Source organism: Diadema antillarum, unplaced genomic scaffold, assembly GCF_040938485.1.
Source record: "Diadema antillarum isolate AM-2024a unplaced genomic scaffold, OU_Dant_1.0 seq00001771_RagTag, whole genome shotgun sequence".
Taxonomy (NCBI): Eukaryota; Metazoa; Echinodermata; class Echinoidea; order Diadematoida; family Diadematidae; genus Diadema; species Diadema antillarum.
The window spans coordinates 1-71,099 of NW_027272452.1; the positions used below are offsets into that span (position 1 = coordinate 1).

Consider the following 71,099-nt stretch of genomic DNA (forward strand, 5'->3'; position numbering starts at 1 on the left):
ACAACACTGGGCTTTCCAATACGGGTCTATCACAGAACTTTGACTTTAACGATGATTTGATATGCATTCCAATTGTGTGAGAGAGACAGTCTAGGTACCCCATGCTAGTGGGATGATATTTAGCTCGTCAAATGCCAAAGAATCACCATGCTAACTTTCTAACCGACTACTGGTCATCATGTATCAGTTGGATTCTCGGCGCATCAATGCATTTACTTCTGGAATGATGTCATTGTAAACAAATGTACCAAGGAGCAACAGTGACAAAAACATGAAAAGAGAGCAACTGGACAAAAAAAAAAGGGGGGGGGGGGGACAAAGGGGGAGAGGGGAGGGAAGATGAAGGTGGAGGGGGAGAGAGGCAGAAAATATCTATAACCATAATGGGAAGTGAGTGACAGGAGGGAAATGGAAATGCAATATACATAGTTTGTACAAAACCTTGAGAAAGCAAGAGAGAGCAAGTATGGGGGGGGGGGGGGGGAGAAGAGGGGTGAAAGAGAAAAGGGGGAGGATGAGAGAGAGGCAGCTGACAGAGCGTGAAACGAGGCGAAATGAAGGAGAGGTGTGTGCAACTCAGACTAACGAGATGTTGTTAATCACATGTCACAATGAACTGTGATTTCATGCAATAATTTTGAATGGAATTTTATTGTTTGTCATCACTGTTGCAGCAAGCAAGAAATTGCAGATGGTGATAGAATGAGACAGGTGCAGGTGACCTGCAACAAGTATAGGTGAAGGGGGAAGGCAAAGTTAGCATCAAAGAAGCGGGACAGTTATCAACACCAGTCAGTCATGCAACTTGGGGTCTTTTGGCACACCTGAAGTTTACTGGAGAGAAGTAGGCCTTTATGCACAAGTACTACATGTTTCTGGAGCACAACTAACATGGAGCGTTATAACATTAACCCAATCTAATAAAAACACAAATACACACACACACAAACTCACAAACAAATTCTGGTACACACAGATTTGGGAGAAAATGAATCCAGCACATTAAAATCACCCCATGATAATGTTACCATGTACATGTAATATCTAATCTCACCCAGTTGTAAAATTATGAATTTCTGTATGGCAAAGCTGTTCACTCAAACTTAGTGTGGCTACTCAAGGCAATCTACCTGGCACAGTGTATCAAACTCGGTAAGCAATAGATTCCCGGTACCAGAAACACATTATTTTTCCCTCCTAATAACAGCCTTGTCCAAATCATATCACAGTGCAGTGCAACACACAGCAGTAAATCAAATCTCTGCTCCGTTATTCATTTCATGCTCAAAGCAATGCATGTCAATTCAAAGCCCATTCTGTGTTGTCTGTGGAAGTGTGCTCATGTGATTCAGGTAAGTGAATGATGCTTAAATCTCTCTGCAGGAGGCAGCAGAGATTTTGAACACTCATACCCTGGTTGCTAAATTAAACCTAGAGATGTCACCATATTGCATGCATTTTCACTTGACCTTTAACACCATGGCCTCAAACTTTCTCTAGAGAATCTTTACTTGGTAATACATGGTACACTATGTTTCATGAAAACATCCTAAGGCATTGCAGAGATTGTGGGGGGGGGGGGGGGGGGGGAATACCAAAATGTTAGAATTTGACCTTGACCTATGACCTTGACCATGTACACCCACAAGAGGAGAGGCACAGCTTACATACACATGCCAAGTGCTCTTCTTTGAGATCTCATTTAACTGTATGCCACTACGACAGAAAATGAACAAAAGTAAACACAACTGCACCAACGGTAGGTGATGATGCCCCTCAGAACTAGGAGTTCACTTTTAAAGAGCTCCATAGATGTGTGGCTATCGAGTAACCAATGGAATCAAACGTACCTTGAGCTTCGCAGTCTTGGCCTTGGCCTCGGCGTCGGCAATCTGGCGGGCGTAGTTACTCCTTTCCGCCGTGAAGTGCATCTTGGAGAGACCCTGCTCGACCAGGGATATGGAGAGGTTGACCCCGTCCACAAAGAGCCAGCCAATGAAGTTGCCTCCTTTGTCCATGCTCTCTACCTCAACCTCAACCTGGTATGACAGACACGACATCATTGTGACCGGTGATATATCACATACTCCAATCACACTGTGAGTTGGACTTGCTCATTAAATTGAAAAACTTGAAGTCTCATCACACTAACATATCTATGTATAAATAGGCATAAATGAACACATCAATGAATGCATGTCACATCCCCTCTGCTGCTTTCTGACTAACATCTGATTGCAAATTTGTCCTACAGACGACAGGATAGATTTCTGCACATCCATATTGCAGCAATTTTGGCTACGCAAGCAATGAATGGCTCCCAAAAATTTGGCTGCATATGAGTTTGACTTGCAGTCTCCAAGATCTCAAGCCAGCATGCAACGATGCATCTCAGAAAACATCCTGGAATAGTAAAACTTTTTCTTGGGCATTTATGAAAAAACAAAAAACAAAAAACAAAATTGCTCTTTGTCTTACTAAGCATCTCTTCAGAGCATATTAGCTTTACTCTTATAAAGTAATGGTGAAATATATTGTAATTTCAAACATCTATTGTGATGTGTCCTCTTCTTCTTCTTCCTCTAGTCAAGTACAGATCACCAACAAAGGTTATCATCATACTTTTGTGCTATACGTGGAAAGTAAGAATAGTCTTGCGTTTCCAATAAGAGTCGTCTTTCATGCTCATCAAAATGTTGCGTTAAGGTGCATAGGCTTGCACTGGGTAGGGAGTGCCAGAGTCTAATACAAGTCTGAACCATCCCTAGCCATCAATGTAAAAAACAAGAAGAAGAAGTAACAAAAGTGTCTCCCTCACCTCCCGCTGTAGACAAGTCTCTTTAGTGTATTGCAGGGCCTCATCACCAAACGGCTCTCCCTGAGTTGGGCCACCTGGGCCGGTGCGCGCCATGCGGGGGCAGCTGATTCCTACAGCGGGGTGAACATCAACAATTTGTACACACAGATGGTTAGTCTGGTACATCTCGATGCACACATTTTCAAGGGCACTAATAACCATCATTTTTCGTTGGTACTGTCATTAGAATTTCACAAAAAGACTGTTTGCTAGCACTCTCATTACAATACCCAGTCAGTGGTTTCTGGAGGACAGTGCAATCTTGGCTCTCAACACATGAATTCAAGAAAATCCGAATACCATAGGACCAATGATTAAGGTAGGATACAGCAAAGCACTGCGTCTATTCCGGACAGACATTACTTCATTTTAGAAAAGGCAAAGGTACCTTAGCAGTGACATTGGTGTACTTCTATTGCAAACAGGGTGATAGAATTGGGTAGACATCTTTCAAAATCATCATGCGACGGTTTTGCAAAGGATGTAGAGGGTGCGGGACCTACACAGGGAGAATGGACCACAAAGGACGAGTGGGACAGGCTTGGAGGCATGGATAGAGGATTGGGGTCCTGGGATTCATTGCACTCACCCGCCAAGAGGAATGTGATAAGACAGGTGTCCTTGGGGAGGAAGAGGCGCAGACGGGACCCGCTGGCCACAAACTCCACCACGGCCTCGGTGCGGCCGGCTCGCTGCAGGAACGGCAAGAACTGTTTGGCCTTCGCAGAATCCTACGTTGATTGAATGATGTGAAATGATGGAAAAAAAACAACACTTAATTGATGACACAAAGACACAGGAGTAATAAGGAGGGGATAGACAAGTGGCCATATGAATTTCTTTATTCAAAGCATTACATTTCTCTACTCCGCTTCACTGAATGCTGAAATCCATGTCAAATTTTACAGTTCTCTTTGACAGTGATTCTCAAATACAAGCAATAAACTTAATCCTTGTATCCAATGCATTAATTTCTGAGCAGAAAACAGAAAAAAGCAAAGCACAATAAAAAGTGATAAATCCTTAATTTTTATTAAATATTTTGTCTTTATCTTTCCTTTAAATTAAAACACTCTGTATGCAGCCATTCATTCTTCTGACTGTGGCAAACAACACTGTAACTTCCATATTCAAGCTGAAAAGGCAAAAAGTATGAAGATTTTCCCCCTAATTCTGTGGCAGTTGCTTTAGGCATGACATTATACAGCCCTGTCTCAAAACTTCCATCATGACAAGTGTGTAAACTGGAGATCTCTACAAATTAATATTCCTTTCTCAATGCTGTCATTGCTATGATCAAGAGACTGAGATACAGATAATGATATGAAATCAAGAAAGGGGGATAAAAATCAGGCACCAGCTCTTCAGAGACAGAGTAAAGATGACGACCTACCCCAGAGAGTTCAGCAACCCTATGAAGCGGCTGCTCCTTCCTGCTGTGCAGTCCTTTGACGTTCTTCTGCGCCCGACTCTCTGCAGCCAGCAGCTCGTCGTAGTGGGCTGACCGCTGGTCGTCGTCCTGTCGGTATCGCAGCACAGTGGCCAGGCCTTTGCTGACCAGAGCCTCAGCCACATTACTGACCGAACACAGAGACAAATAATGACCATGACAAATGACACTCTCTGGCACGCTCTTTCATTTTGGAGAACAGTTTCGACAACCCTTTCATTCCCAGCTCTTTTGTCGTCCTTTTCATATTGCACTTCCCTGTTGATATCCCTTTCGTTCTCAGTACCTCTGTACAACCTTAAATATTGCAGAAAAGTGTCTATAATCCTTATTATCAGGTCTTTTGAGGACCCTTACAAATTGCAGTACTGTATACGCCATATATTTCACGAGTCTAAATTTTCGCAAATCACGAATTCCCGATGATTTTGCGAGTGGTTAAATTCGCGATTGTGGAGTCCTGTACTGAACGGAGAGTATGTAAACGCGTACGTCACATCCACATTGGGATCAGAGTCAATATTTTCGCAAGTCTTTAATTTATAAGCTTTTCATTCCCAACTATTTTTTAGACACTTTTAAATTGCCATACTCTGTTCTCATTTTGGAAAACAGTTTCTATTATCATTTCATTTCCAACTCCTAATGGTGACTTGTATTTGGCAGAACCCTTTAGGTAATCCCTTCATTCTCAGTACCTCTGTAGACTCTTTCATTTTGCAAAACGGTTTCTATACCCCTTTTATTCCCAGCGCTTTTGTACACTCTTTTCAGAATCTTTGGGACTCTTTCAGATGGGGTTCCTATAACCCTATTATTCTCAGCTAATGTGCAGACGTACAAATATACATTCTATCATCCTAGTGAAAATACCTGCCAAGTTTGGTGAAAATTTGGCAATTCACTTGGTCCCCCCTCTCCCATCACTGAAAAATAGGTTTACTCCGCCCCTCTTGCCCTCTCTGGATCGGCTCAAAGGCGCCATCAATAAACTCACACTTGTCCGATGGTGATGGTAGCACAGGTCTTCTCCGGGTAGCCGTCGCTGGCAGGTTTGATGTAGTCCACTGAGATGTTCACCTTCTTGCCGATCAGCTTTTTCCTCAGGTACTCGCGGGCCTCAAACATGTAGGGGATGTCATAGAGTGGCCTGATGCGGCGATCCTACAACAATGTCCATAGGGCAAACCTTTTTCAGACAGTGCATTCTGAGGAATCATTACATTACTAGTACATGACATCAATTTCAAGATTAACTTTCAAGAGAACAAAATTCATGACTATGTAAAAGATAAAAGTGAGCCTTATCTGATGATGTCCTCACATCTTGATAGGCAACTTCAAAGGGTTACTCTAATGGGCCATCAGGGCAAAGAGTACCATGTGTTTGTGATTCTAGTCCCACTTTAAAAATAATAAACATTTCTCGCTTTCTAACATTTCAAGTAGTACACAAATGTAGCTAACTGCAGTTGGCGCAGTGAAAACCTGTGAATGTGAAGTAAAGTTCAATTTGAGAGAATGTCTCTGAAATAATGTCCCATTGACAAAACTTCTGTTCACGATCACAGCATAGAAACCACGTCACGTTCCAATATTCAAGCAGTTGCAGACAGTCAGACAATTTCATGTTACTGCTTGGTACGCTCCAGCAACAGGAGCAAGGATTACACATTTTAATGAAGAAGTTTCATGTATCAGAAGCAAAAGAAGTCATCTTTCAGAACCGCCAAAACTGCATTACCACACTGGACATCCGAGCCCCATGTCGTGAAGTGCTACAAATGAGCAGACGGCTCGTTATCGATGGTTACACCACGGCTACAAACTTATCTGCAAACTTGCGGGCAAAAAAAAAAATAAAAAAAATCAACAGCAACTCTCGTCAAAGAACAAGGGATATCTGTCTGGGAGGAATGAACACCAACCTTAGGTGCATCTTCTTGGTTGGCAGGCAGTCGCGGGGGTCGTATACTTGACAGCGTGAACTTGCGGAAGGACCCGTTTTCCAGTTTGATGACCAAGGCATCTGCATTCACAATCTCAACCACCTGTCAGGAGAAAGAAGACGCATAGTATCTTCAAAGGCGCAGTGGTACATATGTTGGATACTTCTCTCTAATTCAGATCTGACTAACATTTGCCTTCTCTCTCTTGAATATTTGAATCAACTTCAAAAATTTTCTATCGAGCCAGCTCATGACCAGGTACTTGGACTAATGTGAATAAATGTCCATGACTATATTTCTTTCAACATGAGTAGAGGTGAAGGTGAACACAAAATGATTGAAAGAAAACTAAAGAAGTAAACATTGTTGTGTTATCAAAATTCATACGGTAAAAGATACCGTGGGCACATGAACATTTCTTGGGGAAATAAAAATTACACTTTTGACATTTTTGGCTGCAAGTTAGCACAAGAGAATAAGCAGCGTAGAACTGATTCAAACCTGCATATGTTAGAAATGACTTGGTCGATCTAAGCAAGAAGGCTGGTAATGTGGCAAGTCAACAGCTGCTTTATTTCAAGAAGCATAAAATACACTTTTTTATGGGGGGGGGGGGGGGGGGGTACTAAGACATACCTTGCCAGTAAAGTTCTTTTCTCCAATGTCAACAGCCGCTGCCGGTGGGGTATAGTTCTTCCACAAGCGTAATCTCTTCTCCTTTGCTGCTCTGGTAGGGAAAATGCAAAATAAAAATGAGTCCACTATTGGTCTGGGAAATCATACATTTAAGAAAGAAAGTAGAAGAAGACATGGCATGTCATTAAGAACAATATTCATGTCTTTACTTTAAAAAACAATCACTTAGATCAAGCGGAAATTTAAAGCAGGCCATCTTGACAATAGTACACCTAATCCGTTTCTCAGTGTGGGTGCAAAGGGGAGTGCTTCTAAAGGGACAAAATAGCCAAGAATAAACAAATCCCCTTTTCAACTACGAAATGACACTTGAGCACTTCTTACTTTTCTGCGGCCCTGAGCTTGTCTGCTCCTGATGTCACCACTCCCATGCTCCAGTCGACGCAGCGGGCAAATCCCTCTTTGAGCAACAGCTCCGCAATGTTGCTGTTCTGTGAGTTGCAGGGACAGAGAGAGGCATGGGCAGAAAAAGGTCCCCAGGTAAGTATCTATCAGTCACTCAAAACATTGACTACGTGTATTTGAATTGTTCATTAAAAAAAAAAAATAGATGAAAATATACCTTTGGTGGGTTTCCTACAACATTCACACGTTTTACACAGATTTATCATTAGAGTAACACCAGGGGGGCATTTCATGAATTTGCTCTCAGCCAATCAGATGCAAGGATTTCAGTGGCTTGTAACAGTTTGTCAGAAAAATATCCGACCAAGATGCTTCATGAAATGCCCCCCTGATCATTCCAGGAAAATGAAGTGCAGCAAGTTGACAAATATGATTTTACTACCTTATATCCAACAAAATTTCAAAAAGAAAAAAAAAAAGAAGAGAGCAGTTTGTCAAATGTTACTTAAATAGGGGTCATTTTACCGGAATATTAAAATGAGATGCAGCTGAATGAAAGATGGGACTTACATTGACCGGATGCAGGACGGTTCCAAGGAAGTTCTGGTTGGACACACCTTCCAGGACGATCTTGATCTCTCGCTGCAGTAGCCTCGACTCCGTGAAGAACTTGGCCTGGTCAGCGAAGGGATCCGCCACCTCCACGTCCCCCTCCCTCTTGAACATGGGGCACTGCGCGGCATGAAGTATAGGAGAGGTTGCCGTGAATCAGGTTGAGGGAAGAGTTGTGAAGGGGGAGAGGGGCGAGGTATTAGGAGTGACGGAGTGGGGGGAGGGGGGGGGGATACATACAAGCCAGTACAATTCACAGAATGTAATGGGATGGTAGAGGTTATCAAATGGGTTTAAATAGGTGTAAGTGTGACAGACACACATGATGAAGACAGACGAAGGTGGGGGAGGAGAAAACACAAGGAAAAAAATATAAAGCAAAGAAAGGTTAAAGTTTTATATAAATGAGACTAACTCGCTGAACTAACAGCAAAGTATAACAATAGAAGGAGCATGTCCGGAAAATCTTCTAAACTCTTCGTACGCACTCTGTTCTGATTTTCAGATGGCCCCTGTGCACTTGTTTATTCTATCATGTGGCAGGTCACCTGACCGTGTCACGTGACCTGTGCATGTCTGAGAGACAGGGTGCTGCTCCAAACCAATGGAGCCTGCAATCCCTATCCCTAGGGTGCAACTCATCATCAGCAGAACAGTGTATTCTAGTCTGACTGACTGAAGTGAAACAACTCAAAAAATAAAGTAAAATCTGTTTTAAAAGAATATTCTAATAAAGTCAAAATCAAGCAAAATACAAACATTAAAATTTGAATCCCAGCAGCTGCATCTACACTACAAAGTCAGTCGATTACAGTTCTTGAAATATCCTTTGACCACAGGATTTAAGAAGTCACATAGCGCTAGCCAATATGACCCTTGCCTGTTTTAAATTTGAATTTCACTCATTTGCAACAGTTCGGTTCATAGACCAGCCAGGGCATCCAATGATAATACTTTGCAATGTTGGCCTTCCCATGAAATCAATGCCTTCTCACTATTACATTATTTTCCAAGGCATTAAACTTTTGAATACAGAGCAAAATGATGGAGCAAGTTATGAATAAACTTACCTGCCTTAGGACACTTTAATAGGTCAATACTGAATAATTCAACCCTGGTCTGCACTAGGCTAAAAAACACCCAATATTTTATGAATTTAGACTGTGAGCTGTGTCTTAAAAGTAAACTAGTGTCGTCTTATGACTCATGCATGCCTTCTGAGATAATACTGTACATACCATATATTATGCGAAAATGGTATCTCACTAATTTGGAATCGTATGCCAATTTGGAGACACTTAAATTTGTTATCGAAAACCACATTGACGAAATAAGAAGTATTATCAATTTTCATGACAAAAATTAGCTCTTTTCTACCTGTGCTTTGACAACTATGCATTTGTGTCACGGAGGCAAACTTTTGTGAGTTGTTAATTTTGCAAATAACGATTGAATCAAGGAAAAAAAAGCAAAAAAAAACCCCAGAAAATAAAGTTTGCAAAGTGATAGCTTGAGGGGTAGGCAAAATCCAGTCAAACACCTCAACACATTTCATAAACTCAAGACCAGAATTTTCTAACTTGCACTGATGAAATTCTTATGTTGAGCATTTTTTTTTTTTAATACTTAATGTCGATGTAGGGCAATTTGCCATTAAGCTCAATGAGAATTTGTTGAGGTGGTTTAAATTCAGTCCATAAGTTATGCAAATTTGAAGTGTGTGAATGCTTCCTTCTCGACTATACCATGTGGGATTGATTTGAAGCATGTTCGTGAATTCGTATTAGGGGTGTCCATCACACTGACCTTTATCCCTGACAGCATGACCGTGATGTACTGGAACGAGGGCAGCAGGAAGGCACGAATGGTACAACCGTCTCGGACATGCTCCACGATGGCTGTTGAGGAAAATAAGAAGTGCCGCATGTTTATCCTTATGGGTGGGAGAGGAATGTTTTTGTTTTTGCCCGTTTTGTGCCTGGGTGTTTTGGGTTTTGTTTGTTTGAATGTTTGTTTGCCTTCTTTTTTTTTGCATGTTTGTTTGTTTGTTTGTTTTTGAGGGGTGGGGGAGGGGGTACATAGCATTTCTCTTCTTCCTTATTGTGCTTAAAACATTCTCAACACATGTACCCAGTCCCTGGAATAAAATCTGGGCCCTGTTGCATAAAAGTTGCAATCAAACCTAAGTCAGAAAATCAAACATACGTCTGTGAATACTCAATTCTGATTGGCTGATACCCGACTTATGCTTGATTTTCTGACTTATGTTTGATCGCATCTTTTTATGCAACAGGTGCCTGCACGCATACTGTTTTGAATCCAATCAATCAACTCTGTGGTCACTATTCCGGTCCAGGCACCTCTGTCCAGGATGGACACACGGTACACTCCTAACTACAATGAAATTTTTGTTTGTTTGTTTTTTTCTCACTTCTATCTATCATAAACAGAGATCCAATTGGTGACTGCAGCTACGTTCAGACAGTGATCCTTAACTTTGAGGATAAGCTTGTAGTTTTGTATACAGCGCCAAGTGTAGCATGGTCTCTTGCGTCACAAAATGACAATTTCACTATGAATTTGTTTTTTCATTCACAAGTGATGTCAATTTTGTTAACAAAATGACAGATTTTGTGATGAAATAGACCAAGCAACACTCGGCACCCCATATTACTCAATAACTTATTCTCGCAGTTAGCTTATCCTCAAAATTAAGGATCACTGTCCAAACCTAACTTGTGTGTTTAATACCTTAAAAGGATTGACATTAGGAAATTGTGTGACTTACCATCGAGAGGCTTCTGGTGCTGGGAATCCACCAGATGGCGGGGATTCTCCACAGCCCAGCTGATCTCTCGTATAGCATCTGGTGCTTGCTCCTTGGCCCACTTGCCTTTCCCAGCAGCCTTCGCGAGATCTTCAAGGTCACACAGGCGCGACTGATCACTGGAAAGTTCAGGGTGTTTTTTAGTCAGAAGACAAAGGTCCAAAATAAATGACTGGTCATGGAGAAAGACAATGTACACACTGTACATATGAAATTACAGCACTTTTATTTAAATTGGACTGTAAGTTGTTTGAAGGGATGGTATAGTGTTGATTGAGATGGGGCTTCAGGTTTCAAACTTCTTTCGTGAGATAGTGAGAAACTTTTAATGAAATATTAAAGAGAATACAATTCTATGAGTTCAAAGTTTATTTGATGAAAATTGATCTTGAAATGGTCTAGATATCCACAAACAAAAGAGGTCCCAATACAAGGCGGGACTCACCTTTCATCAGGACCACTTTGTTTTACTTTGTTCATCTCAGCCATCTCATAACGGATTTTCATAAAATGAAATCCTAGAAATGTATGCTAATATTTCGTAAGAGGTTTCTAATTATCTCGCAAAAAGTTAAATCTGACTCCCCCCCCCCCCCCCCATTTAAACAAAAACTTTACCATTCCTTTAAACAATCTACGTGCAGAAACTTACCCACAATTGAAATAATGAAACAATATATGAAAATGTAACTTGTTGTGTCTTACATGTAGATATGAAAACTGTACTTACTCGCTGGGTTTTATGCCTCCTCTCCTTACTTCAACAAGTCCTTCTGACACTATTCCCTCAGTAACGTTCTCTGCAGTGGTATCTGTGAATGATGAGGTTGGTGCATTAGCATTGTATATACCACTTTGCTGGTTACAGTCTAGCCAGTCTCTACAAATCAGTGATCCACACATGGCTTTAATAACATGTGCACTGCAGGAAAAATATATTGGTATTATCTTTTCTCTCTTTTTTTCACCCTGAACAAATGATACCTGAATCACTGAATCAACAATGCATCTACCGTTGGTCCTGCATTTAGCCATGACATGAAACATACAGTCGAACTATCTTAATTACTTTGTGAATAACATAAGACATTTCTTGTACTTTTATTTGTCCTCAGCAATCAATGTATTATGTCAACAACAAAAAAGTAAACAAAAATGTTTGTCAACACTCCAAAGGTAAATAAATATTCTGACAGATGCTCAGACTCTAGAGAGTGGTAATAGGGAGCTTCACATTTTTACGCAGTGGACGTTAGAGGAAAAAAAACACATGCTCAAGACTGCTTATCAAAATCAATCGCACATCGTCTGAATTTTCACAAAGGTTCTGGGCCATTTAAGCTGCTCAAATTCATGACGCAGAGAGCTACACTGTACTTGATGCAAAGATCGTATGGGGGGTGCCTCTGTACTTTTTATAGGCTGTGTGTTCATGAAATATAAAGTTACTGTACTTTGCGACACGACACGACGCAGAGAGAAAGGAGAAAGGCCAACACAATTATTGTCTCAATGTCCGTGTCGTGAATCTAAAGCTCCCTAATGTCAAACAGCACAACCATAGATTAGCCATAGATATCTTTTATCATTCTATACGTACCTTTCCCTAAGTAGATGCATCCATATGCTCTTCCAGATCCTGGAGCAGTGTACTCAATAGTGTACCCAACGTGTTTGCCCAGGAGCTTTTTCCGCAAGTATTCCCTGGCCTGCCACGCATATGGCTTTTCACAGAAAAATGACATAATATCACACAAATAACTTTCACATAATGGTATGAATACCCTTGAAAAGCTTTGAGCTGACAAAATCATTCTTGCATACATGAATTGTATAGCATTTAAGAAACACATCAGATGTCTGTTCCACTAATTTTTATGAACATTTTAGCAAGCATGAAACAATATGTGACCGTGCACCTCAAAACGAACATAAAGTCGCACACACTGATTTTGCGTGAGGACTGAAAATAAGTGAAATGGGTCAACCTAGCCGAACTTGCCTTTTTCATATTTTCTGAAAGAGCGGGTCTTCTTTTACATTATGCTAAAATTTGGTATCACAAAATGGGCAGGAAAGTGTGTGTTTTTAGCAGTTTATCTCGAACATTTTTGGTAGAATAGTGTGATCACAAAATTTTGTAGGTGTGTCATTAGAATCCCTTTTTCATTTCTGAAAAACCTTGTCCACACTTTTCACTTTCAATTCTAATAACTTTTGAAAGGATAGTGCTACTGCTTTGAAAGTTGGCATTAATTATGGACAGAATGTGTTAATGAGGCATGCTTAATTTCAGTTTAAGCTGACAATCCCTTCATTGTTGTTACTCTGGTGGTTTACTTCCTGTTTTTTGTCCCATTCATCGCACAGCCAGCACGGTTTGGTAAAGATTAAGCGCTTGAATAGACACTGTACTTCAGAGCCTCTTTTCTCAGTTCATACTTTTCCTGAGTTTGTGCTTTCTTTCCAATATTTAGATAGGTTAGGAGAGTCCATTTGATTTGAGTTATACATCATTTTAAAGCTTAAAGTCTGCTCTTTCAGAATATGGTCTTAACTAAAAATTCATGTCTGGCGACTTTTTGTTTGTTTTGAGGTGCAGGGTCACATATAGTAAAGTCAATGGTTACCTCACAAAATAATGTACTAGTAAGTCACATGTAATGATGAAATGTGGCAGACTGGAATCCCCAATATTTGAGCTCCAACATGAAAATGAGTTTTCAAACACTTTAATTTTTTTTTCTGACAGAATCCTACTTCAATTCTACATGACATCTAATTAATGTAATGAATCAATCAAAGTTATGGACAACGTGAAAAATGCTTCATGCAATGTAGATGACATTGGGTGACTTTCTTCAGAGCAAAATTTGCACTTATTTTCTCACACTGGGGGTTTCCCAAAGAGAACTCTTGCATTAATGGGATAGAATAATACTCAGTGTTCAGATTCAATGTCAACAGATTAGAATGAGTGAAGATTCTTCACCTATGGCATGATCCTGCTTCCACTGTGTTTAACGACAGCTAATACAATAAAAAAAAATCAAAGACAATGTGAGAGACAAACCTCATCCTTGGTTGGAATTGAGTTGTCTGCACCGGGAACTGCTCTGCGGGCAAGCTTTGGGGCAGTGACATTGGACAGGCAAATTTGCCTCTCTGGGGGAGGTCCACCTCGTGGTTGATCCCTGATGATCACAGAATCACCAGACAACACCTGTGAAAACAAACCAAGGACGAGAGCGCCAAAGTCATCAATGATGGGACTTAAAAGCAGAAGACACAAATGTATTTTTGACTGTTTGTGGTAGGCCCTACAGCTTCTGTTTTAAACAATTTCAGCTCTGGGTATATGGCTACTTGTATGTATGAATTAGCAGTTTGACAAATCATGCATTTTGTACTCATGCATACCAAGAATCTATGTAAGTTGATAAATCTTGCTTTGCAAATTTTCTGCAGTAGAATCCATCTATGTCCATTGCTATTTAGTCCATAGCTTTCATCTCAATATTAGGCTAAAAGTACTTTATGAGAAAGTTGACTTCAAGGTACATAAGTGGAGGAATCAAAGTAACAGGTCATCTTTTCACATGAAATTAAGCTGTAAGGCAAAAAAAAAAAAGAAAAAGAAAAAAGTGCAGTTCCGATCGCGTGAACTTCTGATTATTCAAAACGGCCGTCAGTGAAAGAGGATGTACCGTTCGCACACGATGCATATAATTAGGCACGTCACTCGCGCGCACCCAAAAATCAGCCATTTCAAAATGATCGTGCGTGTTCGGCCATTTTCATGTGAAGTGAGTGATGATACTGGGGTCAGAAATCACGATTATTTTGTCAAATTTTTGAATGATGAGAAATAAAAACATACATATTTAAGAAAAAAATATCTGTTTCTTGCGTGTCTGTGTTGATGTGTGTCTGTTTTTGATGACAAATACGAAAAAAAGAGGCTTGAAGCGCGGCTTACCGACACGGTCAGGGAAGCTCGAACGGCGATATCTCGGTGGCAACCTCCGCGCCACGCAATTTCGTAACCTGTTTGTGTGTGCTTTCTGCATCGTTTCCGGGTGCCACACGTAATATATCTGGAAATGAGGTTGCCAATCACCAAGCTGTATACCTTGGCATCGGGTACCGAGTCCCGAAATTTTCCAAGATAGCGACTCGCGCCGGCAAGCAACGGGAAGGCAAGAAGATGTACTTTTTTACCCGAATTTGCTCGAATATCTAAATTTCGATATCAGATTATTAATTTTGAAGTATTTTCCTTTCATTTGATATATGATTCATTTTTCAATTATTTTCATGGCATTTGGGACAGCTTATTGTTTTCCGCCTTCCACTCTTTTTTGCACAACTTCCTACGCTACGCTACGGCCGCGAACCACGAGTCAGGGTTTGACCTTGTGCAGCGCTATGCCTATCTTTTACACATGTTAGCTGGACTTAGTTTATTTTTCAACAAATTTGACTGGCCCGTCAGTGATTTCATGACCAAATTGAGGTATTTCCACGCTTTATTACAAGAAAATTACAAAATTCTGAATGCTCATTTTTTCTTTTCTTTGTGGTATGTCCAGCTTTCTAGCAACTTGACGGTGTTTGGGCAATTATGAATTTATGATTTTTTTTTTAAATACTGGGTCAAAATGTGCCAAAAATGCAATTTTCCCAAAATGGCTGAATTTAGGGTCTTTTTGCGAGTCTTATTTTTCGCATAACTCGAGAACGAAAAAACGAATTTCAATTTTTTTTTCTGTTTTGTGTTTCTTTTATGCCCCTCCTTCCTCTGCAAACGGTTTTAAGTTAAAATAAAAAAGTTTTAAAAATGGTGTGATATGCCTAATATAATCTTCGTTTTCGGTATGTTCGCGTTGTGTTCGCTTTGTTGTTGCTTACCATCCTGGTACAGCCCTGTAACATGTAGCATTTTTACAGCGACTCGGCTGTGTATACACAGTGTAGTTATGTGTGTGAGTCAGCAACACTCAACCACAGGCAAATCGAAAATGACTGATATCATTCTCAAACCAGGCCAGGCAGTGCAGGTGCACACACACACAAGTACAAAACAGAACACAGTGACAGACAAGTGTGTGACAAGTTTCCAATTTTCACTTATCACTTAACGAAGATTTCCGGGTTTGGCCCAAATCGGGCCTCGGGACGGGATTATCTCAACACTACAATGTACAGTTGACACTACAGAGGCTTTAAATCTAGATTCCAACTACTAAATAGTTAAATGTTGCCTAAGTTTTTATATTCTACGAGTAAATTCATTTGTTAAAATTTGTAAATCACTCGGCTCAAGCCTCGAGCACCAGTCCATATGCTGGTCACTGCTGCTGGTCTGCTGGTTGGAGCTGGAGAAAGGGCTTTTTTTTTTTTTTTTTTTTTTTTAACAGTCGATTCTAACTTGTCTTCTTGTGAGGCCTATCCAATAATTATCGAATATGAATGAAAGGCAAAGTAAAGACAATCAGCGCCCAATCTACAATAACTGAAGACTGTATAGTATCACTGTACGTGTCAGACATTTGCAAATGCTTTCTTTTGCGTTTGAGTCTGCTGTTTCGAACTGCATCGCATTCATTCACACACGCCGGAAAAACATATAGATTCTAGCACACGTAAACCACACATGGTGCACGCAATTTACTGTGGATGTGGCGTGGCGTGGCAGGCTCGACAGGCGTACCACGCACACTCAACAGGTTCATCATGATCACCTTCGTCAAAGTTTTGAGGCAGCATAAGGCACAATAAAACTCACTCTTACAAAGCTTATTAGGATATACACAGAATATTCCAAATTTCATTAATCTTAGCAATATCAAAATATTTTTTCAACGAATTACTCACTTGTTTCACAAAACCATCTTGGAAAGCTGGTCGGGGGGCTGGGTTCGCCATGTCGAACGACTCGTTGACTCGATCTTCTTTGCTGCTTGCACACGTTGTACCCCGGTGGCCTGAATTAACGATCAAATATCATCACTTACTCATGAGTCGTTGCCAATTTAACAATCTGTAATGATTTTGCTGCAGAAAGTAAAGTAGACGCGTTTGCAGGCCCAGTAAACAATGTATTGCAAATAATACATCCCTGTTTTGATTTGCTTTTAGTTGTATTCATTCATAAGTCTGTGAAACATTGTAGTAGGGGTTTTAAGCCCCCTAGCTTCCTTGGGCTGCTTTTTTCTTATTTGTTTTTGTTTTTACTTGTTAGCGGATTTGGGGAGAGAAATGGCAACAAAAATTGTAAAGACTTTTTACTTTTGCTTGTCATAACCCGTTGTTATTGGATCATCCCCCCCCCCCTTTGCAAAAAGCATCATCCGACCCTGCTATTAGATATAATTAAAGAAATAATGATCAAGTGAAAGTAATTGGATGTAGAAAGAAGAATGAATATTGATTTATTTACTTTGTTCCGGTTGATTTACATACTACGAGATTTACAATTTACATACAAAAAAAATATACTACAAGATAGGCCTATACTGTAAACTCATGCTAGTCCTCCCCTTGAAGTCTGTCATGTCCATACATAGCGGTAACAATGAATGGATCCTACTTATTTACTATTTACAGATGAAACAAAAAACCCAGCTCTAGTGCTTCAAAATAGTTCTAAAATGATATATAGTCAGGGATAGAAACAACCATTTTGGGTGAATCAGTATTATCAATGTCAAGTAGGCCTGTATAATTTGTTGAATTTTAAAAAATGTGAACAATAATTATAATAAAGATGCTTCAAGACTAAAACATCTACAGTTATGGATTATTGAGAACAATAGTGATATCTCCTCAAATTTTAGGCTTTATTGCAAAATTTTTGTATAGTAGGATGTTTTGTGATACAACTGACCTACACATATGCATTGAATGTGATATCTTCAGGGGCAGATCCAGGAATTCCGTGAAGGGGAAGCGCCTATACAAAATTAGAGGGGGGCGCACTGTCCCCCCCCCCATTTTTTTCTTTTTCTTTTTTTCTTTTTTGTTTGGCAAAAAATACAGAGGGGGCGCGCGTGCCCGGTGCACCCCCGCCTGGATCCGCCACTGATTTTTTTTTTTTTTTTTTAAATCACTGCTCCCAGTGGTAAACAATACCTTTCAAACATGCAGGGCACATTGGTCTATAGCATAGTTATAGGACTTACTAAATGTACACGGCAAAACTTAGCTCAATCAAGAGGCTTTACAGATTCATATGTATTTCTTATCACTGTACTTTTTAAAGTTTTTTTTTTTTTTGATCAGCTCATATATGCACGAGTGGTGATCATTCAAAAGTTGTTATTTTGTATTTACCACTGAATAGCGTATGTGTGGTTGTGTAAGGGAAAGGTTGTTGATACGTATATCTGTTCTATATCTGCAGAGACTCCAACCCAAAGTACCTTCTGATCTGGAGATTCTCCCGACTGAAACCCCGAGGAAATGGGAGACTCAAAGTTGATGTGTGCGAAGCGCGAAATTCCTAGGGTTCTAGATGCTCTCGGGTGCTATCTAAGGCTTATTTTTTCAACATACGATAGAAATATGCAAGAAATCCTTTCCAACGGGAGACAAAGAGCCAGGGCGGGAGAAATTAAATCTCAAACGGGAGAACGGGAGATTTTGCAAAAATGGGTTTTCGGCGGGAGATCTCACGTCGAAAACGGGAGAGTTGGAGTCTCTGTATCTGTGGCGTACAGTCGGCCTATGGTTTTTTTTTTTTTTTTTTGTTAAACAGAATAAATTCAAACCACAAATAACTCTAATGGTGCTTATATAAAAATTGTTTTTAAAAAAGAATCTTGCAAAAAAAAGGAACTCTATTTTGTTTGAGTTTGAGTTTATCATCACAATAAAGCATAGGCCTACATGTATTTGTGTGAGAATACAAATACACAATGTACATTTGCATGACCATGCATTGGAGGATACGCAGGGGCGCTAATTTTGTTTTCTTTCTTCTTCTTTTTTGAATAAAAGGATTAAAAAAGGAAACAAATGCTGCACCGGGTACGCACTACCCTTTAATTGTTTGTTCTTTTTTTTTTATAAAATCGTGCATGAAATAGCAAGATGACCAACATAAAGGGAGGCACAAGGATATTGCGCTGCATGAAGTTTTTGTTTTTGTTTTGTTCCTTTTTTTGCTTGTCTAGCCAATTAAACCCAGAAGTGGCACCAGAAATAAACACTGCTTTGCATCCCCCCCCCCCCAACTTTAATGAATTCCTGGATCCGTCCCCGCCGTGTATGCAATTATGACAATATGAATACAATATACAGATATCTATGTACAGGTTTATATACATCATTACGTCATCATTACGTCATACGTCATTACATATAGTCATAATACATACATATTTACCTTGATTGCTAAGCTAAAATCTTGTTCACAGGAATAAGCACAAGTGCTAAATGGTTCTAGACTATATATGGGAATCTCGTCAGGGGGAACGCTGCTTCAAATTACTAAAGATTTTCTTACTTAAAATAAAAGAGCTAATATATACATTGCATCCTCAGTGTCTGTGTAGCAAGCAAGTATAGTACTTAATTTGTATGTGAGTATCATAATTTGCGAACTATTACAATCATAATATAAACTCAGTCTCGGGGTGACTGACCATTATCATTTTTAATGTCATGTAAAAATGCATTACCATTCTAATTATCACATCAATTTGTTATTTCATATTGTTCATAACTGTAACTTTGAATCAACGAATGATTGGCTCAAATATACAAGCTTGAATTATCTCGTGACATTCTACTCGAAGTTGTCAGGGCAAGCGGAAAAAAAAAAAAAATGTGCTTCAAATTGGCCAAGAAATGAAATTCTACATTCTCAAAAAGAGTGATAAATTCAATTCTTGTCCACTTGCCGGATTGCCAATTTTAGCTGAAGAATAAGAAGTAACACCCACTTGTATCATTTGAATCATAATCCTAAAATTTAGATAATTAAAAAAATAGATTATAATCTATATAGTAAGAATTTATAAGATGATTTATACTATTCAAATTAATATTTTATTAATATCAAAAAGTGCGCTTCTATCCTCTTTGCTTCTGGCAGTGCTATGATGATACACGGTAACCACACTATACATTCGCGTACATGTAGGTATGTAATTTACGTACAGTGCTAGTGTAATAAGAATTAGTTGAAGCGAGGCCCGAGGGAAAGACACTTTCTAAATAGTAAACACTCACTTCAACTCAGAGATAAAGGATCACATCGCAATTATGGCAAATGGCCCAGCCACAAGTTCAACCCCGGCGACCGCCAGTGCTGCACCTCGAAGAGGTAATCGCTCTCGGCTAATTATGATTCAATCTGTCTCTCTGTTTCATGTGTTCAATCGATGCGAAGCTCTGAATACTAGTAATTGGTAGCAGTCCCTCTAGTCCCATATGTGATAAATAATGTCAGCTTTTGTTTGTGTGTTAAATTTGGATACTCGTAACACTCTCTACATCAACACAGGCCTAGAATAGATCTATAGAAATCTAGTTCGAGACTAGTAATGAATACATGTATAATAATAGTGATATTTTTTTGTGTGTGTATTTTGGGACCTGTTGTTTCACTATTTTGTTGAAGTGATGTGAAAATGTAATCTACTCTACTCTAGAGTAAAATTTACCGGTATATTAAAAACTCGCACCAGTCCAAGCCCAGGTCAAGGACAAGGGCAAGGCTAACCCTGTCGCGCGGCGCTGTAGCATAGTAACAGTACGGTACGTATTTGTCTGTATGGGGTCACTGCTGCGGTTAGGGCAAGGGTAGGTTTGACCTCCCATCCCAGGCCATGCCAAGACAAGACCAAGAGCAAGACCCGACTGCGCGCAAAAGTCTAAGGTTTCTACATCATGTTGCCAGCACTCAGCAGTTGAATTTGGACAGCATTATGGTCAATTTAATATGGGTGGCTTGATTCACCCTTCAGCAGAGCTAACTAAATAAAAGATTTCCCTGTGATGAGCTGTGAATGTATATGTATTCACGCAGCCACAGTGGAGTGGCACAGAACATTGACATTTAATAACCAATGTTTGTGACATGTGTGGAGTATGTTTTGTCGAGTTGATTAAAGTAAGCTTTGATTTTGAATATTTTTTTCTTTTCCTTGCAGGAAAGACGATTGCTGTTGTATCCTTAAATTCATAAGTTGTATTAATTTACTTTGGTTCAATTATAAAAAAGGCAAAAAAAAAAAAAAAAACCACACACACACACACATACGCAATTGAGTCTCATTCACTTTACAATCACCTCAGTGTGTTAATACATGCATTGACAATTGTACTATTTGTAGTGGCAGTTTAGTGAACCAACATCTCTGCCAAGCCCCCTGCCTCCTACTTAATGAGGTTGCCAATAAAATAAGTTGTACCTTGCCCTGCAACAAACCAGAGCACTGTCCAGAGATGGAGGAAAAAGTGTGCAGTGCATATACTGTAGTCAACCTTGCCTAAAGTCGAATCTACACCATTGTAGTACTGAAGAAATAGCTTCGACTTAACAGAAAAATCTGACTTACAATGAGGGATTAAAATCAATAGAATGTAAAGAGAAGAAGACTTCAAAAGACATTTGACTGAGGTGATAATTCGACTTATGCAAGGTTATTTCCTTGTTAATGCATTTTACTACATTTTGTGTATAATTAGACATGAGCCGAATGAGATAAGCTTTCTAATCAAAAGTGTTCAATAAGATTTCCTGCTGCCAATGAGCATACAACACTCTCATATCTATGGCAGTGTTCCTTTTCTAATGCTACTTCGAAACGTTTCAGCAAGACTGTTTACCCTTCTATTCAAACTGTAAAAAAGTGTATTTGAGTCTAGAGATAGATGGTTCAGGTTGGAAGGTAGAAGGTTACACAGCCTTGACCAAGTTTGAAATTCCAGCTGTCTTCACTACCTCTTCAAATCCTGTTCTACCTGAATGGCTGGTACTTTGGATTCCTTTGGATCTGTGAGGCCCTCATGTACATATACAAAGGTAATTTCATTTATATGCATTTTTTGTTTTCATCCCAGTATTTTATCTTTCATCTGACTTTGATCTCCCAATCAATGGGTGTCGTACAACCGCAGCTTCACATGTATGTATAGTGGGAATTGGAATATATTTGCAGTTTCTGTACATGCAACGTGTTCGAAGACGTTACCCGGTCAGTGATGTCAGTCGCAAATGGCAATAATTTAACTCCCCAATCTACAGTTGTACATTGTCTTTACTTCTAACTGTAGCTGATAAAAAGTTTCATATTTTTTTCTCCTCTTTCAATGATTACCTTTGTCCATTAATGTATTCATAAACAACACTTGATGCAATTTCATGTGGATATGACTTTGTTTTGATTGTCAGGTTTTATTTTGTTGGCAGAGAGGACAACAACAAAGAAAAGAGGAAAAATTCATGTTCCTTCAGTATTCATTTTACTACACAATATAAGCTTACTTTAATTGCAAACTTTCATGTGCTTGTCATTTTTTGTAAACTGTGGCAGGTTCAGTATTGCCATACCCAACAGAAAACTTGGCTGGAGAGTGGGTTCTCTTGTTCCTCCTGGTTGCCATCGAGTATGTGCGACTCTTCTTAGGTAATATGCAAATATTTTCTGTACATTTCTTGCTAGAACAAGAAGAAATATTGAAGACCATCTATTATTGAAAAAGAAAACCTCACAAATAGTAATGCTGATAAAAATGGCAAGAAGTAATACACTCTGCAATGCAGTATTCATATTATTTCATATTTGCCGGAGATATGATAACATATTGACCTAGTCCAAAGAGATAATAAATGTAAAGATAACAAAGTTTCAATCATTATGGTGGTACATTATACATGTATTATGTATTATATGTATCTCTTTTTTCCCAACAATCTTATGATATTAAAAAAAAATGTTCATCTTGATTTCTAAAAAAAAAAGGGATGTTCTAGGTAACCACAGAGATTTATAGACACTAGAGACCTGTCTCAATGTGTTATAAAAGCTAAAGATTGAATTAAGTTTGTTCCACTTGATGTTATAAAAAATACTGAAGATCATCTTGAACTTCGATAGACTTAGGTATGTTCACCAAATCAATTTTCTTTTTCATTTACCAAATCATTGATCCAGTAGATCGATATGTCATCTTTGATCGTGAAATAAAGCAGATACTTTGCCACATTCTGTCATTTCCAGTTGCTTCAGAAGGGCAAAAAGAATGTTTGGCCTTAAAAACATACAGGTCTGTTTTCATTTATTTATTTTTTCCTTTGCAATGCCACCCTACAGGAAAGAAAGGTAACTTGACAGAAAAGGTCGTCCACCTCGCTGTCTCTCTCGCCATGTCGCTGGCAACAATGTTTGGCAGCCTGTACCTCATCCTGTGGCAGACGTACGTCCTGCGGGCAGAGCTCATTCTCAATGCCATCCAACTCGCCTTCCTCGGACTGGAATGTGTCTTCAGTGTCATCGCTGTCATCTCATTTGCAAGGCAAGTGTGCCGAGTGGGAAGGGAACTGAGTCATCATTCAATCAGCAGAGACAAAGTGTGGCCGATGAAGTTCATTTTGTGACTTCCAAATCTAATTCAACAAATTGGAATATAGTGCTGATTGTGCCTTCATTTTTTTTTTTTTTGTTCATACAGGTACATGCACAATCTACATTACGTACTGTGTAAGCTTTTATTTTTGCGAGGGTTTCATTTTTGTGAATTTCATGAATCACTGTTTTACTTCAAATTTAACAACATGCAAAAATATCTCGAACTGACAGGCGTTAGTGCACTTATGGCGTCAATGTCATAATCGCAAAAACAACATCTTGCGAAAATGGTCCTGACCTCCTCGTTCACAAAAATATCTGTATGCAAAAATAACAGCGTGTAAAATAGTTGTACTGTACTTTGATGGAAGGGCTTCACAGTTGTACTATCTACTCTGACTCCATAATCATTGTTTTATGTGTAGATAAAAAGGGTATGAGCAGTTGCAACATACATGCAGTCACCAGATTGTTACAGATATATCTGTTTTTTTTTTCCTTTCTAATGTTTTCAGAGCTAACCAGACAGTGAGGTGAAGGGGTGAGATGCAGAGGAACCAGAATGAGTTAGCCAGGAGCATAATCCCTTGATGCAGAAGGTTGCAGGTTCAATCTGCTGCTACTTTAGACGTTGCCGGACATATGAAATATAGTTCAGACTACTGCTCACAGCGTTGTATCGCCAGTCCTCAGCTCAGCGAAGAGTGGACAATTTTCTTCTGTACTTTGTATCAAGTGCATGCACATGTTATGGAACAGCTGATGTTATATGGATATAAGTTTCTAAGGCTGTGCCAGGTACTGGATCACATTTGAGGATTGCTCAGCCATAAATTGCAAGTCTGGAGTTCATTGTCACAAAGGGGTTTTCAATGATTGAAAGTTGTTATAACAAAATCTTCGTGACAGGCAGTTTTTTTTTTCCGGTTTTTCTTTATAACCGAACAAATAAGCAATAAAAGATATACTTTAAAAGTAGACATATTCGTGGTATTGACATTTTTGTGTGTTTCGTGCAACCAGAAGCTAGCGCAAAAATGAAAGCATGAGAACATTTTTGCATGCCATATGTTCCAGTAACTAATGCCCTCATCTGTGGAATTAAAGGCATGCAAATTCATCTTACCCTGTCCAGCATGAAAAATTACTTGTGCAGAAATATCCGCTTTTACAGTAGAGCAGATAATGTTAGGGCCTGAATTTTTACATTGTTGCAAGTGCAATTTTGTTGGAACCATGTTCGTTATAACGGGAGTGGACTGTAGTAATTACAGTCACCATTGTAATGACTCAAAGTGTCATGCCTGGGCCCAGTTTTCTAAAACTTGTAATAAATTACAAGTTATGGCAGTTGTTATAAGCTACTGAAATCCTTGCATCTGATTGGCTGAGAGCAAATTTGTCGTAGAAATGGGGCAGTTGTTACTGATAACAAGTTTTATGAAACGTGACCCTGATTTGTTTGGAACATACTGTAAAACATGATATATTCGCGGCACGAAATTTTCGCGAATTGGAGCCGACGGCCTTTTTCGTGGCATGAAATTTTCGCGAATTGCCACTGGCGTTCAAAGCATACAGTGTAGATAAGAAATTTTGCCTGCATTTCAATTTCACAAATCTTGGCGCTTGCGAAATTGCGAAATTAAAATGCACACGAACATTCCTTGTTTTACAGTAGTTGCTGACATGACATACAGTTATTGCAACTCACAATTGTCATGGCTTTATGAAATGGTGTCCAGATTAGCCCTTTGTATGTTTTCTTGTGAACTTAGAAAGTCTGCTTGCCTCCTGAATGACAATTATCCATGTGATGATGGATGGACCCATTGAAAAACACTCGTCTGCAAATAGAGGCCTGTTTCTTTGTCTCCAGCCTCAGATGTTGAAGGAATTAATGAAAAAAGCATTTGAAGGCAATATGGTACTAGATAGAAGATAACAATCAGCAATACTGGTATCGTCAGTATGATATTGTCGGAGCAGTGGTCTTTTGTTGAATTGTAAATAGAATTGTCATTTTAGTTTGAGATATTTATGAAAAGTACTTTTCTGTTACTTGCATCCTATGTAGTTCTGTACATCACTAAGGCCACCAAAGTTTCATATGAGATAAACATATATGTGTACTTGAACTAGAACCCTAGTATTGCTATAAAAAAAAAATATATTACTGGTAGAAGTTTACTTAGATTCCTCTTCGGTTGTAAAGAAACTTCTTATGCCATGCATGTGCAGGCAAGACCTTGAAGTTATAAAAACTGTACCAGAAATTTTGCATCAAACATACTGAAATGTATGGTTCAAACACCAACAATGCAATAACACAACTAATTAACAAAACTGTTAAAAGAAATGAAAGTAATTCCCTTTACAATATTTTTCTCACACCTATGTCAGCCCTGGTGGCCTATGGCCTTTTACAAATCTGAAAATGTGTGTGTGTGTGTGTGTGTGTGTGTGTGTGTGTGAGATCTTATTTCTTTTTTTTTTCAGGATTATGATTGTCATCATAAGCTTAGACTACAAAGAACGTTGTGTTTTCAGCGTGACAAATAATTGAGATGATAGACTGAAGATATTTTTGTTTTGTTGTATTGATTAAGGATAGGGGGTCAATGTTCTGACTGGGCGGCCTAATGGAGTACATGGGATTTGCCTTCCAACGTGGAATGAAAGTACAATGTAAATTGTTGGATTATCAGCATTATGATACATCGCATGGTGGGAGATATTTTGTTATCCTTTAGGCTCTTTTCATGGATCAAATCTTGCCACAAGGGAGATCATGTTTAAATTCCTACAAAAGCCTATTCAAGGTGACCATGACTGGCTGTTACCTGTATCTAAATCAAATGTACATGTGTAATTTGTCCATCCTCCTATCACAGAACAAACCATGAATACAGTGTACATTATGTACTGTATATGTTACTATACACCTGTACAGTGGTATGTTTTATGTTGCAGGGCAAGGCATTTCATAACAAAAAAAAGAAGAACCATCTTTTCTGTTCCATACATTGACCAGTTAATAGAGTAAATGTGCATCTCTCATGTTACACAGAAATTATGGTTTATTTTCAGTAAAATGTTAAAAATTAAACCCCAACTGCGCTATTTTACCATACATTGGAACAATGCTTAAAATCTACCCACTTTTTTATCAAAGTAACTGTTTATTCATGAAAATTGATTGTTTTGTTTTTATTTATGCTCAAATCTTAGAATGCGATAGCGCCCTTCTGATACTCAGCTGACGACATGCCTTAATTATTTGGTGCAGAGTTATGTTGTTTTTTGTATGGGGGGGGGGGGGGGAGGGTAGGAGGTTGGCCTCCTTACAAGCTTACAAGATTGCCATCTGCCAAAATTTGAATTTAGAACCCCCTTCAGTATTGTCATTAGCTCAGAAACATATTTTCTTTAACTAAAATTGCATTGAGCCCAACTGTTTACTGTTCTGCAAAGAATGTTTTATGAAGAGCTATGACTTGAATTCTGCATTATAAACACTCAGATTATGATATGTCTACATAGTAGCTCACATTGCTCTGATACATGTGCCATTCTAAGATTCCTTTGACTGCCACAATCACCTTGATGGGTCTTCACATAGTACTGTATTGCCCTAAATTTGTATTCACGTTAGTAATGTATAGAGTGTATTGTTCACAGGAAGTGATACGAATGTATTGTTTCAGACTTGAATTGTCCAGAATACTCTGATTTGAGCATGTGACAGCTGACTATAAATAAACTTGAGTTTGAATGAGTAGAAGTGTGTGCATGTGCATTTAAATGTTTTCTTGTGATATTTAACATGTCTCCCCCCCCCTTTTTTTTTGTTCTTTAGCCCAAGCAATCATGTTACAAGAAGTTTACAATAATGTTATAACACTGTACATGTAGGCCTATAGCCAACTGGAGTAGTTGCATCTATGACCATGCAATACTGAACTGTTAAAGATTTTAAGGATATTACTTCAAAGGTCAGCGGGTAAACATAGGTCATTTTCACATTCCATTAGTACATCGTATACTGTAATAAAAATCAGTCAAACATGGTACATACATTGTATGTACAATAAGAAGGTCAAAAGAGGATAAGAAAGAAAACTTTACATACATTATCACATTTTTCATGTGTTTCTTTTTCAAATGCAATGATATGTTGTCCTAAATGTAAAAAGAAAAATAAGGAAAAAACAAACAGATAGCCATAGGTCTGGTGAACAAAGCATATTAGTGTTAAAGGGATGGTATAGTTTTGGTTGAGATGGAGCTTCAGATTTCCAACTTCTTTGTGTGATAATGAGAAAGCTCTTATGAAATATGAAAGAGCATACATTGTACAATTCTGAGAGGAATTCAACATTTATTTGATGAAAATTGGTTTTGAAATAGCTGAGATATCCAGAAACAATTAGGTCCTATAATAAAAGGTCGGTCCCATCTTTTATCAGGACCACTTTGTTTTACTTTGTTTTGGATATCTCAGCCATTTCAAAACCAATTTTTCATCATACACGTACAATGTATAAACTTTGAATACCGCTTAGAATTGTATGCTCTTTGATATTCCGTAAGTGGTTTGTCAGTATCTTGCAACAGTAAAATCTGTATCCCCATCTCAACCGAAAATACACCATCCCTTTAAGTGCGTATGAATGAGTGAGCACGAAGCGACACAGGGTGCATATACTGTACAGGAAACAAATCTCATTTTGAATAGATGTACACAACAGTATCGACAGTCGGAAGAAAGACAGCATTTGCTGCACATTTAAACTTAGGTTTGCCGACTAAATAGCAAATTTGCGAGGTTTGTAGTGGTACAATGATAAAGTTTGTGGGGCTGGTCGCAACGAGTCGCCACTCCCTTCTAGCGAAACTCGACCAAGTGGTGACGGAACTCGTTCATAAACAGGTCGGTGTGAACGCGAGCACGAACGTTATGAAATGTTTGTTTTGTTTTGTTTTTCTTTTTTCTTTTTTCATTTTACGCATCGTATGCATTCATGATACGGTGACATTGGTTGCAGCATTGCTAAGTTATTGCAGCATTCACAGTATTTGATGACAAGGACAATCGGTGCTTCGTAAAGAAGAAGAAGAAGAAGACGACGACGACGACGACGAAGAAGAAGAAGAAGAAGAAGAAGAAGAAGAAGAAGAAGAAGAAGAAGAAGAAGAAGAAGAAGAAAAAGAAAAAGAAGAAGAAGAAGAAAAAAAAGAAGCGAAAGTTTAAAATTCCGTAAAACTTGTATTTTAGGCTCAATTCTAATGACAAGACCGCTTCTTTATTATCAGTAATATCACTGACACGTTTTGGTAGTTGTTTTTTTTTTGGGGGGGGGAGGGTGAGGAAAAGTTTGAAGGTCAAAGGGCTATGTCCAATTTCAAGAATGTTTTCTTATAGGCTTTTGAGGTTATGAATTGATTTAAAATATATAATTGTGAATTGTTTGAAATATATAACTTGTATGTAGATATTAGTTCTTAAAGTAGTAGGTCCTACAAGTCATGTACACGTAACAAATTTAATACAGTGTACTCCAAACTCGGTGGTTGATAACAAGCTGTCACCTCAACGATTTTCGCGTGTTATCAAATATCTTATGAAACTGGACCCAACATTTCATAATACAGCGATTGTAAGATAAAACCAATTGATAGAATTCAGTCACGCGTGGTTTGTCGAGACAAGTTTAAGAACAGTTAGTTAATTACAGTTAGGAACGGTTAGTTTAGGAACAATGACATAATACTTCAGTGAAATTATCATATGCTTTATATGAAACTACAGACTTGAACATTTCATATCATTGCGACTGTAAGACAAAACTATATGACAGAATACAGTCACGCTTGGTTAGGTTATGAACAATGACAGAGTTCTTAAATCATTTGGAGCGTGGACTGCTGAGGTCAATGGAAGACTCTTTCAAGATCAAAATGTCGACTTGCATTTTTTTCTGCTGAAATTCGAGAATGATTATACAATTTGAAGGCATGGTCAGACCATCTTCAGGGAAAGGACTGGAATAAATTAATAGTACCAGAAAGAACAAAAAGCCTTTTAAAAGAAGAAAAATTAATGATGGATTAAAGAACAGCTTCAAAAAAAGAAAAGAAAAATACAGTTTCTTTTTTAATTTCGAAATAAAGTTAACTCGAGATACAGGAAAAGTTTTCATTCTCTCCAGGCCTCCTGAACAGGATCTGTTACATTATGAAAGATTAAAATGTGACAGTGCAACTCGGAAGGTCAGGTTTAATAAAGTTTCTATATACACATCAGATTTTAGGCCTTCAGATTCCTTTAACGGTTCGTAATCTTATGAAAACAGTGTTTCAACAGCAGGCTTCACAATTTAAGTGGGTCACTTTCTTGACTTTGAAACGGAGGTCCCGAATTCGAGTCCTGTCTATAGTGCAGGGGCAGATCCAGGAATTCCGTAAAGGAGAGGCGCCTTTACAAAATTAAAGGGGGCGCACGCGTCCCCCCCCGCAATTTTTCTCTTTTTATTTATTTTGTTTTAATTTATTAAAAAAAAAAAAAATTAGGAGAGGGCGCGCGTCCGGTGCGCCCCCCTCTGTATCCGCTTGGTGTTTCTACACACCCTAGATATCCCTCTCGACCCAGATGTGTCAATCTGTCAATAGCAAAGTTCCTGACAATGCTGAGGTATTATGACCCTCGAGAGGTTGCTGAAAGAATTAAACCTGAGTGGATGAAAACACTGAAAAGGCAATACCCTGAGTATAAAGAAGACCATCATTCATCGATATATTGTTATCATTATTCATGCATCATACTAAAGCAAAATATTGCAGCCAAAGAAAATCCAGTTACAATGAAAAGGATCAAAGTACATTACTAGAAACATATTATGTCTCCAATATGGGACCCATTTATGGAAGAACAGTCGTAATTTTCATACATGCCTATGGTTAAACGGGTAATTCCCCGTTTATTCATACCGAATTATGTATTTTTCTTGCAAACTGTATTCTCGAATTATTTTACCTGGAGACGGAAATAAAAACAACAACGTATTATATAACAATATGCATCAGCGAGGGCAAAATAAAATTGCTCTATTACTTTCTAAACATAATATCGCACAGAGGTTTCTTCGATTTTGATATATAGAGACCGTGCAGAGGCGATATCTGAAAGCGGGACAAGGTTGTAGAGGGGGAAAAGATATTTTTAACAAAATTTAAGTGAAAGGAGAAGAGCGGATCAGTGAAATTATGTTTGAAGTCCAACGCGTGTATCCTGTAGGCCCTATTTATGTTCGTGCATGTGTGCGGTCTATTGTGTAGGGGTTGTTTTCCGTGATTTTGTTGTAGATATCGAAATAACTCTTCAATTCCCATGCAGGCAACCTCCAAAAAAGCCATTAGAATTCTATTCGTTTTCATATTTTCACTCTGTCACTTTACAAAACCAGTGAAATAGTGGGCTGGTAATTGGGTTACCGCGTGAGAGACACAGGAGCCGCCACGCCACTCCTACATCAGGCCCTACGACCGTGTGGTTCCCATGCACTGATCCATCGCCCTCTATCATAGGTCGTGTATTATCCACATTCAATCAGTCTATTATAAGCCCACAGAACTTTCTGTGATTAAGCCTCATGTGTCATGTTTTGGGGCCGGCCATTTATACCTGCACTAATCAAAATGAAAACAAAATTAAACGCAATTAAAGGACGCAGAAGTAAATGTTTCCGGCTCTATAGATCCGAAACATTTGCTTCTAAATATGCGTCTCGTTAGGGCCGAAACGGCGGTGTTTTGACATTGTTTTGAGAAAAGTCATACTTCATTTAGATCTTTTTGGAACAAAATAATTCTATAAATAGCATCGCGCTCGAACTTGAGGTTTGTTAATGATCGAAGGTTAGTTTTCAAAGGAAATATTCAGCTGTTCACGATAACTGTCCGAATCGGCCTTTGAAGTCGACAGACATGTCCAAACAATGGCCTCTTTTTCTTAGAATGTGACTCATATCGTGAGGAGAGGGATGAGGGAAGCCTCTTACTACAACAACTCTATTAATGTCTAACCCACCTCATGCTAATATCTGAGTAAAATGCAAAATTCACATAAGAATCATAACATCCGAAAGCAATACCCCCCCCCCCCCCCCTCCTTCCACTTTGCGTCAAGCTCATGCGCTGCTCAGGTACCAACGCAAAGTTTTGACACCACAGCGTTTGGACGCACCAGTTTCGACACACTGGAGGTTAGGACCTGGTGTATACTAGTAATAGATCCAGGGATGCCAAGTTCAAATTTTTTTTATGAGTGAGATTCTCATGACTCGGTATCTCAGCGAGCGAATGTGCGCTCGAGCGAGGGTGTGGGAGGGGTTTTTCCCCCCGTGGCCTCCCACGGTAGGGAGCTTTTTCAATTTTTTAGCTCATAATGGTGCGATCTGGTGCATTTTAGATCCCTCTAAGTGACTATTTTTTACTTATTTTGAAAGACAAAAGGGAAAATATACCTTTAATTGCAACTATCACTTTCATTTTTTGAGGTATGCTCATTATTATAGGCCCAAGTTGCAGACTTCGCCCGATGCGTGAGAAAAATGGGTGCCATGCGTGAGATCGTGAGACGGCCCCTAAATGCTTGAGTCTCACACAGAATGCGTGAGACTTTATTGGTGCTCTGTAGATCCCCTGACCCAACTCAGACTTTAAAGGGATGATACAGTATTGGTGGAGATAAGAATTGGGCTTTTAAGTTTTTGCAAGATACCAAGAAAACACTTGTGAAATAGTACAGAACATGCCCTTTTTAGAGGAATTCAAAGTTTACTTGATGAAAATCGGGTTTGGAATGACTGAAACATCCAAAAACAAAGTAAAACAAAGCGATTGTAATAAAATGTGGGTCCCACACTTTATTAGAATTGCTCTTTTTTGGATATCTCAGCCATTTCAAAACCAATTTTCGTCGAATAAACGTTGAATTCCTCATAGAATTACATGCTCTTTCATATCTCATAAGAGATTTTTCATTATCTCACCAAAAAATGTTAGAGACGTGAAATCAGGTCTCAACCAAAACTGTACGATCCCTTTAATAATATTCTCCTCGCCTAACAAACTACCAACAGTGTTGATGACTTTTCCTGTTGTGAAAGGATCACAACTCATTTGCTTGAAGCCACAAAGTAAGCGTCAAACACCACTGAGCTTTCGCGGCAGATCAAAATAAAAGCAACATCCACAGCTGGGCAGCTGGATGGGAGTGCAGCCACGACTCGGATCGAGTCGAAATCCCAGATCGGCACATCACACCCGGAAGTGAATTTGGCCATTAACAATTGATGTCAACATGGCGGAAAACACTGGTGCAGACGACTCGAAATCAATCGAAACATCTCCAGGGCCGCTAGGAGCGGGAGATTCCGGAATATCCGATAACAGACCACTGGAAAATGTTGGTCATACTTTCGAGAATGGTGATGGCGTAGATATAGAGGCGACTTTAGACGCAGATGAAGAATTCGGCGATGCTATCGGTGATGCACAGAAAGTCCTCAGTGAGTGTACGAGTTTTTATACCGTGTATTCGCTAACTGCTCAGGTATATCCACGGTGTTCTCTCCTGCGGCCTGCGGTATCTCGCAGCATCGCATGATCGCAGCAGGGCCAGGTTGTATGGATTGGTGTGCATTTATCTAGTGATTGGAGTATCAACTGTTACTATCAACGGAGTAGCGTGATATTAAATGAGGGCTAAGCGTTGAGGCCAGGCCCCAGGGGCTGTTTCGCTGAGGTGGAGGCTAGACAGCCTACCTACAGCAGGACTGGCGCTGCAGGGAGGCAAAACAACAAAAGAAAGCAAAGATTTTTTTTTTTTTTTTTTTTTTTTTTTTTTGCAATGAAATTTGCCATTTACCATTCCTTCCTGTTTGGTCAAGTTTTATTTTAAGGGGTTGATTTTATGTGGTAGGACTTGTTGTAGAGAAGTTGTAATGTAACCATGCTGGTGGGGTAACGACCAACGTTTAGACCGTCTACATTTATTGTTGACATAGTTCTAGACTCTAGGTTAGATGGTCTATGTTTTGTGTTTTGTTGACTGAATGTAAAAATACTTGACTGTCATGCAAATGAGCTTGAAAGGATTTGTTGAAGATTCCAAAATATAAATTAAGTATTAAGTATAAATTTAGATCTGTTTGAACTACCAGTAGCAGTAGGCTACTCATTCTCTCTCAAACCATTTATTGGCATTAACGTAAGGCCTATATCAGTTCGGGAAACCCACTCACAAGGGGGGCCCCTCCTTATAAGTAACCCGTCCCCCTTATAAGTAACCCCGTCCCCCTTATAAGTAACTCAGTCGCCACGTCAGCACTCAAGCATTGCCGCGCCGCCGCGCCTGGCGACACTCACGCCAGTAATCGCTCGCATTTCAGCATTCGCATGGGTCGTTTGACATCGCATTTAAATCCATGATTTTAGATATGATGCCTCAAACCGATTTTGCTCAAATTTCGTGAGTAACTAGGAAACTTGTGAAGCTTTATGGACATAATCAAGCAAATTGCCGCAGTCCTTTCATTTTTGCGTTGCATTGCAAAAAAGCGTGGAGACTCCTTTAAGGGGTGCCCCGGGGGTTACTTATAAGGGGGACGGGGTTACTTATAAGGGGGACGGGTTACTTATAAGGAGGGGCCCCCCTTGTGAGTGGGTTTCCCGAACTGATATCACTAACATGTTAGAGTTAGAACTCAGCCGCATTTTTAATTGTCATGGAATTTAATATTCCTCTGTCTACTATGACTATAGGTCTACTACTCTTTGCATTTCTATGGCTTTTTACTGCATTGGGTGGATTAAAGAAAAACCAAAACATTGAGAGATTTTCTACATCTAGAGTAAATACTAAAAATTAACATGCCCAAGTTTGGTACACGTAACGGTTTTTGTGCTATAGTTCCAAAATAGATGAAGTCTGGAGAATATCTTTTGGAACATTGTGTGTCAATATAATGACATTGTAAATGCATATTTAAGATATAAAAATTATATAAGAAATTTTGGAGGAAAAAAAAAAGGTTTTTATGTTACCTTCTTTGGTGCCATGTTTGGTACAGCCCATCCTTGATTGGTACACACACATGATTTGTATGCACTGTAATACAACTTCATTCATTTGCACGCATCAACATTATCACCCAAAAGAATCATGTAGCTGTTAATTGATACCAATCATGGCACAGTGCTGTCTGGAGGCAAGGCCGACAGTTTTATGTAAATATCCCTGTGAGCTCACTAGTCATTTGTAATCTGGCTGCTGTTGACTGAACATCATGACCAACTTCACTTGTACAAAAGATGACTATTCACCATTCAGTGCACAACAACTGGTAAATAGCGGTCCAAAATGAGGACCGCGTCTGAACTCACCTGCTAATTTCCAGCTAGAAATCTAGTTTGGCAAGAGGTCATGAAGATCAAAAATTTTTTGTGAAGCTTTACTGGTCTTTGCTGCCCTGTTTACTGTTTATTTTAAGAGGTAACAGGCTGCATCATTCAAACATGATATTCTCATGGTCGTACATCCGGGTATTTTGCGTGTCACAGGCTCATGGATAGCGGTGGAGTGAAAACAAACCATAGTCGTATAGTCGCGTGAGCCTGGAGTGGTAACGCTGTACGTGTTTTCTGCCGGGGCGCCCCGGCCCCGCGAGCATAGCGCTAGCGCAAGCTGTACTACGGTAGCTGTGCGGGCGGCAGGATTAGGCCCTAGGCCTACCCTAAATTAGGCCCTACCCTAAGCCTACTACAGTACTAACGTTTGGCCTATAGACCTACCTGAAGTTTCTATGAAGTACTAAGTAAGCGTAGATATCGGGGTAGGGCCTACTCAAAGAGGTTCTACTGCACATCTGGCCATTTTGTCGGGTCGTTGATCCAGCAGAGTCCTACCGCGATTTCATACGGGCGCAGGTCCAGTCCGGCTGCCTTCAACTTGGCAAAATGCCGGGACCGATCGATTGACAGGATCCAGATTTTTAGAATATAAATATTGCTGGCAAGACATGATGCATGTATCTCATGAATGATGGCACAAATGACAAAATGAATAATGAAAAACAGTCCCCATGTACTGTCTGCGTAGAGTTGCACATAAATCATACGCGTCGCACATGCACAGCATGCAGTATGCGCATTATGCAGGCTTAGCGCTTACAAGCTGTTTGTTTTCACTCCAGTCAACCGGAAGTGACGTGTAGCCGACCGCAAGAATACATACAAGGCTAAGAATTATTTATTAGCTTCAGTGTGTCAAAGAATACTGGGCCCTATTTCATAAAGTTGTTCGTAAAGTTACGAACAACTTACGAGCGACTGGTGATCAGATGTGATGTGCTATACTTCTCAGAATTTCCATAATTCACAAGAACTGATCACCAGTCGCTGGTAAGTCATTCGTAACTTTACGAACAGCTTTATGAAACACCCCCTGGGCTGTACCAATCATGGGCTCGTTACTCTGTTAAACTAAAAGCAGTCCATATGAATTTGATATGGCTAACATGTTGGATTTCATTACTGTATACGCCGAATATTTCGCGAGGTTTTTATTTTCGCAAATTTCGTGTTTCAGGCGCTATTCGCGAAATTAAAGACACGAAAATAATGACTCTGATCCCAATATGAATGTGATGCACACATTTCTCCGTTCAGTACAGTACTTCATGAATGCGAATTTAAACCACTCATGAAATCGTCGGGAAGTCCCGATTCAGGAAAATTGGACTTGCCATATGGCATATGTACAGTATAATGTCATCTAAATCTATGGTCCTGACTTTAGGTCTAGTATTGTATTGATAGGAGTGAAGTGATATAAATACTTGCATTTGGAAACACCAGTTATTTGGACTATAATAGATAGCTAGTTTGCTTCTCTAATTTAAGGATCTGCTGTCATCAGCTCCTTTTTTCTTAGGGGTCTTTTTCTCCTCCAGCAAATGCACAAATGACAAGATCATTTTGTTTTAGTGCAAGTTTTGGTATTCCCAGCTTTTGAATGATGCTGAAAAAAGAGAAGAAATCTTTGCAGGGGACCAATGGTTTGGAAAGGTGGACTTTCTTGCTAAACAAACCAGCGCAGGTTAATCAAGTTGTTTTGCATCCCTCCTCCCCCTCCCCCTTTCTTGAGGGATTTGTTTGTGAGTCAGAAATGAATCTAGATAGACATATTGATGAATTAAGAATGGATGAAAATATAACACAAACAAAAAAAAATAATTAAACAAAGTAGGAACTCATTGAAAGAAAAATGAAATGAACTTTCAAACAAAAGAAATGAGCTGACAAAGAATATGGTGTTGCAAAGTACATGTAATATGTTGTACATATATGCAAGTGAATGTAAGGGGGGGGGTGGTGGTGTCTGTACAAGCTGAAACAACTGAAGATTGCCTTCAAAATTAACTTTGTAGAGTTCATATAATATGTGTTTGGTGACCTCCAGATTCATAATATCCTGTTCACTTTGATCAGTGTGCATAGCAGCTCACTTGAAGTATGGAATGACTGCAGATCATGGTAAAAATTAAGGAGTATCAATAAGTTTACCCGAACAGGAATTGATGATCATCTGTCTTTACATCTTTTTTTTTTTTAATGTTTGTGATATTATGATACCATGACCATGCTGTGAGAATTTTGTTATGATGACCTTATTGCTAATACTTTTCATTGCAGGTCTTAAATCACTATGAGATCCATAACCCTTTATGAACCCTGGCACTTCGCTTAAAGGGATGGTACAGTTACTGTATAGTATTGGTGGAGATGAGGATTGAGCTTTTTAACTTTTTTTTTTTTTTTTTTGTGCAGGATACTAAGAAACCACAATGAAATGTTACAAAGCATGGTTACTAGATTGTTTGAAGTTGTATTTTGTAAGTCAATGGCTTTATATATACTCACTTAATTGGTTTGTGATAACCATGTAAAAATGTGTATTCTTTAAAATTCCATGAATTGTTCATTTTATTTCTGAGGATAAAGGAGCATGAACTGCTTTGTAAATATGATTTTTGATTCTCCAATATATTGAAATTGAAGTTGGAGTAGGCATACCCTTTAACAGTGAAGAGACTTGTGTGTACTGTGCAATGCAGAGTTGCAGTCACCATCAGACGATTCCATCGCCACAATGGGGGTGCAGCCATCACCTCACAGGCAGGGACAGGGTGGAGTAACAGATGCCACAGCTGATCAGGCTATGGAGCCTGACAACTATGAAGACATTGCCAAGCATAACATTATTCAAGTTGGAGGTATGTCTCTGCATTTTTATTCTGAAACTGCAAGGAATTAGGAAAAACCAACCCCTTTTCTTCTTTTTTTCTCTTGTCTGCAGTAAGATACAACATGAATAGTTCAGAGCCACTACTAGAGTTATGCCATGTGTTTGCTTAATTCCAGAATAACTGTTACACCCATTCCCCAGAACTTACAAATTCAGGGTTCTTAGGCTTTGGTTCTAAGGGGTTTGCATTATTTTGTCCTGGAAACACATATGTACGGAATTGTTATGTTGCGTATGTGTACCACAGTGAGAAAGTGTATGGTGAAACAAAACAAATATCTGGGCAATAAATTTCATGATCAGTTTGTGAATTGCAATTTGTCATTGTTGACAGCTGCATATATATGACTTTGGTTTGGTAGGAAATATATTGATGTTTTTAGCCTTTGGTGTCTTGTTTTCAATGACATTCTTCCTTACAAAAATACCAGTAACATCTCCTTGTGTGTATGAGGAAATGTATTGTTACTGGTAATATCATGGACATCTGACTTCCCCAACAAATAAGAGCAAGATGAGGTATTGTGTTTGTGAAGCAAGAATAAACCTTTGTCTTGTCTCAGAAGGACTTTGGAGAGAGAGAGAGAGAGAGAGAGAGAGAGAGAGGACAGATTAATATGTTGTTGTATGTGTGTGTGTGAGTATAAGTTCATATCTGCAACTGTTGAAAGTATTTGTACCATATTGGTATGTCAATACAGTTGTATATTTCACAAGTGAAACATTTTGTGAATTTTGACTTGTGAGACAATTTTAGAAGTAATTAGTTTGCAATTGACAACCACAGTGGCAGAATGAGAAATAGACTATTATCTCTTTTCTTGAAAAAGTAGTGCTTTCCCTGCGAACAGATGATAATGCATTTGTTTTACAGGAGGCAAACTTTACTCCAGTTGTGTTCTAATACACCAATGCCACAAAATACACTGCATATACAGTATTTAAAGTACAATGCTCTCTCAGGGTTGATTTATGCATCTCAGCAGTATATAGTCTGGAAGAATAAAAGATGGATGTGGCCTGTTCTGTAGTGAGAACTTACGAGCATATATGAAAAGAAAGTTTGTGTTGCAGAACTATTTTAGTTGTGATATTCTCCTGTCTCCAGTTTGTGTCATTTCAAGCAAATGGAGGAGAAACTTTCAGCTCATGAAAATGATTGATAACATGATGACTAAAAGATATATAGTGTTAATTTTTACTCAATGTATGTTCTTAGGAATGTTGAATAGATGCACTTATAATCTGCCAACAACACTTAATACAAGACTAATGGCTACAATATACCATACATGTATGTGTAGCCTATACAGACTATGTCAATATCAATTTCAGATGCATATAATGCTGAAAAGGACAAGCATGTGTTTTTAGTGTCATACTAATTACAAGTGATCACTTTCTTGTGCCTGCATTACACCTGTGATGTGAAAGCTGCCACCACAGCCTGGTGTGGCGATCAAACCAATTTGTATTAACATCACCAGTCTAGCACATGTATTTAGGTCACACTGACACAGTAACATTTTACAGTATGTGTCATGCTTTCCCCACTTTCCCTTCCATTCATCTAGGTGATGATAAAGCCGGGCGCAAGTTGATTTTCTTTCACTGCTGCCGACTGCCTCCTAGCAAAACTTACAACCAAATGAGACTTTTAGGGTAAGATGATCAATTTTGTCCTTTTCTATGATGCATAATTTGTGACTTGTACAATTTTGGTGGACTAGATGTACATGTATGTGAATGTTTAACCATTTGTGATAGTATTTACCTGGGCAAAGACTGTGTAATTGAATGAAGATACTTAGAAGGCTGTGTCTCAGTAGTGAATGGAAGATAGTACTACCAAGGGTACTTGAACTTTTATTTTTTAATTTTTTTTAATTTTATTTACCGGTATTTATTTATTTTTTTTTATTTTTTTATTTATTTTTTTTTTTGGGGGGGGGGGGAGGGAGGGCACGACACTTTTATTGAGTCCAGATAGTTTTAAAGGTAAAGGTTTTTTTTTTTTTGAGGGTGTGGGTCTCTGCTTCGTGGTCAACTAAGATAGAGTATGACTATTCCTTTATAGGAATCTGTACAATGAAAGATTTTGATCGCGAAAAAGATGACAAATGCTAAAAACATGTATCAAATGGAGTAATTGTTACGTACGGCAGAAAAGGTCATTCCTATAGAGTAACTGTATCAGATGCTGTTTTAGCATGTAAGTGGTAAAGTTTTCTTGTACTTTGTGGGATATTATTCAAGTGAGTAAAGTTTTCCACTGAAGCTTTGACATAATGTCAGATAAGTCTCAGATACCCCTGCCATACTCTCCTCTAGAGGGTGATATAAATTGAAGAAATCTTACGATAGATACTACTGTATCCTCAGTGTAAGTCATAAATATGTGAATACCAACAAGTCCATATTTCAAATGATGGCTACGAACATTTCTAGTCAGTATTTGTTTGACCTGATAGCATGTGAGAGCAACTGCTTTCCATCTTCAAAGTATGCGGCAGGGCTATCTCCAGACATGTCAGAAATTCTGTTGCCCCAGTGGGGAACATACAAAGCAAACATTCTGTTTGTAATATCACTCTCAAGTTCATTGTACTGTGTTGCTGTTGTGATATTATAGGGAAATATTTTTCCCCTTTCTTTTATAATAGAGACAGCGTGTTTATACACTTGTGGGTGCTCGCCTCTTTATCTGAGGATTAGAAATGAATCCTATCAATCCAATTAATGCATGTCTCTTCCGCCTTTCAGCCTAGGAGAGTGCAATATTGCCCTGTATGATTCCAACAAATACCTGAACAATATTATACTATAGTACCTCAGTTTACCTTGTCTCTTTTTGTTTTCATTAGAAAAGCCATGCATTTTAAATGCAGCATTAAACTTCATGAGCAGTGGCAACCATTATGTGTATTTAGCCTTTGCCTTGGTTCGTTCAGAAATGAAAGATGTTCGTATTTTAATGTGCTCAATGTTGTTATGTTTGATTGTTACCAAAAATCAGATTTCTGAAGGATACATTGGACAAATATGTGGAGAATGACTACAGTCTGATCATCTTCCAGTATGGGTTAACAAGGCAGAATCGCGTGTCATGGAAGTTTCTGGTTGAGGCATACAGAAGCTTGGAAAGGAAGTAAGTAATAAACTGATGTTTGCCTTATGTCCTAATGAGTGATCAATCCTTTTATATTTTGATATTTGTTTTCTTTATGCATGATGAGACGAATTGAAATGACCTTAAAGCTGCATTCTTGTTTTGGTATTAAAAAAATAATTGCTGTGAATAATGGATTTCATTAGGCCTTATTCATTCTTGATTATGTGGCAACGCCAGAAATAATTTTGAATAGATTATGCATTATCTGTCTCAAACAAGATTGAGGAGATTTTAATATACTCCTGAGCTGAACATCGAAGGTACGCGTTGTAAAGTTGCTCCACACATAACTCATAAAACCAGCAGGGGTAGTGTAAATTTGTGTCTGGTAAGTGCACATATGAGGATTATAAGTAATTATATTACATGTATATGAAATGAATAAGTTTTTGTTTGTGATTTTCTTCCTGTATTGTCTGCAAGACAATAATTATCAACATTATTTGATGCCTGTTTTATACATGAATTTGTAATAGTGAATTAGCTTTGCTACATCATTTTTTCTGGGATTGCCCAAAACTGCATTCAGTGTCTGTAAGCAAGGACCTTTCAAATATAATATGGCTATTATCATATAGTATTCACTCACAAGTGGAAATTTTGATCCAAGTCAGATTGTGATTTCACAGTTGAAAAGCCACAAAGTTTGCCCTGTTCTGGCATGCAGGGTTTTATTTGTTGATTTATTGGTTACTCATCCAAAATTATTCAGCATACATAATGTTGAAATAGTTTTCAAAGTAATGAGCTGACACTTGTCAATGTTATTGTTTATGACAGCCTAACCTAACTAAAGTATTATATGGTAACCTTGTGAAGAGGATAGGCCTTAGCTTCCTTTCCACTTCCTTATTAGCTAATGTTTCAAACATTTGTACATGTACACTGTGTGTATGTGAGTTATGAAGTTAAACCTATCAGTTTTCATGTAATGTAGTAATAATGCACCTTAATGTGTGCATGAATGCCAAATACAGAATGCTTTCATAATCATTTCATGTTTAATCAGTAGTTCTCTTTTCCATGTGCTCACATGCTGTTTGTTCAGTCTAAATGATAGACTGTAGACTTATCCAGCTAAAGTTGAGTGATTCTCTTGTGTTGCCCCCACTTCTGTTTGATGTTGAATCAGGTTTACTATTTAATGTTGCAGACATGTACATCTTTTGGATCTGTGATGAGTGTATTTCTAGTCTTTACTATCATTTCGCAAATAAGACAACCTACAACAAACGTACAAGGATGAAATGCCAGATGACTGCATCATAAACAAACAGGAGAATTTTGATATTGATTGAGCTTTTATAAACATTTATGATAAGATGTATGATTGTGCAGCAGATAGAAAGAGTGACAGTAGAATGTTTATCTTTTTTATAAACACAAAAGCCCTGCTGATAAAAGGTAAAGACTTTCTTTTTCAAAACTTCAAGAGTGCTGTGTTACATTTCAGCAACAACATGCTTATGGGCAAGTCTAAGATGGGGTCCCCTTGAAGTCAAAATTTCATTTTCAATCAACAATGTCATAACTGACATCCTTTAAAACCAGTGAGTTTTAGTTCAGATTCCTTTAATGAAAAAGTTCATTCTGACGTAATTCAAATTCTCACAAATTGTGTGAGCCTAAAAGGTAAGCGATATACATATAAATCAGTGTGCTACATATGGGACATTTGAAAAGATATCAGTTATAAGGTACTACAGTAACTGTAGTGAGGTTTCAATGTTAAATTTTGAGATTACCTTGAGAGGGTGGATAAAAGCACCAAATTTGGAGAGATGATCCCGCAGGATTTTCAAAAAATATCTTTATTGTATACAATTTGTAGTTCCTAAATTTCACTATTTATAAAATAAAATTGTATTTGTGTATCATGTGTCTGAGGGAGCAGTATTAAACAGAAGTTTTAATAGATCTGTTGTAAATATGCACTCCTTCTGTTCTATGAAGAGTTGATCACTGTTGCTGTGATTGAGCATGATGACACAAACCAGGCCTGTAACTAGGATTTTTATGGCGGAGGGGGGGGGGGGGGGGGGGGGGGGGGGGGGGGGGGGGGGGAGGGGGGGAGGAATTCAAAATTGATATAGTGGACCTTTCTGTAAAAATATACCACTCGAGAACCCCCTCCATTAATTCAATTAGTTATTTTTTTGTTTGTTTATTTTTTACCTTTGATAGTTTTGCTTCACATATGTACAGCTGTAGCCTATCAGCAATTAAAAAACAAAATATGTGATCTGTTGGTGCCTACATTTTCTGTACCAGGTTCAGCATCATTGTATCCCCCGAACAGAGTTCGGAGGATACTATGGATTTGGCCTCGTTGCGCCGCCACGTCCGTCGCCGCGTCCGCTGCAGAGATTTTCTTGTGAGCGCCCTACTGGCTTTCAGTTCTTCTTAGATCATCTTCAAATTTGGCATGAAGATGTATTATGGTAAAATGAAGGCGCCTATTGTTTTTGGTGATGGCGCCCTCGCTTGTTCCGTCTTTATACATGAAAAGGTAAATTTGACAGGGTCTGCTTGTGTGTGCGATGCTGGCCTTGTTTCTTGACCGATTTTTTTTTCAAATTTGGTATGTAAATGTATCATAGTCAAATCTATACACCTGTACCTATTGATAATGCTGCCCTCACTGTTCCACCTTTTACAGGTTCAAAGGTCACCCTGATCTTATTTATGCAATAACTCGATTGTTACTCTACGGATTTTATTTAGACTTGCTAAGGAGGTGTATGAGTGGTCATTCTACATGAAGGACACAACAGTTTGTGGTGATGGCGCCCTCAGTGTTCTGACTTGGATGCCATGTCACATTTCTTGTGTGTGCTCTGTCAGCCACATATCTTATCAGATTTTCCTCAAATTTGGCAAAAAGTGCATTATAGTGTAATGAAAATGCCTATTGTTTTTGGTGGTTGCGTCCTCGCTTGTTCCATATTATTCAACAGTTTAGTCTATAAAAAAAAAATAATCCAAATTGGGTATGGGGGGGGGGGGTGCGGGTTTGGGGGGATACAGTGTACATGTGCTCGATCGGGTCCCCTGGCCGAGTGCTCTAGTTCTTTTGAATTTGTATTGCTTAAGATGTCAACCACATTTTATTAGGTTGATTACTTCCTAGTAATGATGAATGTAAAGGAGTGCTAGAGACCTCAGTTGAATTCATAGCCATATTTGAAAAAAAAAAAAAATGTTTCCAGGGGGGTGCAATAACATGTTCAATATGTTCCTGGCTATCAGGCATGGAGAAGATAATAAAAATGAAATATTTTCCTCTTGAATATGCTTGTTTTTTCTTACTGTGAAAGGTAATGAAATGTCCCATGTGTAACAACACACAGATTAGTACTTGGACTTGCCTGATAAGAATTAGAGAAAATCACACATACTTATGTTAAAATTTCATTGATTTCACATGAGTCTTTTTAATTTGTTTAATCATTACTGAGGGACACTCATTGAACTGCATACTTTTCTCCTTCCTTTTGATTTAAGCCATTCAAAAATGGAACAACCTGTAGTCCCATATAAGTAAATACACGTAATGAGTGCCGGGATGTGCTTCAAGAGGAATGTTATCAATATAGTTCTCTGGATTTATCTGTGCAGGTGTAGTTAATGTGGACATTATACATCTATAGTATACAGTATGACCTCTCCTATCCGGACATGTCGGTACTGGCGCTCATCCTGATAAAGGGATTTGGCCGGATATAGGAGACCCAATGTTTTATACACACAGCTGCCTATTATACCCAATGGTAGCTACAAATTTGTATGTGCACGTTTTGTATTACTTTTGCTTGGACATGTCACATCCTCATCAGCTGGTCTGCTTTGAGAATTTTCTGATAATTTGCTCAATGAACGATTGCCTGTGCCTTGCTCTGATTTACGGGAAAAAAATTCTGTCAATTTTCTTGCTGTGATTTGGGGATAGTGAATGTCTGAATAGATGCTATTTGGACGAAAATTTGATGTGAATGTACATTAATTATGTTGGGAATAGTATGTAATTCATGTGAGTTGCACAGAAGAATTTTGTCTGAGTTTGGAATCCCCCTTTTCGTCATAATTATTAGATTGAAAAAAAAAATCATGGCAAGATTGTGTCCAGATAATAGAGAGATCCAGATAGAGGGAGGTCAGATAGGAGAGGTCGGACTGTATTGCTTTCCAGATCAATGATGGGAATGAAACTACACATATTTCTAATGGGAACTTTGAGTCTGTCTTTGTTATTGATAAAATCTATGTATGTATTCACATAATGTCTGCTGCTGTAGCCAAAAAAAGAAGAAGAAGATATGAATGAAGTGCTTTTATCTTTCAAGACTTTATTTGCGTATTTATAATAACATCTGTGTTTTGTTTATACTGTGGGCATTGTGAGGCTTTGTCGTTTATGTTTTATCACTTTTTTTTTTAAATTTCATCAAGAAATGCTTAAACTATATACATGTGTACATATCAGTTTGATAGCCTTTGGTTTGCTGGAAGAAAAATGAAAACATCCTGAAAAAAAAATGTGAATGCTCTGCTGCAGATTATGGGATACTTAGTCTTTATACATGGATGGATACAACACTAACTGGTCATAATGCAAGATAGGTTTACACAGTATTGTAAAGGCAAAACATCAAAGATCATTTACCATTTGTATACTGTACCAACAATTGCTATCATGGGTTAGAATTAGATGACCATGTTATTTTCACTTTAGCATTTATTTGATACTGCACATAGTCCTTCCATTTTTTTCTTTCCTTGACATTTTTGTTGGGGAAGGCAGATTTGTTCTGTTCGGTGATCAATGAAAAGTTTCACTTTTTAGTCAATTCACAGTTTTTTAGGACAGTCATATCCAACCAACATCATATCACAGAATCATATGTTTTGTTGAAAGAGGACACAATTTTCAATTTCATTCATCTGGGTTTTATCTCACATTTAAAAGATAATTTACATTTCATGCTTACTTGCTTTTCCTAGTACATTTAGAAACTTACCATTCATTTTAGCAATGCAACAGCAGAATAGTCGTGTGTTTCTTTTTTTTTTATGAAAGACTTATGTTTTGTAATTCTCAAAGAAATGGTGTCCTACTCTTGCACAATTTATATTTGTAGGATGAGTAGAGTCAGGAGGTTGATAATGCAGAAATACAGCACGAATGAGGAGAGCTCCCAAATAATGATATATGGACTGTCCGACAGATATGTGCTGTGTAAACATTTGCGCTTGCAATATTTGTGGTGCTGCAGCTGCCTAATTCATGGTTAGACTGATGCTTCTTTCTTTTTTTGAGGTTTGTGTTTACACACTCTTTCATACACTGTGGATATGGTGCCTCTGGGTGCTTGGGTTAAAAGGTGTATTATTCTGCACTTTTGATGTGACAAATGCCTCTAAATATTGTGTGTCATATTTTCTTAAGTGTTTCAACATTACTGCTAGTCTTTGAAATAATACTTCATTACTGGCTCATAAGAGATAGCCTAGTAATTGCAAATTTGATATGATTATAGTGCAATGTGCTATAGTTCTTTTTCATACAGTCAGTAATATTAATCCTTCAAAATTACGATGTAGTTCCATGTGTGTACACAGTATTTAAAACCATGCCTTGTGCTTTTCTAATGATGGCTTTACTTCTGTAAGCAAGTACAAGATAAGACAAGGATATATATAGACATCTTTTACAAACTCTCTAAGAAGTATGCAGGGAAGGTATACAATATGACATGAATTGGCTCATTTTCTCACTTTTTTTTTCTTTTGATCCTTATCCATCTCTTTGCAAGATACAAGAAGAACCTGAAGGCTCTGTACATTGTCCACCCGTCTCAGATCATCAAGATGATCTGGGGCATCTTCCGCCACATTGTCAGTGTCAAGTTCAGTCGGAAAGTGACGTACGTTCACTTCCTCTCGGAGCTGAACGACACCATGGACACTAAAAAGGTGGAGATTCCCCAGCTTGTTCGAGAGTGAGTTCTTCTAGCTGTTGGCACCTATATTCACCATATATCCCGCTGTGTGCATGATAACACAGATCTTGAAATCTTATGCCATCTCTCAAATTACCGAGTTGCTAATAAAGGAAGTTTGCATGTCAGTGTTATCAATGCAGTCAGAAGCTCTGTACTCTTCTGTTAGCAGCAGATCTTACAAAGTGCAGCAGTGCTTTGACAATGACCAACAGCATTGATGTAGTCAAGATTGCAACAACAAAAACAAGAAGAAATATTTCCCATATCCACATCTTTTTTATATCATATTCAAAATCTGCAGCTCAGAATGACTCCATAAGATATTGGATGCTGTTAAAATTTGTATTTCTTTCTTCTCTGGTTTTACTATCTTGATCATGTTGTACATCTGGATCTCAAGTATAGGGAATATGAGTTTAATAGTGCAGGATAATTACAGAAAGTTCAGTTCAAATAAAGAAAAGATATTTTCTCTTCTTTAAAGTTTCCTAGAATTGATGTATGTCATACCAATAGCAAATTTACATATTTAGTCACACTGTTTATTTCAGCTGTGTATATATCTTTTACTGTACATGTGATCCAAGTGAAATTTTGTCCAAGTGAAAATAATGCTCAGATAGAGTTGTATCTGGGAATTGAGTATGCATAAGATGTAGTTGCTGATGCGTATGTGGATCTTATCATGTATTTATACTGTGCATACGTGTATATTTGCTCTGTTTTGAACAGTCACGACGACCGCATGGTGGCCCAGTACAAGGCCAAGCAGCAGGCTGCTAAACCTCCAGTCACAAGAACAGATGGGCAGGATCTGAAGACACCTTCCCAAACTCAACAATTTGGTGTCTCCCTAGAATTGTGAGTTGATGTCAAATGCAGATACTCACATTCCAGGCAAAGAATCTTTACATTTATGTGCTGTTTCTTTTTAAACTGTTTATCTAAATATGAATTCCTGTAAAGATATCCAATGCTTTTAGTCATATCCAATGTTCCTATTGAATTTTGTCTTCTATGTTGATTATAATAGAGATTCTGATTTGTAATATTCCTTCACAGAACATGTGCATATTGATGATCACCTCTTACAGCATGCATCAAGTCTGTATTTTAGTCATTGTTGATAGAAAAACTCATAAAACCTGTGGAATACTGGATAAGTCATATATTTAGCAAGTCTAATTTTTCACGAGTTGGAACTTCCTAACAGTTTTACATACTGTGGTTGAATTCGCGATCATTGAGTAAAGTGGTAAATGAACAGAGAAATGTATGCATGCTCATGGCATTCATGTTGGCATCAGAGTTGATATTTTTGTGTTTTGTTTTATAATTAACATGGGTTTCATGTGTCAAGGTTAAGAGGAAAATGCTAACAAGGCTTTCTGTAGTTTTCAAAACGTTATGTTTGCATGGTTTCTCCAGTGCACCTATTTCCCCCAATGCATTCAGATACCTTGTCCTTCCACTTGTTATATAGAGGATGTCTTCATGATTATAAAGAGATATCAAAGGTATTTTGTAGCTGCTCATATTCCTTTTAATTCATGATGATGATGAGATAATATCCGTGATAATTTGTTGCAGCCTGCGAGAACACGGTGAGACAGAGCCAATTCCCAAGGTCGTCAGGGAGACAGTGGAGTACTTGAAGAGAAATGGTGAGCAAGGATGAAGATACAATGTACATGTGTCCAGCTTTACTTTTGTGACTTTTTTTACAATGATCCTCTTTTCATTTTAACTTCATCAGAATTGAATGCATGCATGGTAGTATCCTCACTGATTTTATGTCGCGTAACAGGTATTTTTGAATGGTGCAAAATTTATCTTTTGTTACTGTTGAAAAATGTGTTGCCATGGTAACACCATATTTTGAATGAAAATCATGCAATTATATGAATTCAGCTGACTCCCTCAGCTTTTGAGCATTTGACTTGAAATTTGGCACATGTGATGGCTATGATATATAGTTGTGCAAACTTCATTTTATGTTAATGTCAAACATTGTATTGCCATGGTTACAGTATTTTCAATAAAATCATAGAAATTGCCAATTCAATTATCTTACTCCCTCAGGTTTTGAGCATTTAACTTTAATTTTGGCACATGTAACTTCATATCAGTGAGCAAAATATACATTTATTCAATGTTGAACAATACATTGCCATGGAAACTATTTTTCTTTTCAATAAAAAGCATACTAAAAATTTGCTGGTTGAGCTAACTCCCTCAGTGTTAGATGGGAGTATTAATCACATTGAGTGATAGTTCTAGTTTGGTATGGAAAATTTTAGTCACAACATTATGGGGCATTTGGTGTAGTGGTGATGATTTGTTATCACATGTTGCCAAATGTGACATACAATGTCATTGAATCAATGATGCTGAAGAGAGTGTAGCTCGTACTTGACATGAGTGAAGTGGATTCATTGATTGCAAATTATTCATTCTAACTTGCTCTTGATGTCAAATCTGAATGATGCTAATCATGATATGGGCAAATTTAATGTGATTTGAAATTATGGCAGTGATTACTGTAGTCATCATAACAACAACCATCTTACCGTGATCACTCTGAACAGTATGGAAATGAGAGGTATTGTATGTAATGACAATAAAAGCAGGATATTGATGCTGTCACAACTTAGTGTTGTGGTTGGCATTAGATTTGTCTGTAAGCAAGCATGACTACATGTGTTTTGATGAAACATTCTATTTGCTGAAATGAATTGTGGATAGTTCTTGTTAATTGCAAACATCATAATAACATTCTAAAATGCTCACATACATGTACTTGCAATACTAGAAGCAAGGAAAAAACAGTAGTAGACAGTAGCTGAAGGCATTCTTCAGTTGACTTAGTAAGATCATGTAATAATATGTAATATATAAAAACATTTTTAAATACATGAGCAGTGTTTAGGATTTACAAGTTTATTCATCTGCACTCTCTTCTTAAGTCTTTATGGACAGTTTGAAGCAGGCTTTTGTCAGTTAGTTTTGGTACTTTTATTTTTGTCTAATGTAATTTCCACCAAAAGTAAATTCTGTAGAATGAAAATCATGGAAATTGATGTTGCTTGATAGTACGTGCAAATTACACCATCTACATGCCAATCTGTTATATTGCATATCAAATGTCTGCTTCTATTGGACTTCTATGAAATAGTTAATACTCTGTAGCAATGAGAATTCAACTGTGATTGGTATTTGAAAGCTAAGATGGACTTTATAAGAAATTTATACAACATGTCATTGCTGTTTTTTTGTTGTTGTGTGGAAAAAAGTGATACCATGTCTTCTGATCCTTTTGGAAATGTTCTCACCGGTCTTGTTTTGTTTTGTCATTTTCTTCTCTTCACAGGGTTGAGAACTGAGGGCCTCTTTAGACGGTGTCCAAATGCAATCACAGTGAAGAGAGTGCAAGAAAAATACAACAGTGGTGAGTCAGTGGGAAATGCAAGATTTTTGTCATTTCAAAGTTGCCTGGAAATACATAATGTGAAACGAGGAATACATTATGATTTTGAGAATTTCGCGAGAGCCAAGATTTGTGAAATTAAAATGCATGCAAAAATGTTTGCCTACACAATGTGCATTGAATGCCAGTGGCAATTCATGAAAATTCTGTGCAGCGTAAAAAGCCATTGGCTCCAATTTGATTGAGGCCAATTATGCCATTTATTTGGCAAAATAAAACACAAAAACATATAATAGTGGCATTTACAATGAGAGCCAGGCAGCCTTGAAAGCATCTTGTGCTTGTGTTAGGTTGCCTACACATGAAAATACTATATACTTTACAGTAGCAACATATATTGCAACTGATTCTGTGTGAAATCAAGTCGATAAACAAAACACCATCACAATTTCATGCTGCGAATATATCATGTTTTACAATCATTTAGTTTTGGACTGAAGAATTCAATTACCTACCTGTACATATAAAGTATGATTATACTTTATATGTCATCTTTACTTGAGTGATGTCAAATGTCACATGAGCTTAGATGTCTTGGGTACACATCTTAGGCAGTATGTTGCATTTTATAGCTATAAACTCAGTTTTGATAGGTGTTTCTTATATATTTGATGTGGTGTATAGCACCTGCAAACTTCTTGTGCTGCCAAAACTTAATTAAATGCTGATAACTGATATATCCTTTTTTCTTTGATGTAAAATATGAGCAAATGTCTGTTATGTCCAGTTTTGTGGTATTCAAAATTTTTGGGCTTATTCTCTTGCAAATTTATGGCTACATATTTTTTTCCCTATGCCTTTGTTCCTGTCATGCAGGCGAACCAGTAAATTTTGCTGATGTGGGAGATGTCCATGTTCCTGCTTTACTATTGAAAGCATTCTTCAGGGAACTTCCTGAGCCGATCATGACATTTGACCTCTACGATGACATTCTCAAAGTCCATGGTATTGACATGATATTCAAAACTAATAGCACTTTATTTATACCATACACTTAGCTCTCTGTTCTTTTTCTTTCTCTTTGTGCGCGTAATGATCTAATGAAATTATATGAGTCTGAATTATACAAGTCCTCTTTTACTCTAGAGTAGTTGTAAGCTAGGATTCCAAATGTACACTCAGCAAAAAGAAAGTGAACACCTGTACAACTTCGTTTATGGCTAAATGTTAATGTTTTATGTACTATGTGAAAGATTATTTAGTTTAACTGGTAGTTCAATAGAAAGGGAAAGTTTATGCATGTGTGGACGCATTCATTTTTTTCTCTTCCAACGTACAAAAGTAAAAATTGCAAAGATCAATAATTTATCATTCATCAGTGCTCTTCCATATAACAGTGAGAACAAAAGACAAATTCAACACAATAAGAAGCACAAAATTATTTGCAAAAATAAACCTATGATCTCTGTGATGTCTTTGTAGCCCCCAAAGATGAAGAAAGGCTATAAACAATGAAGGATCTTTTGTCAAATCCAAATTCAAATGACATTAGAGAAGAAGCAATATTAAGAACAATGGCAGAAATTTAAAATGTTATTTCAAATTAGGAAAATTGAAAGTAATATTTGGTTCCCGAATTTGCCTCATGAATTCTTAAAGTCTATTTAAGAATGAAATAAAGAAATTCTGTCCATTTTATCACTTTGCGACTTTCTCTGTCATTTAAAGTAGGAGTTGACAGAAAAGTCTTATTGTCCCCTTTAGTTTCCTCACTTTTTTTTTTTTGTTTTAGGATGCAAAGAGATAAAAAGAAGGAAAAATGATTTATGCTATTTCATTTATGTCTCTCATTGTCTTAGATTGATCTTTTGATATCATCGCTATCTTGAAGGGTGTTTGCAAATGAATGTCAAAATGTAAATTTCTGCAATTTTTACCTTTGTGCCTTGGAGGACAAAAACGAATGTGTTCACTCATTCCTAAAGTTTTCTTTTGTATTAACCTACCAAGTTGATAGCCATTTAAGTAACCTTTAATATGGTAAAGGACACAATGACTTCTATCAAAATCTTCTATGAAAAATACAAACTGGAAAAGTGTTTACTTTCCTCCTTTTTGCTGAGTGTATATGCCCTGAAGCTGAAGTGGTGTCAGACATATTTATGGCTTCCGGTCGTTCGTCCTTAAATAAGTAAGTACCATACGGTAATGCTTGTTACCAGGACAAATTGACAATTGATTGAAAGTAGCTGGCTGAAGCATTGCATTTGTCTTTTAGACATTACATATGTACATATGCATGTACAAATATTGCTTAATGGATTTTAGGGTCACACTTTTTTAGGCATCAAGCTACGCTTAAAAGTTTGATGATTTTAATTGCAAAAAATGATCTCAAGATGAAATTTTTGCTGCAATATAATTGAATTTGTAGTCTTAAAAGGGATGGTACAGTTTTGGTTTAGATGGGGCTGCAGGTTTCTGACTTTTTTGTGTGTGTTTGTGAGGTAAACCTCTTATGAAACATGAAAGGACATGTGATTTTTTAGAGGAATTCACAGTTTATTGGAAGAAGATTGGTCTTGAAATGGCTGAGATATCCAAAAAAGTCCTCATAATAACATGTTACAGGCCATGACTTAATTTTGTTAGGATCTCTTTGTTTTACCTTGCTTTGGGACATCTCGGTCATTTCAAAACCAACTTTCATCAAATAGACTTCCAATTCCCCTTAAAAGTGTATGCTCTTTAACATTTCATATAGTGGTTTCTAAATATCTCGCAAATTGTAAAAGCTGAATCCTCACCTCAACCAATACTATTAGGGCATTTTTAGGGTTGAATTTCCCTGTAAAGATCACAGACACATACAATGTAGGTTAAGTCCTGTGATTACGTTCTCTATGTATAGAGTGATAAACTGCATATTTATGTCGTTCAATCCTGGTAAAAGAAAATATGTAAAGTTGATGCAAAAAAGTTCATTGGATTGATGTCACAGAGGTAGTTCAGAGAACTCTGACTGACTTCCGATCTGAAACAGTTTATTGAACACACATACTTCTGGCTGCAATGTACTTGAGAGCGTCTTTCTGTGATTTCACCTGGGCCATAGATCTCCAAGACAACACAGACCGGGCTGCAGCCTGCAGAGTGCTGATTCATGAGAAGTTGCCGGAACAGAACCGCATCATCTTCACTTTTGTCATGAAGCTGCTCAGAGAAGTTAGTCATGTCTGTTGCTATTCGGCGACTGTAGTCAAATGAAACAAATTAACATAGTCCTCCAGCAAAATGGAGGATAACTCGCCTTTTGTTGAGTAAAGTACCCTGTTCTGAATCCAAGCAGAACTCCTACAGATCATAGGACTCCAGTGACAAATGTAGGTCGGATCTAAACACACTTGCAGGGATGCCAGTTTTCCGGCAATAGCTGGAATTACGGCTTTTTCATATTTTGGTGTCCAATTTCCGGCTTCGTGATATTATTTCCGTCTGTGTGGGAAAGCTGGAAAACACGAGAAAGAAACAAAGAAAGAAAGAAAGAAAAACGAAAAAATATGATCATCTAAACTTACGGGACATTCACTTTTACGATTTCCGTAGTATGTTTCGCGTATACTTGGGCATGAGAATATCACAAAACGACTGTCATGCAAAACTAGCGCGATGTTGCTGCTGCTAGCTGGGACATGCAACACGTGCGATGATAGTGATCGAACAGTGTGTGGTGTTTCTATGCGATGTTCTATGTGCGGTCGCGGTGCATGAATCATACTGCGCTCTCGCTATAGCTACAGCGCTGAGACGGTGTGGTGAGTCGATTGAGTCAGCTGAACGAAGCAAAACTACAATATTTTACGGCACTAGGACTTCTTTATTTTTGCTACAAATTCATTTCTCTGGATTAGATTTGAGAGAAGAAGAGCCCTCAGAAATGCTCAGATTGCACCAGAGAGCATTCCTTTTTTGTCTCGCCCACCGGAGGTGAAGGCGAGACTAAGGGATCCAAATGGCGTCCGTCCGTCGTCCGTCGTCCGTCCGTCGTCCGTCCGTCGTCCGTCACAAATGTTAAAGTTTACCTGCAAGACTCTCTTATGATGCATAACTTGGCATCTGTTACAGCAATGGCAGCCACACTTGGGTGATAGAAGCACTAGGGGTATCTTCATGTTATGGTGTTGTCAGAGGTCATGTGATGATGTCAAAGGTCATTTGAGGTCATAAATTAAAGAGTATGTGCAAGACTCTCTTTTCTATGTTAAAGTTTACCTGCAAGACTCTCTTTTGACAAATAACTTCACATAAGTTGCTTGGATTACAACCTAACTTGGGTCATAGATGCACTGGGGGTACCTTCATGTTATGGTGCCGTTGGAGGTCACAGGATAAGGTCAAAGGTCATTTGAGGTCAAACGTTAAAGTTTACTTGCAAGACTCTCTTATCACATGTAACTCGACACATGTTGCTACAATGGCAATCAAACTTGGGTGATGGATGCACTAGGGGTACCTTCATGTTATGGTGCCGTAAGAGGTCACATGATAAGGTCAAAGGTCATTTGAGGTCATACGTTTAAGTTTACTTGCAAGACTCTCTTATCACACGTAACTCAGCACATGTTGCTACAATGGCAATCAAACTTGGGTGATGGTAGATGTCTCTTGGGAAGTTGAAGGTAACCACAAGGTCAAAGGTTACAGACAGGGGTCAACGAACTTTTAGGGCCCAATGTTAAGTTTTTAGGGCACATTTCGTTTATGGCTCATAACTTTTGATCCCTTTGTCCGTTTGTGACCAAACTTCGATGGAAGATGTCCCTTGGGGAGGTGAAGGTCGTCACAAGGTCAAAGGTCACAGACGGGTCAACAAACTTTTAGGGCCCAATGTTATTTTTTAGGGCACGTTTTGATTGTGGCTCATAACTTTTGATCCCTATGTCCGTATGTGACCAAACTTGGACGGTAGATGTCCCTTGGGGAGTTAAAGGTCATCACAAGGTCAAAGGTCACAGAAAGGGGTCAACAAATTTTTAGGGCCCAATGTTAAGTTTTTATGGCGCGTTTCGATTATGGCTCATTACTTTTGATCCCTTTGTCCGTTTGTGACCAAACTTGGATGGTGAATGTCCCTTAGGGTGTTGAAGGTCACCACAAGGTCAAAGGTCATAAGCAGGTCAATTAACTTGTGGGAGTTATAAAAAATATTAATTCCTTGTACGCGAATGGGCGAGACACAATTCGGCGATTGTCTTGTTTTTTGTAGAATACAACCACATTATTGTCTGAAAAGCGTTATACCAGCACGTGCGATCGCGATCGAACAACGTGTGGTGTTTCTAGGCGATGTACCGGGTACTATATGTGCGGTGCATGGATCATGCTGCGCTCTCGCTATAGCTACAGCGCTGAGAGAGTATGGTGAGTCGATCGAGTCAGCTGAATGTAGCAAAACTACGGAGTTTACGGCACTAGGACTTCTTTATTTTTGCTACAAATTCATTTCTCTGGATTAGATTTGAGGGAAGAAGAGCCCTCAGAAATGCTCAGATTGCACCAGAGAGCATTTAAGAACCCCAGAGCTTCCAGGGCCCTTGAGCGGGCCCTGGACCTCGGCCGAAGGGACTTCGCGCTTCGCGCTCGTGATGTGCGCTTCGCGCACATCAATTTCGTTCACAAAAAAAATTTCCGGCCCAAGAGCAATTTGCCACTGGCATCCCTGACACTTGGTATATCACATCAAATCCTTTCAAAACGGTATGACAGGATTTTCTGATATCTATATTTTGATACAAAATGTCACAAGAGTGAAATGGTTGCTGTATCTCTTTCTTTTTTAACATAAACATAGTGTCCATTCTGCAGTTATGGTAATTCATAATCATATTCAGGCTATATATGTTGTATTCCAATGCTACAAACTCAGCTTTGATAGGTGTTTCATATCGTAATTGTAACCATAAATGAAGATTGTAATTTAGACTTGTTTAATGATGAGCCATTGAACTCTTGGCCAAAAACAGAAAGTCACTTTGATTATAAATATGGTATGAAAACATTTAGTCTTGTGATGTCAATCTTTATCATTACCCCCTTCCCACCTCCCATGGCCACTGAAGTCAAACAAACAAACAAACAAACAAACACCATTGTAATATTTTAACCTTTAGTCTGATGGCAACCATATGCAGTCCTGGCAATTCAACTTAGAAGTATTTTTCGGTCAAGATTTAGTACTAGTAACTACAATATCACTGGGGTGGTCCTGTTCCTGTTAACCAAGTATTCTGTGGTTTATCATACATTTTGGTATATATGTACTGTGTCACAGTGGTCCCACCAACAAAAGCAACAACAGTGACACACTTGTAAATGAACACCAGTAATGGATATATCCTTCCCAATAAAAGTAAAACCATAGTTGAGAAATGACTTGCATTGGATTTTTTTTATTATTTTTTTTGTGTGTGTGAAGTTAGGCTGAAACATATATAGGTGAAGATTTATATGTTGTTGTTGTTTTTTTCTCACATACTCTAAAATCTTGTGCAATGCTTATGAATGTTGTATATTATGTAGTGATTGATTGAAAACACAGAATATGTATTTGAGTTAGTCAAGAAATGACAACATAAATAGAGATGAAATTACAATGAAAAGGCTGTAGATACCTGTAACTCGGCCACTAAAATGCTTATTTCATGTTTATTTTCAGGTTTCCCTGCACAGCAGTGAGAATCAAATGTCTGACTCCAACCTTGCCATCGTCTTTGGGCCGAACCTGGTCTGGTCCCGCGATGCCTCGGCCTCCCTCTCCGCCATGGCCCAGATCAACTCCTTCATTGCCACTGTCCTCTTCAACTTTGACGAGATCTTCCCGCCGTCATCATCATCTGGCGGGGCGGAGGAGAACGGCGTGGCGGATCTCGAGCGGACGGACGGCGACGGAGCCAACGAGAAAGAGCTGACGTCGGTGGAAGACAAAGCGGCGGAGGCATGATGACGAGGTAAAAGCAAGACATCTCCATTTAGTATGCAATGCTCCTATCCCAAAAATGAGTCAGTGGTCGTTCCTGAAGTGTTGGATGTCCTAGAAACAATTATCCTTCAGAGTTTATCAATTTGTTATTCTTAATGTCACCTGGAATTATTTCCAGTATTGGATATTATGGTGTGTCATATTGTAGTGTGAACATTACTTCAGTTTACATTATTGACAAAATAAAGATAAAGTAGCAAGTACAAGATATGGAAGTTACCAAATAGAATGTTGCTTTGATGGTGTAAAATATGTGTTTAGTCCATGTGATTAAAACATTTTGTCTAATTCAGCTATTGCCATGAAAGGAAACTTTAGGATGATTACTTTAACACTAATTTTGAGTGCAAAGGGATGCATTTTAATCAACTATTTAGATGTGAGAACTGCAATATGCTGATATAACTTGAAAAACATATAATGGCTGTCAGTTCTTATCGGATTTGTTTGACTTGAGATAGTACATTCCAATTAAAGGGAAAGAGGCACACGTGATGTTTGTGTAGATCAATTCTCGTGATCATAATCCCCTCAGTCTTATATCGGTTTGACATCATGATATGTTATCTATAGCATCAAATAATTAGGCATATTGCACATGATCGATTGCCAGTCTCATGTAAACTTGCAAATGTTTGAATTCTTGAATGTATTCACTAGTGCCACAAAATAGCTTTAATGCATAGCGTAGTGTGTAGAGAACATTCCTCGCTCGATTCAGCAAAATGTGAGCGCAATGTTTTTGGTATACCCCTCTTATAATCACTTCTCCCAACTGCTTGTTTAAAAATATTACCTAGATGTTTACCCTTCAAAGGGAATTTGGCTTCAGAGGTAAGAACTTCGGCACCATCTTCACAACTCTTCCAGCAAAATTAGGGTCAGTCGGTCTATGGGCACCTTATAGTGAAAATTTGAACCAAAGTGCAAGCATGGTGCAATTCAAGTGTTTTTTTCTTGGAATAGTTTTGCTTTCTCACAGTTTTACTTCAAATGCCAGCATCATTACTGTGATGCAACTGCCCCTTTAAGCAGTGGAATCTGGGACTGTACACTTTTATGTTCCAAAGCACTACTTATAGTATATATCTTTCAGTCATTTATAAGTGGATGAAGAAAACAGATATATGAAGTAAACATAAGTGTAAGACTGTGTGTGTTATTCAGATGATCGGTGAAACTAGATATGTGTATATTCATGCTGATGCCCTTCAGTTGACCTTGATATGTTGTTGATCATAGAATTTCTATGTGTACATATTTGTAGAATACACATCAGCTTTTATGTCAGTGAAGAAGAAAAATATATATTACAATTATAACATTCATTATATAGCATTTATATTTCTATGTTCGAAGGATGAAATTTTTAGTATTTTTGTAGTATAATTTGACACAGCCAGACATGTAGTTTAAGTGGATTTTTTGTTGTACTTTTCGCTTTCTGAGAATATCTATGTAATGCTTTGTTTGTGACTGATAAAGTGCAAGTATGGTTGTTGATCAAAATATTTTAATGCAGAAATCATATTACACTTCTCAAACATATATCTAATGGATGAAGCTGTGTTTATGTCCAACAGAGTTAGCATTTTTTGATGGAGAAATATATAAAGGTACTCTACATAGGCTAGACAGTGAATACATATTCCCTTCTGATAAACTATGGTCTACGATTTCACCTTCTTTAGAGGAAATTTTTAATGCAACATATATTTTGAAGTTGATTCCTTATCCAGCATACCCTTTACCTGTGATCTTGTTGAAAATGTATCTTCCATGTTAAATAAGAATAATGGAAAAAAAAAACAGCAAACAAACTTAGCATAATATTTGGAGTTCATCTGCATCAGCATACATTTATGATTTTCATGTAAACCTTAAATAATATAAAGCCAGTTTTCCCTTTAATTCACATAAATTGCATCACAGAAAGACAGGTTGAGTGTTGACAGGACTTTCCTTTGCTAACTTTTGTCTGAAATTGCCAAGTTAGTTGTCAGCGCGAACTCCAAGCTAAGATTGTATGTTTGCACACATAATAGATAATATTGATAATTGATAATAGTAATGAGCTTATACTGATGTCTGTTGCACTTATTGTTCAGTCTTACTCTATAGGGAGGGACATGCAGTGTAGTTCAGGCAATGATAAGACATACTGTATACGCCATATATTTAGCGAGTCTATTTTTTTTTGCGAACGGGGACTTCCCAACAATTTCAGGAATGGTTAAATTCACGTTGATGAAATTCAGTAGTGGATGGAGAAATCAGTATCATTCACTCATGTTAAAGAAGCAAAATTCAATAGTAATCCCGCATTGAAAACAAAAAATGCTGTAAGCTTATGAAAAAAGTGTCTAGAATATGCTGGTACAATGATGTGCTTCTAAAATGATTTTAAGATCATTCAAATGAAAGAGCCATTCATGGTACTCACACCAGTTTACAATATACCGGTACTAGTACTTGCACAAACATGATTTAGATATGTGCATGATCATGTTCGAGCACTATGCATGTGTTGTACTAGCTTTGCAATGTAGACATGTCGGAATCAGAGTTAATATTTTGGCATTTTGTTAGATTTGCGAATAACACTCGCCTTGCAAAAATTCACAGAAATAAAACCTTGCAAAATATATGGCATGTACATTACTGTTGGGATGAGTCTTCATCACCTCATGTAATGCTTTCTTTCAGTAACATTGCTTATTAAGTACTAGACTTGATACTTAATTCGCAATATGTGCTCCTGTAGTGTCTGATGTAGAAGCCAAATGAAGTGAACAGGTTTCTGCTGGCCCCTTTTGAAATTCCTGTATACACTTTACTACCCTATTCACACTCATGAAACAAGAGCAAAGTTATGATTAGCTCTCTTGTGTAATATGCATGATTACCTTTCCACTAAGTACATCCCTCTCACCTCAAGAAGACCCAGGTAATCTATTGCTGGTGCAGCACTCATATAGACCTCTAGATTTGAGCTTGATTGGTACATGTCTGTAACTTTCTGTGAGCATGCATAGTTTACACCAGTGCACTGCCCCATCTGACAGCTGCCTTGAAGTACATGTAAAGTGGCCTGCAGTCAGCCCCAGGGCACTTCTTCTTGACTTTGTTGCATCAGCCTACTTCCTTCTGATCATTATGGGGGGAGATTCTGCTAAGACTACTCTTATTTCCGGAATGTGAACAGGGTTGTAACGACTTCCTTCCAATCACATCGTGGGAATGGAATCGAAACTTGCCGACCCTTTCAAATTGAAGGGATTATACAATAGTCATTCAGTGCTGATCGTATGGAAACTACAGTTCAGAGGAATTACACTTTAAAAAAAAAAAACGGTTGTATAAAGTTGACTAATTTCAGTGTTTAGTTTAGTTTTTGTGATTCGCTATACCAATCATTTATGGACTGAAATGTAAGTCTTACAAGAAGCAATACGATGTAAGTATAGAAAAACTGTTATAGCAGTACTATGAAAGATATAGACATTTGGTTTGTTGATCTTTTTTCAGGTATAATTCTATGATGTTGTTTATTTTGATTAGTACATTGGATGACATAGTTTGATATGTGCATCTGGTTGAAATATTTATCAAGCTTGCTGTGGGATAATATTGATTATAATATAAATGATAGTCAAAATTATATCGTAGATTGCCTTTTCAAGGTATGAATTATATTTCTGTGGCCATAATGACATTCTTGTATGAGTTTAAGTGTGCATGTGATACACTAAAGTACCTGTGTCTCATGTATAAAGATTGAATTATTCCGTAACTTTATTTAAGACATGCATAACTTATAAGTGATAAGGAGTGTCATGAGAGTGTCATACAACAAGAACATTCAGTTTTTAATTTTCCTGCTCACCCTAGAGATAGACTAATTCTGAACGGATGATCAACAGGCTGTGTAATGCAAACTAAAGTTCATCCTTTAAAAGACATAATGCAAAGTAGCGCTTGTTAGTGGACAGAAGTTGCTCTTCCAAATCACCCAAAATGCTTTCCTTTTTTCCCCCGATTATGAAAGAATTAATATTTACCTATGTGGTTAGAGGAGGAGGAGGAGGAGGAGGAGGAGGAGGAGGAGGAGGAGTTGGAGGAGGAGGAGGTGGAGGAGGAGGAGGAGGAGGAAGTGGATGAGGAGGAGGAGGAGGAATGAGGAGAAGAAGAAGAAGAAGAAGAAAGATAGAGAATGTGAGATAGATTGAGAGTGGAATATATAGATGGGATAGATGATTTATCAGTAATACTCACAATCACTTCATCTAGAATGTCAACTTATTGTAGTCAATGTTGCTACCCCTATCCTAAGTCCCAACTATTATGTGTACATAGTCATACAGGGTATTTTCAGACAAATGTGAAATCCCCCTCTCCTCGCATATCTGTGTCTGTTTGTCTGTCTGTATGCATATATAAAAATAAGCTAGTGCTCGACATTACAATGATGACCCAGTGCTGTGGCCCAGTGCCACTAAAATTCCGTGTTGAGCCACCAAATTTCCAGAAGGCTATCTTTTGGTGGCCTGATCGGACATCTAAAAATCAAAATAAATTCTTATGAATTTTATGTCCTTTCATTTCAGGGCACTATACTTCTTTGTCAGACCAGCGAAATTTCAAATTCAAAGATTTTAGTGGCCCGAACAGCCCACCATAGGAACCCCCCCCCCCCCCCCAGCTAATTAGTGTTGAGCCCTGTATATACATATATACATACAGACATGCATAATAGATATGAGAAAGGATGAGTATATATACATGTATAGTACACTATAGCTGTAATTTAGGTCAAATTTACCACAAGTATATGTACCATTCATCGTGATTGCAGAACCACAGCCACCTCCCCAACCCCACCCCATCCCCAACAAAATATATAAACACACCAAAAACAAAACCGCAAATTAATGTAAGATCTCATGTGGTATGTTATGGTACCGGTATATACATGTAAATGTGTCTATTCAGATTTGAACTCCGTTTATCACATAAGCAGTTTTGTTGTATAGTCTTTGCTTTGCCCAACCAGCATTGTTATATTTAAAAAGAAAATGTGTTGTAAATTTTTGATGCATTTTGTTCCATTCTCTTTTCCATTGTTCCAAGGTTGCATAAACAGAATGATTGCTAGTTCTTTGTTTGACCACTGGAGATGGTGAAAATGTAGTAGCTCCTTGCTGACTTTTTTCTTCTTTTTTTTTTCTTTACCACAGTTAAAGTATTATAGTCATGTCTTTGTTCCTATGTGTGTTTGTATGTTTGTTTGCTTTTTTATTTCAATGCAAGTTCTTTGCTGACAAGATAATGATTAACAAAGCAGCAAAAGCTTGTAAAACCAAATACAAATGGTAGTAAGCTACTTAAGAGCATAATATAGAGAGATATATTCCAAAGTCAGCATATTATGTAAATCAGCTTATTATACAAGTCAGATTAGTTTGCTTTATGTGTTTTCATGTAGTGGCTAAGGTGAAGCCATGATTTTTTTTTTTTAATTATCATTTTGTGTGAAAGATCAGTTAATGATACCACCATTCATTCCTTTACAGAAAACTATCCAGTATTGTTGCCAAGGCACAGCAAAGGGGAATGTTGGAATTCAAATGAACATCATGAACATCTTTCTCATAATGTGCTTTGTTCCAATCAATATTTTTGTCTTTAGATTCAAGGAACCATTTCACTAATTTAGAATGTGAGAGTTCAGAGTTTCATCTGATTTCTAATTTTTTTTCTTTACTCTTCCCAAAACCCATTTTACAGACTTTTTGGCTATTCAGATGCATTGAAATGTTCACAGTGTAATGCATTTCAGACCTTTTTTTTATATTTCAGATGGTTCAGAATTTTTTTCCAGTTTTTTTTTTTGCAAGTGTTCACACACCACTGCTTATTAATATATTTGATAAAAATTAAGACCTTAAAAGAAAAAAAAATCAACGACCAAACTTTAAATTGCTTGCGGCCAGTCAGAATCCTGTAACTGAGGTTTACCCTGCATTTTGATTGCTACTTTGTAGCCTTTCTTCTGTTTTATTCAGCATCAGAATCCAGTATGGATCTGCCGTGACCTAGATGGGGTCCCTTTTTTTTAAGATGTAACTTTTGTGATGCTCCATCCCAGTTCATGGGATATTATTCAAAGACCATTTTGAGCTGGTGTGTGTTTGTGAACCCATGTAAAATCAAAACATGCTTGTTGCTTGGATGTGCTTGGCAAAATACAATTTACCTGATGTGTACCTTAACCCCAGTTCTTTGTTGAATTGTTCTGTATGTAATATTCTTGGCATTCTGTGTGTGACACTACATGACTGCCTAAAGTCTGCTCAGATAGATACTTTGTAACAAAATGGGCATTCACAAGTATGACTTTTTTCCTCCTGTCCCAGCAATGTTTTGTGTAGTGTATTCTGTTGTAGATATCAAATTGCATCTGAAGAACCACAAGGGGGAGAGATGTTTTAGTTTTCCCTCCAGCAATTTGTCTTTTGTTGTGAATGACCTGACAGCACTCCTTTTAAGGCCTTTATGTCTATTTCATTTGTTGGTTTGTGGGTCTTTTTTTTTTTGCGAATCAAAATGATGAGAAAAACTTTTACGATGTGACTGTATTCCAAGCAGTTTGTAGAACCTGCCCTTGAGCAAGTGAGCCAATTTGGTCTGCATTTTTAGGTCCTCCATTTTACTTCGCTTGAACTTCATGACAGGCCAAACTGATTAAAATTATATTGATACATGCTGGTCCCACCATTCTGGAGGGTCAAGATTGTTTGCATTGTTCATGTTGCCATAACTACATTCTAGTTGGCTCACTTGTATCCTAGGTTCTTTGAAAGCCAGCATTTGGAGATTATACAAATATATTTTCCTCTTGATATGATACTCTTGTGTGTGCCGTTCTTTCCCATACTTTCTTATCGACTATACTAGGATGTGGGAAGTCAAGAAATGAAGTACTTTAGCAAGATAGGTTCCTATTGGCACTTTTCTCCCTATTTGTCTTTAATCTTTGGAAGCAGAATATAAAAAGTGCAAAGGCAAGTTCCAATTCTGTATAGTATACATCCCCTTTGTTGGTTGATAAAGATTTATGGAATATATATCTGATAGCATAAAATGTTCATTTATGAAATGGTAGACATATATCAAATGTATAGTTGTAACGAGAGTCATTGCTCTTGTTTTGAATTCATACTTCAGATTTGCTGGTATTCAAACGTTTATTGGTAACAGAATAGGGTTAAAGAGTGGCAAGAGATAATCCACTGTAATTTCAGAGGACAAGTTCATTCAACAGGCTGTAACATTGTCATTCATGCTCTATCCACTTTCCATGATAAGTTGAAAGATATATCTAGGCGGAATCATAATACACGTAGCTGGTTTGTAATGATCGGTTTACGTGACGTGGTACAAAGAAAAATGCCCAGTCCTTAGTCAAAGGAATTGTTTGAGTGAGTATATCAGGGCTCAACACTATTTTTTCCCCTCTGAAGGCCTGTTTGGGCTTGCCATTTAAAACTTTAGATTTTGAATTTTGGTGGCCAAAAATGAATAGAAACATAGCAGTCCATTATGAATCTTACTTGCCTGATGAGGCCACCAAAAGAGAACCTACGTCGATGTAGGGCAATTTGTCAATCAGTTGCATAGAAGAGAACCTTTTTGGAAATTTGAAGGCCTGGGGCCTGTCTTATAAAGACTTGTGATAGAAATCAATCACAAGTTTCTTGTGAGCTGCAATGCAAGTTGCGATTGATTTGAGGACTTGTAATTGATTTGAAGGCTTTATAAGACGGGGCCCTGATATCAAGTTATAGTGGCCTCATAATGTTTAGCCCTGGAGTACAATGTATAATACTGTCTGTTATGAACCTCTTGGTAAGTTCAGCCCATACTGGGTTTGTTTTGATTACAAGTGTTGTTGAAAGAAAAAGTTAATTCTGCATTGGTACCGTTTGACCTTTCAACCCATTGAAGACTACATGTACTAGTGGTCCTGAGAGCACTCCGGCAGGTGTGTATTGGAAATGTGTACTTGTTATAGCATAATTGGTTCGTCCTCAATGGGTTAAGAGGTATTGTTGTTTGCCTGAAATTTGATTTGTTGCAGGAATCAGATGCAGCTTTGAGTATACGATGGCCAGTTTTGTGCAAAGCATTAGAGGTTGTATAATGTTATGTATGTTTGAATTGGTGGTATGAGGTGTTAAGTCTTCTGGAAATGAAGCTCCAGAAGAATCTCACTGTATAAGAATTAACGTCATTGGATTCAAAGGCTATGGAATTTGCAGTTGCACCAAACATTGGCAGATGCAGTCAAATTGGCACACATAGGCACACAACTGGAATGAAACAAACATAACATCAGCTTGCATAACATTTCATGTGTATGTTAAATAAGTTGCTTTTTTTGGGGGGGGGGGGGGATTCAATGCTGCTGAACAAAAGTGTATTGGTTTTGATAGAGCATCATGAGGAAAGATCACTGTCTTATATAGTGCAAATACTCTAGTAAGTTGTATCAATTGGAATTTATAAAGATTTTACTACTTGCTGCACAGACATGAGACATGTTGCCAGCAATGCCTAGGGCAGAATTCTACCGTCAGACTTGTTACCTGCCCATTGCACTCATTGCTGGAAGGTCTAAGGTAGACATTGGCTTTATTTTATGTGGTGTATTGATGGATGAGATCTTAAGTTGTCGTATTGAATAGTAACTCTGTCTCATCCACAAGGATGGATATACAAGTCACTTTTTTCAGGAGGATTCATAGAAAGACTGTTTTTATTTTGTTCTGTTGTATTATGTCATTTACTGCCCTGTTCCTCGTTGCCATTCTTCCCTATAGTAAGTAATGAGCCAAGATATATATGTATTGCAAGATAAGACAAATTTTAGCATTATGATTTTGTAAGTCTGTAGCTTGTGTAATGGTGTTTTCCATTGCAGCTCTTGCTGGGTTTCTTGACTTGTTTGAGTGTACTAGTATACCTCCACTGGGTGGAAGTAAAGTCATAGATTATACTGAAAAACTGCAACATGATTCTTCATTTCTCTGTCTGACTGTATGTATGTGGGTGTGTCCGTTTGCATGGGTAGTTGATAATGATAAAGTTGATACATGTAATGATAAAGTATGAAAAAGACTGCCACATCTACATGCTATGCCCTCTTAACCCGTTGAGGATGGTCTGATTTTGCTACAACACACATTTCCCATAGACACCTAAATGAGTATACTCGGGACTCGTCCTCAGTGGGTTAATACTCTTTCTGTCTATTCCCTCCTCTTGCTCACTCTTTCAGGTCAAAACACTTTTTTCTATACACACACCAACATTTTATAGGGTCAAAACATAATCTTGTCCTGGCAATCATTTGAGAATGTGTATGTAACAAGTCTTTACAATAAATAATTTGTTCATTCATTCGTTTTTCTAGTGAAGTGCAGTGTGCTAAAATGCTTCTTATAGGATTAAACCAACTTCTGTATAAGCATGCATGTCAACATGATTATAACTATTACAACTACAGAAATTTTGTCAAAATGATGGATAATCTTTAGGAACAAACACAAAGTTTCTCTGATAAATTGATCACAACAGGAAGCGATTGGCCATATGGTTGGATTGCGCTATAGCTGGCACATTCAGAAGACATTGCAAAAAACAAAAACAAAACAAAAATCGACAAGCTATTCGACATTGCAAATCAGTGAAGATTCAATAATGATCAAGAAATGTTGCTATGGCGACTGGTATGCCTGCGCCATAATTTATGATTCTCCCAATAGGTCTATAGTGGGCCTACGTCTTGACAATGTGTGATGACAGTTTCATCTAGTTGGCAAAATATTAAAATGACAAGTTATAACGTGTTGAGTATTCACTTTCCTTGAACTAGATTTGGATGAATGGCTACATTTTGTAAGATAGCATGTATTTGGGGATTTGAGGACTTATACTTGACTTTTAACCCTTTTATAAGTCTATACATTAAGCAATTTGAAGGTATAGAGAAAAAGCGTAATTTCTATCTTAAAGGACAAGTCCACCTTCATATACATGTGGATTGAGTGAATGCAGCAATATTAGTAGAACACATCAGTGAAAGTTTGGGGAAAATTGGACTATCCATTCAAAAGTTATGAATTTTTAAAGTATCTGCGTAGTCACTGCTGGATGAGAAGACTACTACAGTGTATGATGTCATATGAGTACAACCATATAAAAAAAATAAAAAGAGAATTTCACAAAACTTTACTTTTTGAATAAAGTGCACATTTCTTCGACTTCTTACTGACATATGTTAAGGGTAATATTATTCCCCCAGCATTCTGAAAGAGAGAAGTCAAGTGTTCTTTTGTTATGCGAGAAAAGTGAAAATATGTTGAATTTTCTTTATTCTTTCTTTATATCGTTGTACTCGTGTGACATCACAAGCTATAGTAGTCTTCTCATCCAGCCTTGAGTAAGCAGAAACTTCAAAAATTCATAACTTTTGAACGGATTGTCCGATTTTCCTCAAACTCTCAATGATGTGTTCTACTAATATTGCTGCATTCACTCAACCTACATGTCTATGAAGGTGAACTTGTCCTTTAAGTAGTAAATTGTTAGAATTTTGACCTGGCCTGGCCTTTGACCCTTGATCTTTGACCTTATGACCTTAAAATTCGTAAGAGAATCACTTTCAGACAGAACATGCATAAATATTAGTTTCATGATGATACCTTCAGCCACTTCCGAGAGATGGAGGAAGAAATGAAATTTAGTGCTTTCACTTGACCTTTGACCTTATGACCTTTGACTTTCTTGGCGAAAAAAGAACAAAAAAAAAAAACAAACAAACAAACTCCCCAGAGAATCTCTATTGGGTAATACATGCATAGACCAAGTAAAAAAAAAAAAAACAATCTCGCAGGCATTGCATAAATATGATGGAAAAAGTGAAATTTAGTGAGTTGACCTTGACATTTGACCTTCCGATCTTTGACCTCATGACCCAAAATTCCCTAGATAATTACTGCCAGTCAGTACATGCGTATGTACTATATGTCCCATGAAGATACCTGGAACCATTTGCGTGATCAAGAAATAAATATCAACATTTTCACTTGACCTGTGAACTTTGACCTCATGACCAGAAACTCTCACTAGAGAAGTTTAATTGGGTAATACATGTATGAACTAAGTTTCAAGAAAATACCTTCTGGCATTGCATAGATATGGGGGGAAATAGCGAAATTTTGAGCATTTGACCTTGAGCTTGACCTTTGACCTTGAGCATCTGGACCCCAAAGTTGATCGGCACAACTTCACCCCCTCATACATACCCTGCCAATTTTCTGTAGGATACCTCAAGCGGTTTTTTAGTTATGCAGTCCACAAAATTGATTATGGACGGACGGAAGGACGGACAACCCGAAAACAATGCCTCGGCGACACTTCATGGCGGAGGCATAAAAATCAGAAACGATATACAAAATATACAAGTATGAATAAAGATTCTAAGTTCATCTAGGTTTTCTGTTTCTTTTTGCTTTTTGTTTGTTCTTTTGTTACCCTTTATCGGCTTTGCACTACATCGCGTGTTTGTCATACAGGGACACCACAGATACCATTGATACAATTTCTAACAGTCTCGTATCCAAAATGAAATGTGTGTTAAATTAGCGTCATTTTTTTTTTCTCAGTACATGACTGTATTGTACTGTAAGCGGAGAGGAAGAGATAGAATACACCCTCCATTATCACCATTTTTAGCTATGTGTACCAATCCGCATGGTATTTTCTCCAGTAAATTCTTTTGTGCAGTCGCAGTACAATAGGTATTAGCTGTAACATTTGGGATTATCTCATTGATTTCCTAATCTGACAGGATTAGTGGATACGGCATGGGTTTTATATAAACAAGAAATATGATAATAAGAGTATGGTGATACACTGTATTACTCCTCTTGTTAATCACAAAATTATCACGAACATCAATTGAGGGCGGCAAGACTTGGGTAAGTGTTGAATGATGTCGGAGAATTACAAGAAAAAACAAGAATGATGAGTGCGTTACATGAACTTTTCGTTGTGACTTTGCACCATCATCTCCCATTGAATTGGGTGCATCAGATTCAAATGGGATTTGCTCTTCTTGCGACATTCATTAGCAGTAACTGTGAGTAATATCTACGTGCTCGAAAGGCAGCATCTATACAAGCCAAGGGATGTGAATAATTATAATACGATTGAGCTATTTCATCTGTATTTGCAAGTACGCCGTCGTTAACTTTTCGTTCATGTAACGATACCGTGCTATCCCCAGTAATGATTGTATCAGAGATAATCTTCATCGAGGATGGCATGTTGAGTACAGTGGACTCCCGTTACAACGAAGTCCTCGAGACCACCGGCAGTTTTACTTCTTATATCGAAATTTCGTTATGACCGAACAAATGATAATAATTGAAAAAAAAAAGAAAAGAGCCAAATTTTTTACGACCTGGATTTTTATTTCGCTGTAACCAGAATTTCGTTATGACCGCTTTCGTTATAACGGGAGTGCACTGTATAGACAAGCCTATATCTTGCAAGATGATTGATAAGATGCTCTTTACTATTGCGTGTTGGTTGTATTATGTGCATGGTATCAATTACGATTTTGCGGCTTGAATAGACTATAAGGTTTCATAATGATACCACGACTAAGCTTCACGTTACGGTCTTGATAATGTTGGAAAAAGATGATGAAATAAAAAATAAAAGCGTGCGCGCATACTTGCATGATGTATTTACATGGGTATGTTTGTGTTTATGTGTGTGTGTGTGTGTGTGTGTGTGTGTGTGTGTGTGTGTTTTTTTTTTTTGGGGGGGGGGGGTAAAATCAGTATTAAAGGAGAATGAAACCCAAATATCTATACACGTATGTGGATTTATGAAATCCAACCATTACATCATATAAGAGCGAACCTGCAGCCATCGCTGGATTAGAAGACTACAACCTTTGTGACGTCATGCATAGACAACAATATAGAAAACATAAAGAAAATATGCTCACTTTTCTAGCATATTGAAAGAGCACTTTTATATACTTACCTCTTTCAGAAAGCAAGGGGAATAATATTACCCTCATACACCAAAAAACAAGTCAATGCTAAGACTGTTTTTCATTAAAAAAAAACACATTTTTTTCTAAAATTCTCCTTAGAGAGCCTTTTGTCTTTATATCGTACACACATGAAGTCACGAACTGTACTAGTCTTGTCATCCACTAGTTTTTAGCTGCACCGGAACTTTGGAGTCTTACGTTTTCAATTACATTGTGACTCATTATAGTGATCAAAACGAAATGTGTTTTTTATATTTCTAACACACATAATTACATCATTCTCGCACACACACATTCCGTCGCGCCCATCACTTTGATGAGCCAAATGAACTTTTTTTATCAAGACACTGAGCAGAAAATTCGAAAAAAAATACATTAAAATTACAAGATTTATTACACAATTTTTTCAATGTCGCGTATCCAAGCCATCATACGGTGTAGTCAAATCATGAAACAAGAATAAAAGTCTACTGAAAAAAAAAAAACATTCAAAGAAATATCCATCAACATAATTATTGTGAAGCAACGACTGACTCTCGCAGAACATCACACAGAAGTAATCAAGTATAATTATGCTACATCTAAATTGCTAGACTTTTTTCATGTAATCTCTCAATCCACAAAGCAAGAAAAATT

General features: G+C 37.8%; 3 protein-coding genes across 4 annotated transcripts; 2 read left to right on the plus strand and 1 right to left on the minus strand.

Annotated features, from left to right (window-relative positions):
• Positions 1-1,723: 1,723 nt before the first annotated feature.
• Positions 1,724-16,673, minus strand: LOC139712190 (staphylococcal nuclease domain-containing protein 1-like). The gene is made up of 15 exons (XM_071624029.1): positions 16,614-16,673; positions 13,810-13,959; positions 12,337-12,460; positions 11,467-11,548; positions 10,698-10,855; positions 9,716-9,807; positions 7,868-8,029; positions 7,277-7,383; positions 6,893-6,983; positions 6,236-6,358; positions 5,305-5,471; positions 4,251-4,434; positions 3,447-3,588; positions 2,819-2,928; positions 1,724-2,039 (listed from the first exon to the last, which is right to left on the minus strand). The coding sequence occupies exons 1-15, from the start codon at positions 16,662-16,664 to the stop codon at positions 1,821-1,823; spliced, it is 1,962 nt and encodes a 653-aa protein (XP_071480130.1). The 5' UTR covers positions 16,665-16,673; the 3' UTR covers positions 1,724-1,820.
• Positions 16,674-19,946: 3,273 nt separating this feature from the next.
• LOC139712189 (transmembrane protein 216-like) lies at positions 19,947-25,205 on the plus strand. Its single transcript, XM_071624028.1, has 6 exons — positions 19,947-20,067; positions 20,897-20,913; positions 21,678-21,771; positions 22,283-22,375; positions 23,063-23,264; positions 23,833-25,205. The coding sequence occupies exons 1-6, from the start codon at positions 20,007-20,009 to the stop codon at positions 23,852-23,854; spliced, it is 489 nt and encodes a 162-aa protein (XP_071480129.1). The 5' UTR covers positions 19,947-20,006; the 3' UTR covers positions 23,855-25,205.
• A 7,470-nt stretch (positions 25,206-32,675) lies between these two features.
• On the plus strand, positions 32,676-57,680 carry LOC139712192 (rho GTPase-activating protein 8-like). 2 transcript variants are annotated; one of them, XM_071624030.1, is made up of 11 exons: positions 32,676-32,889; positions 37,498-37,656; positions 39,263-39,350; positions 40,705-40,836; positions 46,674-46,859; positions 47,595-47,723; positions 48,453-48,526; positions 50,233-50,310; positions 51,166-51,294; positions 53,405-53,514; positions 57,005-57,680. In XM_071624030.1, the coding sequence occupies exons 1-11, from the start codon at positions 32,682-32,684 to the stop codon at positions 57,287-57,289; spliced, it is 1,578 nt and encodes a 525-aa protein (XP_071480131.1). In that variant the 5' UTR covers positions 32,676-32,681; the 3' UTR covers positions 57,290-57,680. The 2 variants fall into 2 exon arrangements, with proteins under 2 accessions (XP_071480131.1, XP_071480132.1); XM_071624031.1 differs by having other exon boundaries at positions 40,705-40,764.
• The last annotated feature ends 13,419 nt before the right edge of the window (positions 57,681-71,099 follow it).

Excerpts from the sequence above, each read along its gene's own strand:
- LOC139712190 (XM_071624029.1), bottom strand. The coding sequence starts at position 16,664 with ATGGCGAACCCAGCCCCCCGACCAGCTTTCCAAGATGGTTTTGTGAAA. Across the intron at positions 12,461-13,809 it reads CAATTCCAACCAAGGATGAG|CCATATGCGTGGCAGGCCAG; the intron begins GTTTGTCTCTCA and ends TTCTGTGAAAAG. Across the intron at positions 4,435-5,304 it reads ACCATCACCATCGGACAAGT|TAATGTGGCTGAGGCTCTGG; the intron begins GTGAGTTTATTG and ends GTGTTCGGTCAG.
- LOC139712189 (XM_071624028.1), top strand. The coding sequence starts at position 20,007 with ATGGCAAATGGCCCAGCCACAAGTTCAACCCCGGCGACCGCCAGTGCT. Across the intron at positions 21,772-22,282 it reads CCTCATGTACATATACAAAG|GTTCAGTATTGCCATACCCA; the intron begins GTAATTTCATTT and ends AAACTGTGGCAG. Across the intron at positions 22,376-23,062 it reads GTATGTGCGACTCTTCTTAG|GAAAGAAAGGTAACTTGACA; the intron begins GTAATATGCAAA and ends GCCACCCTACAG.
- LOC139712192 (XM_071624030.1), top strand. The coding sequence starts at position 32,682 with ATGGCGGAAAACACTGGTGCAGACGACTCGAAATCAATCGAAACATCT. Across the intron at positions 39,351-40,704 it reads AACCAAATGAGACTTTTAGG|ATTTCTGAAGGATACATTGG; the intron begins GTAAGATGATCA and ends ACCAAAAATCAG. Across the intron at positions 51,295-53,404 it reads TGACATTCTCAAAGTCCATG|ATCTCCAAGACAACACAGAC; the intron begins GTATTGACATGA and ends CCTGGGCCATAG.